This window comes from Coregonus lavaretus (genome assembly GCF_964263955.1).
Source record: "Coregonus lavaretus genome assembly, chromosome: 8".
NCBI lineage: Eukaryota > Metazoa > Chordata > Actinopteri > Salmoniformes > Salmonidae > Coregonus > Coregonus lavaretus.
Genome location: NC_139995.1, coordinates 53,487,051 through 53,557,835, shown reverse-complemented (window position 1 = coordinate 53,557,835; position 70,785 = coordinate 53,487,051). Strand labels below are relative to the sequence as shown.

Here is a 70,785-nt window from a genome sequence, read left to right as displayed (position 1 = left end):
CGTAATTTTGATTAAGACATTAATGAGCGAGCTAGGACAGACGTAGTCAATATAACTACAATGGGGAAACAAAGTATTTAGTCAGCCACCAATTGTGCAAGTTCTCCCACTTAAAAAGATGAGAGAGGCCTGTAATTTTCATCATAGGTACACGTCAACTATGACAGACAAATTGAGAAAAAAAATCCAGAAAATCACATTGTAGGATTTTTAATGATTTTATTTGCAAATTATGGTGGAAAATAAGTATTTGGTCACCTACAAACAAGCAAGATTTCTGGCTCTCACAGACCTGTAACTTCTTCTTTAAGAGGCTCCTCTGTCCTCCACTCGTTACCTGTATTAATGGCACCTGTTTGAACTTGTTATCAGTATAAAAGACACCTGTCCACAACCTCAAACAGTCACACTCCAAACTCCACTATGGCCAAGACCAAAGAGCTGTCAAAGGACACCAGAAACAAAATTGTAGACCTGCACCAGGCTGGGAAGACTGAATCTGCAATAGGTAAGCAGCTTGGTTTGAAGAAATCAACTGTGCGAGCAATTATTAGGAAATGGAAGACATACAAGACCACTGATAATCTCCCTCGATCTGGGGCTCCACGCAAGACCTCACCCCGTGGGGTCAAAATGATCACAAGAACGGTGAGCAAAAATCCCAGAACCACACAGGGGGACCTAGTGAATGACCTGCAGAGAGCTGGGACCAAAGTAACAAAGCCTACCATCAGTAACACACTACGCCGCCAGGGACTCAAATCCTGCAGTGCCAGACGTGTCCCCCTGCTTAAGCCAGTACATGTCCAGGCCCGTCTGAAGTTTGCTAGAGTGCATTTGGATGATCCAGAAGAGGATTAGGAGAATGTCATATGGTCAGATGAAACCAAAATATAACTTTTTGGTAAAAACTCAACTCGTCGTGTTTGGAGGACAAAGAATGCTGAGTTGCATCCAAAGAACACCATACCTACTGTGAAGCATGGGGGTGGAAACATCATGCTTTGGGGCTGTTTTTCTGCAAAGGGACGAGGACGACTGATCCGTGTAAAGGAAAGAATGAATGGGGCCATGTATCGTGAGATTTTGAGTGAAAACCTCCTTCCATCAGCAAGGGCATTGAAGATGAAACGTGGCTGGGTCTTTCAGCATGACAATGATCCCAAACACACCGCCCGGGCAACGAAGGAGTAGCTTCGTAAGAAGCATTTCAAGGTCCTGGAGTGGCCTAGCCAGTCTCCAGATCTCAACCCCATAGAAAATCTTTGGAGGGAGTTGAAAGTCTGTGTTGCCCAGCGACAGCCCCAAAACATCACTGCTCTAGAGGAGATCTGCATGGAGGAATGGGCCAAAATACCAGCAACAGTGTGTGAAAACCTTGTGAAGACTTACAGAAAACGTTTGACCTGTGTCATTGCCAACAAAGGGTATATAACAAAGTATTGAGAAACTTTTGTTATTGACCAAATACTTATTTTCCACCATAATTTGCAAATACATTTATTAAAAATCCTACAATGTGATTTTCTGGATTTTTTTTTCTCATTTTGTCTGTCATAGTTGACGTGTACCTATGATGAAAATTACAGGCCTCTCTCATCTTTTTAAGTGGGAGAACTTGCACAATTGGTGGCTGACTAAATACTTTTTTTCCCCATTGTAGTTATATTGACTAACAAGGTTGAATCATGACAACAGTGATCTTGAGGTTGGAGCTCTAGAAAGAGGCCAGAGTTCCCGACTTGGAATTCTGAGTTGGATTACCATTCAAAATGTATTTTCCCAGTCTGAGTTTTTTTCTGAGTTCTTGTCTTGAACTCACTGAAGTCTGAGTTTTCCCAGTTCTGAGTTTCCACTTGCCACTTGTTTTGAAAGCTGCAGAAGTCATGCTGGATTGACAGCATGGCCAATGTATTCAACCTTTTCTGGCCCATGGTGTTGCATATGAATGTTTATCCATTTAAGCTTGGAAAAGAGACCCTTAAACCCAGACTTGGACCATACACCCTCGCCACTGAATAGCAGGCTAATGATTGCTTTGCAATTCTTGCATTTTTTATTTTTTTTATTTTTTAAAGTCATTTAGCAGACGCTCTTATCCAGAGCGACTTACATGAGCAATTAGGGTTAAGTGCCTTGCTCATGGGCACAGACAGATTTTTCACCTAGTCGGCTCGGGGATTAGAACCAGCGACCTTTCAGTTACTGGCACAACCCCTGATTTCTACCAAACCACTCATTGTTGAATTTGCGATTTCCAATTTGTTGTGTAATGTTTATGTCCAATGACCGATGAGCACCGATACGTTTTATCTATAATTTCTCTTCATATGACAAGGATTGAAAAGGATTTGCCAGTAGATTGTCGACTTGATTCATGATGATGACTGCTTGTCTAGCTTGCTAGCTAAGATTTTGAAAGTATGATGTTGACATGATCAGCCCAATCAAAGCTACAGTAGATATAACGTGATTTGACGTCATTTTATCTGTGGCCAATGACCTTGAGCCTTCTTGCATGGGCACTTCTAATGCAAATCTATGGTAGCACCCAAGGGGAGTGACAGAACACTGAGCCAATCACGGCGCAACTAGAGAACATTACCAACCCCTACGCTCCGTATTTTCTGCTGGCTGACACACCACCACAGAAAACACTGAGCTAGGCTGAAACACCTGCATTTTGGAGCTGCCTTACTCAAGAATGCAAAAAGAGACCATGCTGTATGCGGCTTTATTAACTCAATGATTATTTATTTTTTTACATTGTTTGCAAACTGATATGTGACACGTATTAATGCCAAAATAACATGCAAAACTGGCAACACATTTTTTGTATTATTTTGCCCCACCTGCCCTGAATGACAAGTCGCCACTGGAAAGCATGATCTGTCTGTTACAGTCTGTAGCCTTTTTATTCCTCAAAAATATAATAATTAATTCACCAGAATATGTTACATCTCCATCCCATAAGTATTGAAGGTAGAGCGATGTTACAGCTATCTTTAAACATATAGCCAGTACCACCACTGAGGTATATACAGTGAGGGAAAAAACGTATTTGATCCCCTGCTGATTTTGTAAGTTTGCCCACTGACAAAGAAATTATCAGTCTATAATTTTCATGGTAAGTTTATTTGAACAGTGAGAGACAGAATAACAACAAATCCAGAAAAACGCATGTCAAAAATGTTATAAATTGATTTGCATTTTAAATGAGGGAAATAAGTATTTGACCCCTCTCAATCAGAAAGATTTCTGGCTCCCATGTGTCTTTTATTACATTTACATTTTAGTCATTTAGCAGACGCTCTTATCCAGAGCGACTTACAGTTAGTGAGTCCATACATATTTTTTATTTTTTCATACTGGCCCCCCGTGGGAATCGAACCCACAACCCTGGCGTTGCAAACGCCATGCTCTACCAACTGAGCTACATCCCTGCCGGCCATTCCCTCCCCTACCCTGGACGACGCTGGGCCAATTGTGCGCCGCCCCACGGGTCTCCCGGTCGCAGCCGGCTACGACAGAGCCTGGATCCGAACCAGGATCTCTAGTGGCACAGCTCTTAATGTGCTCCTAATCTCAACTTGTTACCTGTATAAAATACACCTGTCCACAGAAGCAATCAATCAATCAGATTCCAAACTCTCCACCATGGCCAAGACCAAAGAGCTCTCCAAGGATGTCAGGGACAAAATTGTAGACCTACACAAGGCTGGAATGGGCTACAAGACCATTGCCAAGCAGCTTGGTGAGAAGGTGACAACAGTTGGTGCGATAATTCGCAAATGGAAGAAACACAAAATAACTGTCAATCTCCCTCGGCCTGGGGCTCCATGCAAGATCTCACCTCGTGGAGTTGCAATGATCATGAGAACGGTGAGGAATCAGCCCAGAACTACACGGGAGGATCTTGTCAATGATCTCAAGGCAGCTGGGACCATAGTCACCAAGAAAACAATTGGTAACACACTACGCCGTGAAGGACTGAAATCCTGCAGCGCCCGCAAGGTCCCCCCGCTCAAGAAAGCACATATATAGGCCCGTCTGAAGTTTGCCAATTAACATCTGAATGATTCAGAGGAGAACTGGGTGAAAGTGTTGTGGTCAGATGAGACCAAAATGGAGCTCTTTGGCATCAACTCAACTCGCTGTGTTTGGAGGAGGAGGAATGCTGCCTATGACCCCAAGAACACCATCCCCACCGTCAAACATGGAGGTGGAAAAATTATGCTTTGGGGGTGTTTTTCTGCTAAGGGGACAGGACAACTTCACCGCATCAAAGGGACGATGGACGGAGCCATGTTCTGTCAAATCTTGGGTGAGAACCTCCTTCCCTCAGCCAGGGCATTGAAAATGGGTCGTGGATGGGTATTCCAGCATGACAATGACCCAAAACACAGGGCCAAGGCAACAAAGGTGTGGCTCAAGCAGAAGCACATTAAGGTCCTGGAGTGGCCTAGCCAGTCTCCAGACCTTAATCCCATAGAAAATCTGTGGAGGGAGCTGAAGGTTCGAGTTGCCAAACGTCAGCCTCGAAACCTTAATGACTTGGAGAAGATCTGCAAAGAGGAGTGGGACAAAATCCCTCCTGAGATGTGTGCAAAGCTGGTGGCCAACTACAAGGAACGTCTGACCTCTGTGATTGCCAACAAGGGTTTTGCCACCAAGTACTAAGTCATGTTTTGCAGAGGGGTCAAATACTTATTTTCCTCATTAAAATGCAAATCAATTTATAACATTTTTGACATGCGTTTTTCTGGATTTTTTTGTTGTTATTCTGTCTCTCACTGTTCAAATAAACGTACCATTAAAATTATAGACTGATCATGTCTTTGTCAGTGGGCAAACGTACAAAATCAGCAGGGGATCAAATACTTTTTTCCCTCACTGTAATTAGAACAAAAATATAAACGCAACATGTAAAGTGTTGGTCCCATGTTTCATGAGCTGAAATAAAAGATCCCAGAAATGTTCCATACACACAAAAAGCTTATTTCTCTCCAATTGTGTCCCCACATTTATTTACATCCCTGTTAGTGAGCATTTATCCTTTGCCAAGATAATACATCCACCTGACAGGTGTGGCATATCAAAAAGCTGATTAAACAGCATGATCATTACACAGGTGCACTTTGTGCTGGGGACAATAAAAGGCCACTTTAAAATGTGCAGTTTTGTCACACAACACAATGCCACAGATGTCTCAAGTTGAGGGAGTGCACAATTGGCATGCTGACCGCAAGAATGTCCACCAGAGCTGTTGGCAGGGAAATTAATGTTAATTTCTCTACCATAAGCCGCCTCTAACATCCTTTTAGAGAATTTGGCAGTACATCCAATCGGCCTCCCAACTGCAGACCACGTGCTAACCATGCCAGCCCAGGACCTCCACATCCGAAGAACTTCTGCACAAACTGTCAGACACCATCTCAGGGAAGCTCCTCTGCAGGCTCATTGTCCTCACCAGGGTCTTGACCTGACTGCAGTTCGGCGTCTAAACTGACTTCAGTGAGCAAACGCTCACCTTCGATGGCCACTGGCACGCTGGGGAAGTGTGCTCTTCACGGCTGAATACCGGTTTCAACTGTACAGGGCAGATGGCAGACAGCGTGTATGGTGTCGTGTGGGTGAGTGGTTTTCTGAAGTCAAAGTTATGGTATGGGCAAGCATAAGCTACTGACAACAAACACAATTGCATTTTATCGATGGCAATTTGAATGCACAGAGATACCGTGACGAGATCCCGAGGCCCATTTATCCACCGCCATCACCTCATGTTTCAGCATGTCGCAAGGATCTGTACACAATTCCTGGAAGCTGAAAATGTCCCAGCTCTTCCATGGCCTGCATACTCACCAGACATGTCACCCATTGAGCATGTTTGGGATTCTCTGGATCGACGTGTATGACAGCGTGTTCCTTTGCGCGCCAAATCATGATGACAGATAATTCATCAACATTCAAGACCCGCAACTTGTTGGTTCTGAAGCACAGTTTAGATGTTTTTGAAACAAGAATTTGGTGCAATGCCATAGGCCTATGGTAGTGACTAGATCGAATAGCAAAGGTATACATGTAAAATAGAAATGTTAGGCTATGTATACTCTGTTAAGTATTTATGCATAGTCACTTTAACTCTACCCACATGTACATATTACCTCAACTACCTCAACTAGCCGGTGCCCCCGCACATTGACTCTGCAACGGTACCCCCCTGTATATATAGCCTCCCTACTGTCACTTTATTTTACTTCTGCTCTTTTTTTCTCAACACTTTTTTTGTTGTTGTTTTATTCTTATTTTTTTTGTTTAAAATAAATGCACTGTTGGTTAAGGGCTGTAAGTAAGCATTTCACTGTAATGTCTGCACCTGTTGTATTCGGCGCATGTGACCAATAAAATTTGATTTGATTTGATTTGATTTGAAAATATGTATGGAAAAAATATTTTTCCCATTCAGTTCTCAACCCACCAAACTCTTCTCACTGAGCTAGCTCACCCCGGCCTGTGTTGATTGACGGTTTGCTGGTCCAATCAAAAAATATTTTTCCCATTCAGTTCTCAACCCACCAAACTCTTCTCACTGAGCTAGTTCACCCCGGCCTGTGTTGATTGACAGTTTGCTGGTCCAATCCGAGGGCTGAGTGTGCGTTCTATATCGTGGAGCTCCGCCCCATAGGGGAGCTCTGCTCCTAGTGGTTTACCCTCTGCCCTAAGGCAGCAGCAGCCTGAGACAAAATTATGCACACACCTACAGCCAATAGGAGTACAGGTGTCCCTATAAGAAGGGATGCCTCCCCTTAATCAGCCTCCCTTTTTCTTCAGCGACTGGACTAGACTGAAGAAGCCAAGAAGAGACGAAGAGAAGACTCATGACGAAGAAAACGCAGTCGATTTTCCAGATCATCGACGTCGTCCTACAATGAGCACACCAAGCTTATCCATAGGGTAAGTATTTAACAAAAGCTATTTTCAGAGCTCAATGTCGCTGTTCCCCTTGGCGGCTGTCGACCCCCCCGACATACGTTTCGTGGGTTGAGGGACACAGCACGCCAGGGACAGCTTCATTAATCCCCCACTATGCGCCAGCTGCGCCCTCCCTTTTGAAGGAGTGGAAGCAGCGTTGGGCATTTTTAGGGAGGATATTCCTCTTGAGGATGTGCTATCAGTGTTAGTCTCAGCTTCTGAGGCATCATCTGAAGGCGCTGACTCAGGAGATGACAGGGCTATTGGGGAAGAAATGAATATTCTATTGGAACAATTCATTACACTGACCCAGATGTTTAACACCCCTTTTCCTTCGGGAAATTGTGAGGTCATTTACATCCCTGGATGATGACGCCACAGCCTCTCTGTGCCTGAATTCTCAGGTCTCATTGAGTGGGCTGCTAAACAGCGGGAGATTAAGCTGCCCCCCATTCCCTCCAACCCGGAAGTGGATATGAGGAAGGGCGGCCGTTACTCTCGCTACAGCTTGGCGTCAGACGGCGGCCTCCAGCAGCAAGGGAGCGGGCCTCGCCCCCCCCTGCAGCGCCAGAGGTGCCGGCGAGAGAGGTCATTAAAGCGTCATCCTGGCATCACCCGAAGGGCGGCCAGAAGAGACGCCGTTTATGACAGGCGAGGGGGAGAGAACGGAAGACGACACAGCGCCTGCTGTGACCGAGTCCACTGTCCCCCCCCACTCTACCGTTGAGTGTATGGATGAGAATGTTTTTTGTTGATGTGTGTAATAAAGAGTTGGCTCTACTTGACACTGTCAAAAAAGAGCCCCTTTTCCATAATACATCCGAGAGCGTTCGACCTTCCTCACTCTCGCTCTCTCTCTTACCACTATGAGTGCAGCTCAGCCCACCATGGTGCGTTGCTGAATGCACACATAAGGCAGGTATATAAAAGGTATTAAGTGTACCTTATAAAGACCTCACTTTACAGACTCCTAGGAGTGCTGTAGTGAGTGTCTCACATAGCAGGCTGCAGTCTCAGCCAGATAATGGCATGATGACGCAACCGCTATTCGGGACGGCGCTCTGTCTCAGGCTAACGCCTCAGTCAGTGCAGTTCAGACCCGTGCTGCGTTCACGGAGGGCCTGATTACTACGGTTACGGGCGTAACCAACGTATCGGCGCCCCCGTTTCTCTCAGAACGCGCTGATAATAACCACATTGGGGATGGCGCACTATCACAGACTAAGGTCTCTGTTAGTACGACCCAGACCCATGCTGCGTTCAAGAAGGGCCCGATTACCACGGTCACGAAGGTGCCCAGTGTATCGGCGCCCCCACCTTTTTCTGAACGCGCCCAGGCTCACCACACTTAGTGTAGTTCAGCCCACCAGAGGTGCAGAGCTGAACGCACACAGGAGGTGAAAGGAGGAATAATACCTAGACGCCGTCTTGGTTTATCTCAAAGAGACCTCACATTACAGACTCCAAGGAGTACTGTAGTGAGTGCCTCTCATAGCAGGCTGCAGTCTCAGTCAGGAGACATGATGACGCAGCCGCTAGTTGGGGATGGCGCACTATCGCAGCCTAAGGTCTCGGTTAGTGCGATTCAGACCCATGCTGCGTTCACGGAGGGCCCGATTACCACGGTGACGAAGGTGCCCAGTGTATCGGCGCCCCCACTTCCCTTTGAACGCGCTAATACTCACCACACTGAGCGTGACTCAACCCACCAGGGGTGCAGAGTTGAACACACACAGAAGGTGAAAGTTAAGAAGGTATCAAGGCGCCGCCTTGTTTTACCTCATAGAGACCTCATACTACAGACTTCTAGGAGTACTGTAGTGAAGGGCTCTGATAGCGAATTGCAGTCACCTAAGATGACGCAATCGCTTGCTGGGGATGGTGCCCTGCCGCAGGCTGTGGCCTCGGTCAGCGCAATTCAGACCCGCGATGCGTTCAAGGAGGGCAGGAATACGACGGTTACGGGTTTAACCGATGTCCCTACTCCTCTTTCTTTCTCAGAACGCATTTCCTCTCCCTTTCACGGGAGGCCCACCTTGGGCTGTTCCACCACTTCAATGTTGGGGAACAGTGGCGGTAAGGGCCATAGAGGAATACAGGTCCTTCCTACTGGATGCACCACAGCTTCGCGCCCAGCCACTTTCTTTGCATTGCTGGCAGTGGCAAAGAAGCTGCACCCTCTCACGCTGGCTAGAACAGACGTTGCAGAAGGGTTATGCTCTCCAATTCCACCGGACCCCACCCCCGTTCAGGGGAGTGGTGGAGACGGTGATGAAAACGCCAGACAAAGTGGCCGCTCTGATGACAGAGATTACGGAACTTTTGGCGAAGGAGGCGGTGACAGTAGTTCCCTGGGAGCAAAGGAACAAAGGGCTATATTCGTAGTGCCCAAAAAAGACGGGGGGAGTGAGGCCGATTTTGGATTTACGCATTCTCAACGAGAGCATAACCAAACGGCCCTTCCGAATACTAACGACAAAACGTCTGCTGGAATGTGTCCAGAGAGGGGACTTTTGTACGAGCATAGACCTAAAGGACGCGTACTTTCATGTGCCGGTTCAGCCGCGTCACAGGAAGTGTCTGCGGTTCGCCTTTCAAGGGGTGGCGTACGAATACACGAGGATGCCATTTGGGTACGCCCTGGCACCTCGCACATTTTCCAAGTGTGTGGAGGCGGCATTGGAACCGTTGCGTCATCAGGGAATACGGCTACTAGCCTACCTGGACGACCTACTGGTTCTCGCCCCGTCAGCAGAGCTGGCGATCACTCACACAACACAGACAGTGATGCATCTCACAAGTCTGGGGTTTGCTGTGAATTGGAAAAAGAGCGCGCCCTGGCCCACTCATCAGATTGTCTACCTGGGGATACAGCTAGACACTGTGAGGATGAGGGCTCGAATTTCGGACCCCCGAAGGGTAGCCTTGTTGCTAGCCCTAAGGAAGTGTCGTCCGAATCACACGGTGACGGCGCTGTCGATCATGTCACTTTTGGGTCTCATGTCGTCAGCCCACACTGTGGTTCCGCTGGGACTCCTGCACATGCGCAGGACGCAGCGATGGTTCGCCCAACTAAGACTAGACCCATTGCGTCAACGTCATCGGTTGGTGGTGGTTCCCCTCTCGCTCAGTGCAGACCTAAACTATTGGAGAAACTCGCGCGTTCTCACTCACGGAGTCCCGATAGGAAAGGTGTCCTCTCACATCCCAGTATTCACGGATGCGTCCCTGACGGGATGGGGAGGGACATGTCAGACACAAGCGATAGGAGGTGTGTGGCCTCAATCAGGTCGTCACATCAACCTCCTGGAGTTGGAAACGGTTCGACTGGTTCTGACCCACTTCGCGTCTACCCTTCGGGGTCGCGATGTGATGGTCTGGTCAGACAACCGGACCACAGTAGCCCACATAAATCGCCAGGGAGGAGTCAGGTCTCCTGCTCTCCATCGGGCGGCAGAGGAATTGTGGCTGTGGGCTCACGAGCACCTTCGCTCATTGAGAGCAGCACACATTCCGGGCTACTTGAACGTAGGAGCAGACCTCATGTCAAGAGGGGATCCTCGAGACGACGAGTGGTGTCTGCATCCAGACATTGTTCTCCAGATTTGGGAACAATTCGGGAGAGCCGAGGTGGACCTATTCGCATCACGCGTGAACGCGCAATGTCCTCTGTGGTTCTCTCTGAGGGAACAGGACGAACCGCCACTGGGAAGGGACGCCTTTGCGCACCAACCGTGGCCGAGAGTTCTCCTGTATGCATTCCCTCCGCTGTCCTGCATTCTCCCACTGCTAGCCAGGGCGAGGTCAGGGGGGCTGTCAGTGATACTGATAGCGCCCGATCGCCCGGGGGCTCCGTGGTTTGCGGAGATGAGTCAGATGTTGATTGCGCCACCTTGGCCAATTCCACATCGACGGGACGCGTTGTCTCAGGCGGCTGGCACGATAGGGAAATTGCCCATAATCGGCCAACCACTGAAGGCCTGGCTGCTGAGAGGGACAGGCTAGAGCGCCATGGGTTATCTGATTCAGTGATCAGGACCATACAGGGTTCACGTGCCAGTTCCACTTCTAAGATGTATGCCAGTAGATGGAACGTGTTTTCACGATGGTGTGTCACACAAGGTGTGGACCCCATGAGCTGTCAGGTGGAGAGTATTCTCTCTTTTCTACAGCTCATGTTTGATAAAAAAAAAAAATCGCCTGCCACGATTAGAGTGTTTGCAGCAGCGATTTCAGCTTGTCATGAGGGTTTTGGCAGAGACAATGTCTTTAGCCACCCTCTAGTGAAACGCTTCCTATTAGGAACGCGGCGACTTAGGCCAACACCTAGAGTCACGCTTCCTCAGTGGGATTTGGCTTTGGTACTCGAAGCGCTATGTAAGTCGCCGTTCGAGCCATTGAATCAAATACCCCTCAAGATGCTGTCTATAAAGACAGCACTGTTGCTCGCTTTGACTACAGCTAAGCGGGTCAGTGATTTGTGTGCTCTTTCGACGAGACCTGACTGCTTGGCCATCAATGGTGACCTGAGCAGAGCAGTGTTACGTCCTAACCCGGCATTTGTGCCGAAGGTTATTAAGAGTTCATATAGGTCACAGACCGTGGAGCTGTGGGATTTTTCTCCTCCTCCTCATAGAGAGAGGAGTGAGGAAAAGCTCCATCGCCTGTGCCCGGTACGCGCTTTGGCGTGTTACGTCGAGCGCACAGCAGCGATTAGGTCATCGCCTCAGTTGTTTGTGTGTCACGGTGCGGCTGCACTAGGTAGACCACTTTCAAAACAGAGGTTGTCTCACTGGCTTTGTGAAGGCATTGAGACAGCTTATGAGGTAGCAGGGTGGCAATTGCCTCAGGGTATCAGAGCTCACTCCACTCGTGGAGTAGCGGCTTCTACTGCCCTTTTCAGAGGAACAGGAGTAGAGGATATCTGTAGAGCAGCATCCTGGTCGACGCCGTCTCCATTTATCCGTTTCTATCTCTTAGATATGTCTTCTAATTCTCTGGCTCGATCTGTACTCAGCGTGGCTGAAGGGAGATTTTGAGCAAGAAAGAGAGGAGAAGCAGGACTGTGGACACAGGTTTCCATCAGGTCCGCTTTGGTTAGGAAGACGTGTTTTTGACAGATGTGTTTTCTAACTCTTTGGCTCGGTCTGTACTCAGCATAGCTGAAGGGAGATCTTGAGCTAGGAAGAGAGGGAAAAGCAGGACTATGGACAGGGTTTCCATCAGGTCCGCTTTGGATAAGAAAACATATTTGGTGGCATGAATCCTGACTGACAGGGTCAGTACAGTAGAGGCATGCGTTGATTAACAGAATGTGAGGTCATCTATCTGCTTGTTCAGTTAGTATGACTCATGTTTTTGTTCCTGCCCACTAATCTCTGGGATTCCATTGAGTGAGTGAGGCGGTCTACCGCGTTCACAATGTAGAGTGACACTTGATGTCATTCCATTAGTGGTCGGTAGTGTTTTCACAGGATATTGAGGCACATCTATCTGCTAGTACAGATTAGTATGGCTTCTATTCTGGTGATCTGCCCACTAGTCATTGGCATTGCCATTGGACTAGGTGGGGCGGGTCTTTTAACCGATGACGCGGTATATTGTGACGCCCGTAGGGGTTTTTAGTTGCAGTACTGCGGGACTCGGTTGCAGCCATTGCTGGGCCTGACTTTCTCGTTTCGATGGGAAGTGTTAGGCTCGGCAGGGAGTACATTTTGGAGCGCTACGCTCCGCCTTAAACCACTAGGAGCAGAGCTCCCCTATGGGGCGGAGCTCCACGATATAGAACGATTAGTTACCGGAGTGTAACTCCAGTTCTATGAGTGGAGCGGAGCCCCATAGGACTTATGGCCCTGCCGACCCTCTCTAGTCTCGCTGAAGAAAAATATCTTGGGAGGCTGATTGAGGGGAGGCATCCCCTCTTATAGGGACACCTGTACTCCTATTGGCTGTAGGTGTGTGCATAATTTTGTCTCAGGCTGCTGCTGCCTTAGGGCAGAGGGTAAACCACTAGGAGCAGAGCTCCCCTATGGGGCTCCGCTCCACTCATAGAACTGGAGTTACACTCCGGTAACTAATCGTTTCACTAGCCAATCTGTTTTTTCTTTTTTTTTTGCAAGGGCGTTACTGTCTCTGGCTGTGTGGAAAGTAATCCGCCGATACTCTGTGCCACAAAATGAGTGACAAAACCTGGCGAGATCATTACATGTCATCACTCAAGTTAAAGTCGAGTCCTGAGTTTTGAGGCTCCAAATCAAGTTATTTTACTTTCTATCAAGTTTAGTCTCAAGTCATCAAACGTGTCCAAGTCATGTGACTCGAGTCCACACCTCTGGCGAAAATGCTACGAAAATTCACTTGTATCGAAGTGGCATACATGGAAACTACTCTTGCGTAAAAAAATAATTTTGTGTGTTTCATTTTATATGTTCCACTATGAACCCATTCAGAGCGTTAATTATATTGCGCAAATAAAGACATTAGGTATTTTATAATAATACATGTGTAACATTATCTGTTTTAAATATGTATATATTAGTTATGAAACAAATATAAATTAGATGTTATTTTGAGGTCCCTACTCTTACCCTAGCCCCTAACCTTAACTATAAGCCTTACCTAACCTGTACCCTATCCTTCACCCTTACCTTAACCATTTACAATTTCAACTTCAACGGGGTATCGACGTCCCTAGGATCCATTTTCCATTTTTATTTTGAGCGATTGAATTAATGACACACGGTGGTTTTAACGGGACACACTCTTTTCACGTAACTTCGATACCAACTACGAACGGAAGTGATTTTCGTAAACCCTAAACCCTTTCCTGAATTTAACTTCTCCTAACCTGTTACGTTAATTATCCTAACCTAGTACGAATAACCGGAATAAGTTACTTCCGGTCATAGCTTGTATCGATGTGGCGTGTACAAGAGTGTTTGTCGATTTTAACGGGATTCACACGAGTTCATCGTCACTTCCTGTAACTCGCGGATAAAGACGGACCTGGCAGCACCGAGTTTGGGAGCTTCGCGGGTCAATTTTTTGAGTTTGCTTGGCGTGATCCGAGTTACATCGGAGCCATCAGAACTGCAACCATGGTAAGCCTTTATTCTTGACTCAATTGAGGTATGATCCACGTGTTTTATGATATATTTTAGTTTTTTATTCAGTGGAAATGTAATCTGTCCCAGTGATGAACGTCAGTGCAACGTAGGCTTGTAGGCCTTTGTTGCACTCGTAGCTATTGAAAGACTACGATGGCTAACTAGCTACAGTCGGTATTTGAAACAAATTGCGTACGGTATGATCATGTTGTGTAATGTGCTTTCGCATACAGTTTTGACCAGCACTTCCATGCCAAACCAAACCCTGGCCGTAGTTGACCATGACCAGAACTTGTTTAGCTAACGTAGCTAGCTAGCGTTAACGCTAGTTGGTTGGCTGCATGATCATGCCTGGCTGCATTCAGCCACGTTAGACTTATAGCCCGCCAACGTTATCATTATTGTATGTTGCCATCGAAATGTCCACCTGACAATGTCCTTGTTTTTGTCGTGGCAGAAGTGCCGCTTGTTTAATTGTTCAACAACTGCTAGGCCCGTTTTTTTTTTTTTTTTTGTAGCTAGCGTTACTTGGCTAATTTACTAGTTGGGCTAGCTGGACAATTAATCTGTAAACCAACCAGGTTGTTCAATCTAGAACCTACCTAGTTTTCTAGTTGCAACAATCAAGGCTCCTCCTTTTTGATCTTCAGGTCTGAACATGATCAGATCGTTTGTTCAGAATTTATTAGTTTCCCTGCCAGCAATGATGGCCAATAACCAGTGGGTAACTTGGATCAATGTGGGATGTTTGGGTTTTCTTAGTATAGTGTCGTCGCAAATTTGAACGAATTGATTTACACCTCTTATTTTGCAGACTGTTGGAAAGAGTAGTAAGATGCTGCAACACATCGACTTCAGGATGCGGTGCATCCTGCAGGACGGTCGTATCTTCATCGGGACTTTCAAAGCCTTTGACAAACACATGAACCTCATCTTGTGTGACTGTGACGAGTTCAGAAAGATCAAGTAAGTAATTGGGTTTCTTTGTAAAGAACAATGAGTAATTGCTTTTGGGTCTCAATATCCTTAAATCTGCCACTATCAAATGGGGTGAGTTAAGAAAGGTAGAGACCATGGTTCTGTTGCAGTGATTGATCATTAAAGCTGAACCTAATGTTGAAACAATGCATTAGAGGTGAGCCAGCAACTGGATGGTTGCCAGTTCTAATCCTGGGTCTGACTGTACAAATTTGACAGGAAGTAAGATGGCAACTGGAGGGTTGCTGGTATCAGATCCTACATGCGATCAACGGCCACTTTGCCCTTCAGCAAGGCACTTAATCCTAATCTCAACCGAGAACAGTTACCACTATCCGTCCAATTGTACACAAGGTCAAAAGGAAATGTGACTTCTGCTTTATCCCAACTCCTCCGAAAGACTCAACAGGTTGGCGCAGTTGTGGGGGGTTAAGTTTGTTATATTCCTTTCCAGACTAGGATATAGAAGGTAAATGTATATTGTGCTTTAACCCCGACTCTCCCCCTTCTTGACAGGCCCAAGAATTCCAAACAGCCTGAGCGTGAAGAGAAGAGGGTACTGGGCCTTGTGCTGCTCAGAGGAGAGAATCTGGTCTCCATGACAGTGGAAGGACCCCCTCCCAAAGATGTAAGACATTCCTCACCACCTTCTGTAGGGTTTCTGTTGTGTACATTCTCCGTGTCTTTGTCATACTGAAGGCTTTTTATCAGCCAGTGGGTTTCCTAGTTAATGGTTGGCTTACTTGGATCAATGTGGGAGGTTTAAAAGTTAGTTCGTTCTGTGGCAGTGATGATCATTTTAGCTGAACCTGATGCTGAAACCAATTGAAGCAGGATTACTCTGAGCCCAGAGCCATTTACTTAACTGAGTTTTAACTTTACTTAGAAATTCATGGAACTGTTATCTGACCTAGTGTTGCCCCTGTTTCAGACTGGCATTGCCCGTGTGCCCCTGGCTGGTGTGGCAGGAGGCCCAGGAGTTGGCAGGGCAGCTGGCAGAGGCGTCCCCGCTGGAGCACCCATGCCCCAGGCACCCGCAGGCCTCGCTGGGCCGGTCAGAGGAGTAGGCGGCCCCTCGCAACAGGTATGCCCAAGGTCATGGGTCACACGTTTCCTCTTGTGATCCCATCTGCGTTTTACTGGAAACTAAACATGGATAATGGCTATATGGTGGACAATTACTGGTGATTAGCTTTCACCTTTTCAGTTCTTGGAAGTTTTAAAAGGTTGAGACATTGGTTCTGTTGCGGTGATGAATTTCATTTGAGCTGAACCTGATGCTGATGAAGCTCATTGAAGCAGGATTACTCTGAGCCCAGAACCAGTGACTTTCCAAGGATTTTTCTGTAATTTATATCCTTGGGTGGGCAGTCTATATTTTTTTTCATTTAGCCAAAGTCCAAACAATGTTTATATACATTTTTAATTGAAATGATTAAAGATGTAAAGTATGTGGAGAAGATGATGGGGACCTATATAATCTGACAACTAACAATCACCTAAATGAAACTGCCAGTATTTAATAGGATTTGATCGCCCTGTTGAAGCCCTGGTGCTGCACCACTTGGTTTGACCACTGAGTGTTAAATACGGTGCCTTACCCCCCCCCCCCCCAAGGTGATGACCCCACAGGGCAGGGGAACAGTCGCTGCAGCAGCAGCTGGTGCCACCCTCGCTGGTGCCCCCACACAGTACCCACCAGGCAGAGGAGGACCCCCTCCCATGGGTCGCGGTGCACCCCCTCCAGGTAAGGACTGAATCACAACGGCTACCTAGTTTTAATTTGAAGTGGAAAGAATGAGACCTTGATTCTGTTGCGGTGATGATTGATCATTAGAGCTGAACCTGATGCTGAAACATTACTTCAGCAGGATTACTCTGAGCCCAGAACCATATGATCAACTTTTGTATTTAGCAAGTGTATATTGATGCTTGCATAGTCATTTCTAGACTAGGATTAACATAATCAATGCTTTGCCCCCTACAGGGATGATGGGCCCTCCCCCAGGCATGAGGCCTCCCATGGGTCCTCCAATGGGAATGCTACCTGGCCGCGGAGGTCCAATGGGCATGCCCCCTCCCGGCATGAGGCCGCCACACCCAGGCATGAGAGGTGAGGGTGACTTACATTCAGGATTCTGAGTAAAGGAGTTTAATATAATGTTTGGCTGCGTTTACACAGGCAGCCCAATTTTGATCTTTTGCCACTAATTGGTCTTTTGATCAAAAGATCAGAATTGGGCTGCCTGTGTAAACGCAGCATTTGAGACATTGGTTCTGTTGCGGTGATGATTTTCATTTGAGCTGAACCTGATGCTGATGAAGCTCATTGAAGCAGGATTACTCTGAGCCCAGAACCATGCACTCTCAGTCCGAGGTTTCTTTCGTTCTAGGGAGGTTTTATGTTAAAATGAGTTTTAATGCTTCATTATTTGACCCGTGGCACTGTTTCCTGTTAATCCTGAATATTCTCTCGTTCCAGGACCACTTCCCCCAGGAATGCGTCCCCCCAGACCTTGAGTCACCCCACTGGACTGATGTTGTCTTCTAAGTGTACTCCCTACAAAATGGTTCTCTTTAGGCTCCTGTATAGTTTGACTTTTGTATTTTTGTTTTGATTTTTTAATAAAGTGTCATCGACAATTTGTTTTAAAATGTCGGCCTCTGACTGACTTGATATGCAGATGTATGTTGACAAGTGAATAGTGATTCCATGTTTGGCTGAGGCACATGCTCAGTGAGGGTGATTGTTGTACAGACAAGATGGTGGTCTTAATAAATGTATCTGAAGAGAGCTTGTCCTTGCCACTTGCGTTTATCAATCAACCATGCTTTCCAGTTATTCCTATTGATGGATCAGTAGACTGTATTGGGCCAGTTTCCTGACTCTAATCTACGAAGTGGCATGACTGACCACTATTCCAAGCTGGGGGGGGTAATGGTAATGGCACAGTCATTGCATAGTTTAATGGCTATTGTCTGACTGGTCATCTTGCCCCAATTTATTTGGATGGAAAATGTCAGTGTGAGTATGTAATATTGGTCTTAAAGTATGAGTGTTATTTTGAAGTCTGAACCATAAATGTCCCACCCTATTGTGGGCTTACTGCATTTCCAAGGAAATCTGTTTTGCCTGGGAAACATAGTAGTCTTGTATTGGCTGAGCACTTTTTCATGATCAAACTAGTTAAGTGGTTCCCTACCACCAACTGAATTTTTGATCTGCCCCGAGTACCCCCTCAGGTACACTTTACCAGTAAGCCTATGGTCTCACGAGTCTTCACAAGTAACCCCTGTGGATAGGCCTAGAACCACTGGACCAGTTGGTATTGCCAAACACCACCAATGGGTTGATCTGATTTATAGCTATGCCTCCATCTTGGCACTCCCTAACCATTCAATATTCTACACACAATACACCATGATGACAAAGCAAAAACAAGTTTAGAAATGTCGGATTTAAAACTATTCACATTTCTATAAGTATTCAGACCACCCTTTACTCATGATTGGCAATATGATGCAATACAACTTGATTAGAAGGCCTAGACTACTTCATCCTAATGTAAGCTAAATGCATTGGATACAAACACGCTGGCTTATTATAAAGGAGAATGTCCAATTTAATTATATGCATGCATATCAAACAATGTATTCAGAAAGTATTCAGACCCCTTCACTTTTTTCACATTTTACTTTACAGCCTTATTCTAAATGGATTAAATAGTTTTTTCCCTCATCAAACCCCATAATGACAAAGACAAAACAGGAGTTTGAAAATGTATTAAAAATAAAAAATAACTGAAATATTACATTTACATAAGTATAGCCTTGGGTATGACGCTACAAGCTTGGTACACCTGTATTTGGGGAGTTTCGCCCATTCTTCTCTGCAGATCCTCTCAAGCTCTGTCAGGTTGGATAGGGAGCGTCGCTATTTTCAGGTCTCCAGAGATGTTAGATCGGGCTCTGGCTGGGCCACTCAAGGACATTGAGACTTGTCCAGAAGCCACTCCTGCGTTGTCTTGGATGTGTGCTTAGGGTCATTGTCCTGTTGGAAGGTGAACCTTCGCCCCAGTCTGAGGTCGAGTACTCTGGAGCAGGTTTTCATTAAGGATCTCTGTAAATTGCTCCGTTAATCTTTCCCTTGATCCTGACTAGTCTCCCAGTCCCTGCCGCTGAAAAACATCCCCACAGCATGATGATGCCACCACCATGCTTCACCATAGGGATGGTGCCAGGTTTCCTCCAGACGTGACGATTGGCATTCAGACCAAAGAGTTCAATCTTGGTTTCATCAGACCAGATAATCTTGTTTCTCATGGTCTGAGTCATTTAGGTGCGTTTTGGCAAACTCCAAGCAGGCTGTCATGTGCCTTTCACTGAGGAGTGGCTTCCGACTGGCCACTCTACCATAAAGGCCTGATTGGTGGAGTGCTGCAGAGATAGTTCTTTTTATTTTTAATACATTCCCAAAAATGTCTAAAACCCTGTTTTCACTTTGTCATTATGGAGTATTGTGTGTAGATTAATTAGCAAAATAATTAATTTAATCCATTTTAGAATATGGCTGTAACGTAACAAAATGTGGAAAAAGTAAAGGGGTCTGAATACTTTACGAATGCACTGTACCTCATTGGTTTATATATATCTTTGCATAACACGACCCTATCATTACCACAGATGTAGTATTCGCACCAATGCCATAGAGGGCGCTAAACATGTCAACCGCTAAAGTGAACCGGATGTAGATGACCATACGCTTCCTATTTTCGTACATACACGTGTTGCCAGAGGCATTAGTTCAATAGTATCCTGCCACCCCTCAACTATAAAGTATTATTTAGGGACAAATATATTGCCGCATACTAATTCAACCAGAGTTGGCACGATTTTGAACTTACCTTGTCAAAATTATTTATCATTAATTCTTAGCTGATTTAGCTAACGGACTAACACCAGCTAGCTATAATTGGGTAGCCGGAACATTGTTTTCTTTGGAACTCTAGCTAGCTAACACAAACAGAACCATGATGTCAGATTTGGACCTGGTCGGGACCATTCAGGACCATGACGATGTGCCCGAGGAGCCTGATTCAGAGTCTGACGACGAAGATGTAAGTTTGGAAACAAGCGTGTCAGACAGTCTTCTACTGATCAAAGTTGCTAGCTTGTTGGATGTCTAGTAACCTGAGTGGAAGTTTGTCTATTGCATTTAGGCAGTCATTCACTAGCTAGTTAATTTACTCCAGGACAGAAGTGTCACTGCATATGAAAATAAATTAGACCCTGATTAACTTCCTGGTGTGTTTCTCCTGGAAGTTAGTATAAGTTACAATACCAGACATTGTGTGTCCTCACTCCACTCTTTGCTAACAGGAACAGCCAATAGTACTCAACAAGAAGAAGAAAGCGTTGAAGGGCCATGGCGCTGGGGACTTCAGCACTGACTTTGAGTTTGGAGAGCGAGATGGACTCTACAGCGAGGACTGGGCCATGGCAGATGTGATGGCACAACTGAAAAAGAGGGTCGGTTGTCAGTCTTAAGAGTATGCAATTTGGCAAAACTAGGTCAAGACTTGAAGCCTGGTTGCCAGTCTTGTGCTTCAGCCAACTCCTTTGTCATTGTTGTAGCAAACATAACTGTCAAATTAGTTGGCCAAAGCAGAGACAGGCTGACATCCAGGCTACTTGCTGATTCAACTCAGAAAAAGACTGACCTATTGTTGCTCTGAGTCTGTGCCAAATCATACAACACTGAACTAAATCTGTCCATGTTGTTGTGCTGCTTATGTATGGGTGGTCCTCTGTAGCTCAATTGGTAGAGCATGGCACTTGTAACGCCAGGGTAGTGGATTCGATCCCCGGGACCACCCATACGTAAAAATGTATGCACACATGACTGTAAGTCGCTTTGGATAAAAGCGTCTGCTAAATGGCATATTATTATTATTATTGCTGCAGAAAGCCCCCACCACCCTGGATGAGAAGATTGAGAAAGTACGCAAGAAACGCAAAACGGAGGTAAGATGTCCTGTAGTTTGAAAAGGTAAATTAACATAGTTGTAGGTTGCTGTATTATGGAACCTGCAGACAAGACACATGACAGTTCCTATGATGACTGCTTCAGTGTTTGTGGATAATGGCACGTTCCACTTCCTTCACTGTCTAAATAGGAGAAGGCAGGGGCAAAGACGACAGAAAAACCAGTGATTGCCGAAAAGGAGTCGGAGGACGCTGGAGAGGAAGATGACGAGGAGGAAGATGACGATGAGGAGGAGGAGGAAGATGAGAAACACGATATCGCTGAAGATGGGGCTGAGGTATCAAATGACGAAGACCAGGGTGACGATGACGACGGGGAGGAGTTTACATCAGGGGACGAAGAGGTTCTCACCAAAGCAGGTGGGTAGAGCTTGAAGCATCCAAATTGCATTGTTTTAACATTCACTATTGACACTCAGTAACTTTTAAACTGGGTTTTACTCTCACAGATACTGTGAGGGACAAAGGCAGAAAGAAGAAGAAAACAGAAGAGGTGAGCGCTGAACAGATGGATGGTTTGCACTACTTTAGAGTTGACTGTTGACTGTTTCTGTTGGACCCTGTTATTGCTGCATTGTTATTAATCTGTCTTACTCACTCTCCACCTACAGCCTCCAGAGGCCTTCTTTGAAGATGCCTCAAACTATGACCACAAACTCATGTTTCCCGACATGAACCTCTCCAGACCTATTCTTAAGGTGGGTCACGTTCACTTGGAAATCTGTTAGAAACTGACATTGTACCAAGGTTTGCTTTGGGTGTGTTCACTCAAAGCAGAGTAGTAGGCATTTGCTGCTATAAAGCAGTCATGCATGTATTTGACTGAGACTATAGTTTAATAAAAAATAAAAATAGCACTCTGTAATGAACATTGTAGCTAAATATCAGTTGAATGTGTAATTTATGACAGTGTTGGCCAGAAATTGAGAAGTTAGACAAATGTGTTTCACCATGTGTGTCCTCAGGCTATCACCGCTATGGGCTTCAAGCAGCCCACTCCCATCCAGAAGGCCTGTGTGCCTGTGGGGCTTCTGGGCAAAGACATCTGTGCCTGCGCTGCTACTGGCACTGGTAAAGGAGACGTGACAGGACACTCACACACAGACACATGTACAGATAGACACAGACACACACCAGAAGTGTCCAAAACATTGTCAGACCTTTACTGCATTAACGATGGAAGAGTGTGTTATGTTAGTAGATTGCCATGTTTTGGCACAGAGCTGCAGCACTCACGTTTGCTCCCCGCGAGAGTGCACGCGTGCACACACACACACCATATTTACAATGGTATTGTGAAAAATACCATCTGTTAAACCTCCCTCCTCCCCTCCCTCTCCCTCCCCCATTCCTCTCCCTCCCTCCCCCCTCCCATTCCTCTCCCTCCCATACCTCTCCCCTCCCATTCCTCTCCCTCCCCCTCCCATTCCTCTCCCTCCCCCCTCCCATTCTCTCCTCCCTCCCCCTCCCATTCCTCTCCCTCCCCCCTCCCAATTCCTCTCCCTCCCCCCTCCCATGCCTCTCCCTCCTCCTCCCCTCCCAATCCTCTCCCTCCTCCCCTCCCCATCCCTCTCCCCCTCCCTCTCTCTTTCTTCATCCTTCCTCCCCTCACATGCCCTCCTCCTCTCCATCCTCCCTCTCCCTCCTCCTCCCCTTCCCTCCCCCCTCTTCTTCTTCCAGGTAAGACGGCAGCGTTCATGCTGCCTGTGCTGGAGCGTCTCATCTACAAGCCCAAACAGGCCGCGGTGACACGTGTGCTGGTCCTGGTGCCCACACGTGAGCTGGGCATCCAGGTGCACGCCGTGGCCCGCCAGCTGGCCCAGTTCACCAGCATCACCACCTGCCTGGCTGTGGGTGAGTGAGAAAACCGGACCACTTGATCCAAAATGGCCCCCGATTTTAGAGCCAATATGGCCGACGTCTGTGTCGATCTCATCTCTGGTAGTATGAAGCTGGTTGGCAACAGTTGTGCAGCTGCCATCCTATTCTGCTCCCAGACCATAGTAGTTGGCTGTTCGGTGCTAATCGTGGACCAGGCTATCATCTTCCCACGCGAGTTAATTTGAATTTATGATTAGTTTAATATACTTTTCTGTTTACTCCATGGCGTTATTCAACGGGAGATTTTGTCATACATAAGTTATGATGCAAATATTTAGTTGCATGGAATATAACCAATGAATGTGTTACGTAATGATTTAAAGACAGGGTCAGGAATCATGCTGTCTTTTTCTCTCTGTGTTTGTGTGTGGATGCCTCGTAGGGGGTCTGGACATCAAATCCCAGGAGGCGGCATTGCGGATGGGACCTGACGTCCTGATCGCCACGCCAGGTCGTCTGATTGACCATCTGCACAACACGCCCTCCTTTGAGCTCAGCCAGATTGAGATCCTCATCTTGGACGAGGCCGACCGGTAAGACTGTTATAGGCCAATCCATCCATAGGAATGAATGAGACGCAGTTTTCATAACTTGGTCTAGTTATTGATATAAGTCTATGGTAAAACCCCATTCGTCTGGACCATCTTACCAACAGATACAGTATTAAGGCCTATCGTTTACAGGCTAAATACATTTTCAACATAGGATTATTTAATTTTTTTCTGGGTCGTTTTCATCAGTAGGCAACAAATGGACGAAAACAAAGTAAAACGTGGAGGGACTGCCTGGACTTTTGTTTTTGTTGCAAAACATTAAAAAATGTTTTCCGTTGTGTGCCCTAATGAATACAGCCCAGATTTTCACTTACATTTTACATTTTTACATTTTAGTCATTTAGCAGACGCTCTTAACCAGAGCGACTTACAGGAGCAATTAGGGTTAAGTGCCTTGCTCAAGGGCACATTAACGTCATTTAGCGGACGCTCTTAGCCAGAGCGACTCACAAATTGGTGCGTTCACCCTATAGCCAGTGGGATAACCACTTTACAATTTGGGGGGGGGGGGGGGGGGGGGGGGGGGGTTAGAAGGAATACTTTATCCTATCCCAGGTATTCCTTAAAGAGGTGGGGTTTCAAATGTCTCCGGAAGGTGGTGAGTGACTCCGCTGTCCTGGCGTCGTGAGGGAGCTTGTTCCACCATTGGGGTGCCAGAGCAGCGAACAGTTTTGACTGGGCTGAGCGGGAGCTGTGCTTCCGCAGAGGAAGGGGAGCCAGCAGGCCAGAGGTGGATGAACGCAATGTCCTCGTTTGGGTGTAGGGACTGATCAGAGCCTGAAGGTACAGAGGTGCCGTTCCCCTCACTGCTCCATAGGCAAGCACCATGGTCTTGTAGCGGATGCGAGCTTCAACTGGAAGCCAGTGGAGTGTGCGGAGGAGGGGGGTGACGTGAGAGAACTTGGGAAGGTTGAACACCAGACGGGCTGCGGCATTCTGGATGAGTTGTAGGGGTTTAATGGCACAGGCAGGGAGCCCAGCCAACAGCGAGTTGCAGTAGTCCAGACGGGAGATGACAAGTGCCTGGACCAGGACCTGCGCCGCTTCCTGTGTAAGGCAGGGTCGCACTCTCCGAATGTTGTAGAGCATGAACCTGCAGGAGCGGGTCACCGCCTTGATGTTGGCGGAGAACGACAGGGTGTTGTCCAGGGTCACGCCTAGGCTCTTCGCACTCTGGGAGGAGGACACAGCGGAGTTGTCAACCGTGATGGCGAGATCATGGAACGGGCAGTCCTTCCCCGGGAGGAAGAGCAGCTCCGTCTTGCCAGGGTTCAGCTTGAGGTGGTGATCCGTCATCCATACTGATATGTCTGCCAGACATGCAGAGATGCGATTCGCCACCTGGTTATCAGAAGGGGGAAAGGAGAAGATTAGTTGTGTATCGTCAGCGTAGCAATGATAGGAGAGACCATGTGAGGATATGACAGAGCCAAGTGACTTGGTGTATAGGGAGAAAAGGAGAGGGCCCAGAACCGATCCCTGGGGGACACCATTTCCGTGCATCATAATAGTTCCCCTAAATTGCAGGATGCTGGACGAGTACTTTGAAGAGCAGATGAAGGAGATCATCAGGATGTGTGCCTACCAGAGACAGACCATGCTTTTCTCTGCCACCATGAGCGAGGAGGTGAGGATGACAACCTGCATTCCTTTATTATCATCACATTTGGCCACCAAACCTGGTCTAGGATAAATACAGGGTGTGTTCCAGCTCAGCGCTTACCCACCCGACTGGACTTGTCATCATCTTGATGATTGGCTGAAGAATTGAGTCAGTGTCTGGTGATGGTGCACCATCATGGCTTGTGTTGACACATACTGCTTATTAATCCATTCTGATCACTAGTGATTCGTTTTCCATTCCTTTTCTGTGTCGTTTATTGAAATAGTGTTCTCTCTCACAATCTCTCTCTTTCACGTCGCCCTCTCTCCCTCCCTCCAGGTGAAAGACTTGGCGTCAGTCTCTCTGAAGCAGCCGGTTCGTATCTTTGTGAACAGTAACACAGACGTGGCACCCTACCTTAGACAGGAGTTTGTCAGGATCCGACCGGCCAGGGAAGGAGACAGGGAGGCTATTGTGGCAGGTGAGTGGTCTGGATGACTATCACAGTCCATTTGTTCTGTATACTGTGGAGTATAGTACTACATGCAGCAGAAAGTTCACTGTGGAGTATAGTACTACATGTAGCAGAAAGTTCACTGTGGAGTATAGTACTACATGTAGCAGAAAGTTCACTGTGGAGTATAGTACTACATGCAGCAGAAAGTTCACTGTGGAGTATAGTACTACATGTAGCAGAAAGTTCACTGTGGAGTATAGTACTACATGTAGCAGAAAGTTCACTGTGGAGTATAGTACTACATGTAGCAGAAAGTTCACTGTGGAGTATAGTACTACATGTAGCAGAAAGTTCACTGTGGAGTATAGTACTACATGTAGCAGAAAGTTCACTGTGGAGTATAGTACTACATGTAGCAGAAAGTTCACTGCTCAGCTTGTTCAACCTTGTGCTTTTCCATTTCTCTTCCAATCTGGTGAATAACTGTTTGTGTGTGTTGTCTCCTGGGTCTGTGTGTGTGTTGTCTCCTGGGTGGGTCTGTGTGTGTGTGTTGTCTCCTGGGTGGGTCTGTGTGTGTGTTGTCTCCTGGGTCTGTGTGTCTCAGCCCTGCTGACGCGGACGTTCCAGGACCACGTGATGCTGTTCACCCAGACCAAGAAGCAGGCCCACCGGATGCACATCCTCCTGGGCCTGATGGGGCTGAAGGTGGGAGAGCTGCACGGAAACCTGTCCCAGACCCAGAGACTGGAGAGCCTCAGGTACCTAGACTCTCTCCAACTAAACTGCCAAGCTACACTTGGCTCCTAACTTTTCAGTGAAACCTGGGCGAAGCAGTGTGGCAGTTCTGCGAGAGGCTTGCTCAGCTTAGAATTACCCTCTGGTTTTATTTTCAGGAATTCAACGCGCGGCTCACGCCGGAGAACTCTGGATTAAGTGGGCTTGTGCTCTGCTCACGCCGTCTAAAGCTATGCTTCCAGTGTAGCAGCTAAAACCCTACTGTTTTTGTGACGCCCAGTGTAGCTCCCCTGTAACTCTGACAGCCACATACTACAGGGCCAAGCAAAGCCGAGCTGTACCGTGCTGGAATGGTTACACATCCACCATAGTTGCTGGAACGGTGCTGTAATGGACAATGTGTAAATAAACTATCCGAGCCAACACAGTAGGATTTGGGTCGGCCCTACAGTGTGACTCAGACTTATCAGTTGAATACATACCCAGCCATCACCACGCCTTGAGACGAATTCAGACAAAGGTGATGGCTGAGTATACAAGTATGCTGTGACTCACAATACAGGAGCTGGATTGATCTCAAAAACTCAGTTTTCTGCTGTTCATAAGAACAGCGAGGAGCAGTGTGACAATGACAGTATTGAGTTGAGATGCGTTAACCCAAACAAGGGTTATGTAAGATGGAGTAAATAATGTAATGTATCTCATCATAGTAAATAGTTTGTGTATCTCATCATAGTAAATAGTTTGTGTATCCTCATCATAGTAAATAGTTTGTGTATCTCCATCATAGTAAATAGTTTGTGTATCTCCATAGGCGGTTCAAAGATGAACAGATTGACATCCTTGTGGCCACAGACGTTGCGGCTAGAGGTCTGGATATCGACGGAGTCAAGACGGTAAGGGTTAACTGTAAAGTGTTTATGTGCTAGGAAAATGTTGTTTCTAAGGAAAATGCTTTACAAGAACACTTGACATTATTGAACTGCTTTCATCACTGATTAGTTAGACAAATCACTGCGGAGAGAGGGGGGAGGAGCTACCGCCCTGCGGAGAGAGGGGGGTGGAGCTACCGCCCTGCGGAGAGAGGGGGGTGGAGCTACCGCCCTGCGGAGAGAGGGGGGTGGAGCTACCGCCCTGCGGAGAGAGGGGGGTGGAGCTACCGCCCTGCTTCCTACATTTTGTTCTAGTATCTTTTTTCCTCCCTGAACTTAATCGAGTAGCTGACGGAAGACTAGTAGTTAGAGTTTATATCAAAACTGGCCTTCACTGTAGAAAGAAACCCGTTCTCCTCCTTAGCTGGTCACCATGCCCAAGAAGCCACTTTCTCGATTATTGAGATGCACCCGCTAACGTCCTCTTCTCCTCCCCAGGTGATTAACTTCACCATGCCCAACACAGTGAAGCACTACGTTCACAGGGTGGGCCGCACGGCCCGTGCCGGCAAGGTGGGTCGCTCTGTGTCCCTGGTGGGCGAGACTGAGAGGAAGATGCTAAAGGACATCGTCAGGAAGGCCAAGACCCCCGTGAAGGCCCGCGTCCTGCCACAAGGTAAAAGCTCAAAGCGGCAGGTAGCTTAGTGGTTAAGAGCGTTGTGCCAGTAACCGAAAGGTTGCTGGTTCTAATCCCCGAGCAGACTAGGTGAAAAATCTGTCGATGTGCCCTTGAGCAAGGCACTTAACCCTAATTGCTCCTGTAAGTCGCTCTGGATAAGAGCGTCTGCTAAAATGACAAAAAATTAATAAAAAATACCACGACCCTATTGAAATACTGCAGAAATGCATCCTTCCTTCCTTGTGGTAAGGTCTTTAAGTGTTTGGATCGGTGTTAGCAAGGATATCACCCCGTTACTTTTACCAATCCAACCAATTCAAATCTGCAATTCCTTAAAGGAAGGATTAATTTTCTAGACTATTCAAAAGTAAATTTCTATCTCAATGGGACTCACATGGGTGAATAAATCAAACCTAATAAAAGGAACCTTGGTATACCTACCACTCATTCAAGATACTGTGTGTTGTTCATTTAAAGGGAGAGTCTAGTCCACCAAAAAATATACATTTGAATGTTTTTCTGAAATGGTTTTATTCAATTTCATGGCCGCTAGGTAAATGGATGGATCATTTTGTTGAGGTTGCGCCTTTGTGATGACTGTGAGCGATTTTCTCTCCTTCAGAGGTGAGACTGTGAGCGGTTTTCTCTCCTTCAGAGGTGAGACTGTGAGCGGTTTTCTCTCCTTCGGAGGTGAGACTGTGAGCGGTTTTCTCTCCTTCAGAGGTGATTCTGAAGTTGTCTCTCCTTCAGAGGTGATTCTGAAGTTGTCTCTCCTTCAGAGGTGATTCTGAAGTTGTCTCTCCTTCAGAGGTGATTCTGAAGTTGTCTCCTTCAGAGGTGATTCTGAAGTTGCCCTACTTCAGAGGTGATTCTGAAGTTGTCTCTCCTTCAGAGGTGATTCTGAAGTTGTCTCTCCTTCAGAGGTGATTCTGAAGTTGTCTCTCCTTCAGAGGTGATTCTGAAGTTGTCTCTCCTTCAGAGGTGATTCTGAAGTTGTCTCTCCTTCAGAGGTGATTCTGAAGTTGTCTCTCCTTCAGAGGTGATTCTGAAGTTGTCTCTCCTTCAGAGGTGATTCTGAAGTTGTCTCTCCTTCAGAGGTGATTCTGAAGTTGTCTCTCCTTCAGAGGTGATTCTGAAGTTGTCTCTCCTTCAGAGGTGATTCTGAAGTTGTCTCTCCTTCAGAGGTGATTCTGAAGTTGTCTCTCCTTCAGAGGTGATTCTGAAGTTGTCTCTCCTTCAGAGGTGAGACTGTGAGCGGTTGTCTCTCCTTCAGAGGTGAGACTGTGAGCGGTTGTCTCTCCTTCAGAGGTGAGACTGTGAGCGGTTGTCTCTCCTTCAGAGGTGAGACTGTGAGCGGTTGTCTCTCCTTCAGAGGTGATTCTGAAGTTGTCTCTCCTTCAGAGGTGATTCTGAAGTTGCCCTACTTCAGAGGTGATTCTGAAGTTGCCCTACTTCAGAGGTGATTCTGAAGTTGTCTCTCCTTCAGAGGTGATTCTGAAGTTGTCTCTCCTTCAGAGGTGATTCTGAAGTTGTCTCTCCTTCAGAGGTGATTCTGAAGTTGTCTCTCCTTCAGAGGTGATTCTGAAGTTGTCTCTCCTTCAGAGGTGATTCTGAAGTTGTCTCTCCTTCAGAGGTGATTCTGAAGTTGTCTCTCCTTCAGAGGTGATTCTGAAGTTGTCTCTCCTTCAGAGGTGATTCTGAAGTTGTCTCTCCTTCAGAGGTGATTCTGAAGTTGTCTCTCCTTCAGAGGTGATTCTGAAGTTGTCTCTCCTTCAGAGGTGATTCTGAAGTTGTCTCTCCTTCAGAGGTGATTCTGAAGTTGTCTCTCCTTCAGAGGTGATTCTGAAGTTGTCTCTCCTTCAGAGGTGATTCTGAAGTTGTCTCTCCTTCAGAGGTGATTCTGAAGTTGTCTCTCCTTCAGAGGTGATTCTGAAGTTGTCTCTCCTTCAGAGGTGATTCTGAAGTTGTCTCTCCTTCAGAGGTGATTCTGAAGTTGTCTCTCCTTCAGAGGTGATTCTGAAGTTGTCTCTCCTTCAGAGGTGATTCTGAAGTTGTCTCTCCTTCAGAGGTGATTCTGAAGTTGTCTCTCCTTCAGAGGTGATTCTGAAGTTGTCTCTCCTTCAGAGGTGATTCTGAAGTTGTCTCTCCTTCAGAGGTGATTCTGAAGTTGTCTCTCCTTCAGAGGTGATTCTGAAGTTGTCTCTCCTTCAGAGGTGATTCTGAAGTTGTCTCTCCTTCAGAGGTGATTCTGAAGTTGTCTCTCCTTCAGAGGTGATTCTGAAGTTGTCTCTCCTTCAGAGGTGATTCTGAAGTTGTCTCTCCTTCAGAGGTGATTCTGAAGTTGTCTCTCCTTCAGAGGTGATTCTGAAGTTGTCTCTCCTTCAGAGGTGAGACTGTGAGCGGTTGTCTCTCCTTCAGAGGTGATTCTGAAGTTGCCCTACTTCAGAGGTGATTCTGAAGTTGTCTCTCCTTCAGAGGTGATTCTGAAGTTGTCTCTCCTTCAGAGGTGATTCTGAAGTTGTCTCTCCTTCAGAGGTGATTCTGAAGTTGTCTCTCCTTCAGAGGTGATTCTGAAGTTGTCTCTCCTTCAGAGGTGATTCTGAAGTTGTCTCTCCTTCAGAGGTGATTCTGAAGTTGTCTCTCCTTCAGAGGTGATTCTGAAGTTGTCTCTCCTTCAGAGGTGATTCTGAAGTTGTCTCTCCTTCAGAGGTGAGACTGTGAGCGGTTGTCTCTCCTTCAGAGGTGAGACTGTGAGCGGTTGTCTCTCCTTCAGAGGTGAGACTGTGAGCGGTTGTCTCTCCTTCAGAGGTGAGACTGTGAGCGGTTGTCTCTCCTTCAGAGGTGAGACTGTGAGCGGTTGTCTCTCCTTCAGAGGTGAGACTGTGAGCGGTTGTCTCTCCTTCAGAGGTGAGACTGTGAGCGGTTGTCTCTCCTTCAGAGGTGAGACTGTGAGCGGTTGTCTCTCCTTCAGAGGTGAGACTGTGAGCGGTTGTCTCTCCTTCAGAGGTGAGACTGTGAGCGGTTGTCTCTCCTTCAGAGGTGAGACTGTGAGCGGTTGTCTCTCCTTCAGAGGTGAGACTGTGAGCGGTTGTCTCTCCTTCAGAGGTGATTCTGAAGTTGTCTCTCCTTCAGAGGTGATTCTGAAGTTGTCTCTCCTTCAGAGGTGATTCTGAAGTTGTCTCTCCTTCAGAGGTGATTCTGAAGTTGTCTCTCCTTCAGAGGTGATTCTGAAGTTGTCTCTCCTTCAGAGGTGATTCTGAAGTTGTCTCTCCTTCAGAGGTGATTCTGAAGTTGTCTCTCCTTCAGAGGTGATTCTGAAGTTGTCTCTCCTTCAGAGGTGATTCTGAAGTTGTCTCTCCTTCAGAGGTGATTCTGAAGTTGTCTCTCCTTCAGAGGTGATTCTGAAGTTGTCTCTCCTTCAGAGGTGATTCTGAAGTTGTCTCTCCTTCAGAGGTGATTCTGAAGTTGTCTCTCCTTCAGAGGTGATTCTGAAGTTGTCTCTCCTTCAGAGGTGAGACTGTGAGCGGTTGTCTCTCCTTCAGAGGTGATTCTGAAGTTGTCTCTCCTTCAGAGGTGATTCTGAAGTTGTCTCTCCTTCAGAGGTGAGACTGTGAGCGGTTGTCTCTCCTTCAGAGGTGAGACTGTGAGCGGTTGTCTCTCCTTCAGAGGTGAGACTGTGAGCGGTTGTCTCTCCTTCAGAGGTGAGACTGTGAGCGGTTGTCTCTCCTTCAGAGGTGATTCTGAAGTTGTCTCTCCTTCAGAGGTGATTCTGAAGTTGTCTCTCCTTCAGAGGTGATTCTGAAGTTGTCTCTCCTTCAGAGGTGATTCTGAAGTTGTCTCTCCTTCAGAGGTGATTCTGAAGTTGTCTCTCCTTCAGAGGTGATTCTGAAGTTGTCTCTCCTTCAGAGGTGATTCTGAAGTTGTCTCTCCTTCAGAGGTGATTCTGAAGTTGTCTCTCCTTCAGAGGTGATTCTGAAGTTGTCTCTCCTTCAGAGGTGATTCTGAAGTTGTCTCTCCTTCAGAGGTGATTCTGAAGTTGTCTCTCCTTCAGAGGTGATTCTGAAGTTGTCTCTCCTTCAGAGGTGATTCTGAAGTTGTCTCTCCTTCAGAGGTGATTCTGAAGTTGTCTCTCCTTCAGAGGTGATTCTGAAGTTGTCTCTCCTTCAGAGGTGAGACTGTGAGCGGTTGTCTCTCCTTCAGAGGTGAGACTGTGAGCGGTTGTCTCTCCTTCAGAGGTGAGACTGTGAGCGGTTGTCTCTCCTTCAGAGGTGAGACTGTGAGCGGTTGTCTCTCCTTCAGAGGTGATTCTGAAGTTGCCCTCCTTCAGAGGTGATTCTGAAGTTGTCTCTCCTTCAGAGGTGATTCTGAAGTTGTCTCTCCTTCAGAGGTGTTTCTGAAGTTGTCTCTCCTTCAGAGGTGATTCTGAAGTTGTCTCTCCTTCAGAGGTGATTCTGAAGTTGTCTCTCCTTCAGAGGTGATTCTGAAGTTGTCTCTCCTTCAGAGGTGATTCTGAAGTTCTCTCCTTCAGAGGTGAGACTGTGAGCGGTTGTCTCTCCTTCAGAGGTGAGACTGTGAGCGGTTGTCTCTCCTTCAGAGGTGATTCTGAAGTTGTCTCTCCTTCAGAGGTGATTCTGAAGTTGTCTCTCCTTCAGAGGTGATTCTGAAGTTGTCTCTCCTTCAGAGGTGATTCTGAAGTTGTCTCTCCTTCAGAGGTGATTCTGAAGTTGTCTCTCCTTCAGAGGTGATTCTGAAGTTGTCTCTCCTTCAGAGGTGATTCTGAAGTTGTCTCTCCTTCAGAGGTGATTCTGAAGTTGTCTCTCCTTCAGAGGTGAGACTGTGAGCGGTTGTCTCTCCTTCAGAGGTGAGACTGTGAGCGGTTGTCTCTCCTTCAGAGGTGATTCTGAAGTTGCCCTACTTCAGAGGTGATTCTGAAGTTGTCTCTCCTTCAGAGGTGATTCTGAAGTTGTCTCTCCTTCAGAGGTGATTCTGAAGTTGTCTCTCCTTCAGAGGTGATTCTGAAGTTGTCTCTCCTTCAGAGGTGATTCTGAAGTTGTCTCTCCTTCAGAGGTGATTCTGAAGTTGTCTCTCCTTCAGAGGTGATTCTGAAGTTGTCTCTCCTTCAGAGGTGATTCTGAAGTTGTCTCTCCTTCAGAGGTGATTCTGAAGTTGTCTCTCCTTCAGAGGTGATTCTGAAGTTGTCTCTCCTTCAGAGGTGATTCTGAAGTTGTCTCTCCTTCAGAGGTGATTCTGAAGTTGTCTCTCCTTCAGAGGTGATTCTGAAGTTGTCTCTCCTTCAGAGGTGATTCTGAAGTTGTCTCTCCTTCAGAGGTGATTCTGAAGTTGTCTCTCCTTCAGAGGTGATTCTGAAGTTGTCTCTCCTTCAGAGGTGATTCTGAAGTTGCCCTACTTCAGAGGTGATTCTGAAGTTGCCCTACTTCAGAGGTGATTCTGAAGTTGTCTCTCCTTCAGAGGTGATTCTGAAGTTGTCTCTCCTTCAGAGGTGAGACTGTGAGCGGTTGTCTCTCCTTCAGAGGTGAGACTGTGAGCGGTTGTCTCTCCTTCAGAGGTGAGACTGTGAGCGGTTGTCTCTCCTTCAGAGGTGAGACTGTGAGCGGTTGTCTCTCCTTCAGAGGTGATTCTGAAGTTGCCCTCCTTCAGAGGTGATTCTGAAGTTGTCTCTCCTTCAGAGGTGATTCTGAAGTTGTCTCTCCTTCAGAGGTGTTTCTGAAGTTGTCTCTCCTTCAGAGGTGATTCTGAAGTTGTCTCTCCTTCAGAGGTGATTCTGAAGTTGTCTCTCCTTCAGAGGTGATTCTGAAGTTGTCTCTCCTTCAGAGGTGATTCTGAAGTTGTCTCTCCTTCAGAGGTGATTCTGAAGTTGTCTCTCCTTCAGAGGTGATTCTGAAGTTGTCTCTCCTTCAGAGGTGATTCTGAAGTTGTCTCTCCTTCAGAGGTGATTCTGAAGTTGTCTCTCCTTCAGAGGTGAGACTGTGAGCGGTTGTCTCTCCTTCAGAGGTGAGACTGTGAGCGGTTGTCTCTCCTTCAGAGGTTTTTTCTGAAGTTGTCTCTCCGTCAGAGGTGATTCTGAAGTTGTCTCTCCTTCAGAGGTGATTCTGAAGTTGTCTCTCCTTCAGAGGTGATTCTGAAGTTGTCTCTCCTTCAGAGGTGATTCTGAAGTTGTCTCTCCTTCAGAGGTGAGACTGTGAGCGGTTGTCTCTCCTTCAGAGGTGAGACTGTGAGCGGTTGTCTCTCCTTCAGAGGTGATTCTGAAGTTGCCCTACTTCAGAGGTGATTCTGAAGTTGTCTCTCCTTCAGAGGTGAGACTGTGAGCGGTTGTCTCTCCTTCAGAGGTGATTCTGAAGTTGTCTCTCCTTCAGAGGTGATTCTGAAGCTGTCTCTCCTTCAGAGGTGATTCTGAAGCTGTCTCTCCTTCAGAGGTGATTCTGAAGCTGTCTCTCCTTCAGAGGTGATTCTGAAGCTGTCTCTCTTTCAGAGGTGATTCTGAAGTTGTCTCTCCTTCAGAGGTGATTCTGAAGTTGTCTCTCCTTCAGAGGTGATTCTGAAGTTGTCTCTCCTTCAGAGGTGATTCTGAAGTTGTCTCTCCTTCAGAGGTGATTCTGAAGTTGTCTCTCCTTCAGAGGTGATTCTGAAGTTGTCTCTCCTTCAGAGGTGATTCTGAAGTTGTCTCTCCTTCAGAGGTGATTCTGAAGTTGTCTCTCCTTCAGAGGTGATTCTGAAGTTGTCTCTCCTTCAGAGGTGATTCTGAAGTTGTCTCTCCTTCAGAGGTGATTCTGAAGTTGTCTCTCCTTCAGAGGTGATTCTGAAGTTGTCTCTCCTTCAGAGGTGATTCTGAAGTTGTCTCTCCTTCAGAGGTGATTCTGAAGTTGCCCTACTTCAGAGGTGATTCTGAAGTTGTCTCTCCTTCAGAGGTGAGACTGTGAGCGGTTGTCTCTCCTTCAGAGGTTTTTTCTGAAGTTGTCTCTCCTTCAGAGGTGATTCTGAAGTTGTCTCTCCTTCAGAGGTGAGACTGAGCGGTTTTCTCTCCTTCAGAGGTGATTCTGATGTTTTCTCTCCACCAGAGGTAATTCTGAAGTTCAGAGACCTGATTGAGAAGCTGGAGAAGGACGTGTACGCCGTGATGCGCCTGGAGAGAGAGGAGAGGGCCATGTCTCACTCAGAGGCTCAGGTAAAAAGCTGCATGTTGTGTGTGTGTGTGTGTGTGTACTTGTGTTCATCTGTGTATACATGGTAGTGTATTCCTATGCTCATGTGTGTGTATTGTGTGTGTGCGCGCACGTGTCAACGTGTCATTCAGATCAGCGTGGCACAGAAGCGACTGGCACAGAACGCAGACGAGACGGATCCCCAGAGGATGTGGTTCCAAACGCACGACGAGCGCAAAAAAGACCGCAGTGAGTACCACAGACCAACACACATTATAGGCCTGTCAACCTCACTACTGCTAGACGGAATCTTCCTCACTACTGCTAGACGGCATCTTCCTCACTACTGCTAGACGGTATCTTCCTCACTACTGCTAGACGGCATCTTCCTCACTACTGCTAGACGGCATCTTCTGATCCCAGCATGCCGTTAGATGTGAAACTACATAAAGTGCATTACCATGGACAGAATAGCTCATCTCACTGCAACCCATGCACATGAGCTCGACTACAGCTCAACTTAAACAGGCCCTTGACTAAGACCCAGCTAGGGTCAAAACTTTGTATGTAAATCAAAATGAGCCTTTTGGGGCATAACTGTCTGTGAGCTGATGTATTTGTTTTCTTTGAGCTGTTTGTGAGCACCTTGTAAAGGTGGCCATATGACCCCTAAAAGCACATAGGGACAACTGAGCCCCATTTGCATCATTCATGATTTATCCCTTTCACCCTTGTCTCTGCCAGTGACCAAAGCTCTGGAGCATCACTTTAACCGTTCACCCTTGTCTCTGCCAGTGACCAAAGCTCTGGAGCATCACTTTAACCTTTCACCCTTGTCTCCGCCAGTGACCAAAGCTCTGGCCGACTTTGACTTGGCCCTGAGAGGAAAGAAGAAGAGGGAGAAGTTCATCAAGGAGGGGAAAAAGAAAGAGTTGTCGGTATGTGTGCTAATTTAGCTTTTCTGGTAGACTACGACTTTGTGTTTGATTTTGTTCATCGTTTTCCTTGATCTTCTGTCTTTTCTCTGTGTACTTTAAAATAATGTTAACAGAATTCCCCATTAAGGGTGTTTCCACTCAGGAATCTTGATTTTATCGTTTACATATTTTATAGCATCAAAACCATTACATTTGACTAATAATCTGCTGTTTATGACCTCTGTTCACTAAATATTGTATTGAACCAGTTCTAAACCCGTAAGGCATGCATACAGCTGAAAGTCCAACTTAGGCTAGCTGTCTCCAAGCTGTCAGTCCTGTCATCTAGACATTTATGTTTACCTTGCATTCTTTGCAGTCATTTTGTAGTTCTCCGGGTAGACGGATGTCCATATAATCTGAGCTTTATTACTTTGACCATACATTTAAACATTTAAAGCTAGCTAGCTTTTTTCTTCCTCTACTTGTCACCACTGAAATTCAATTAGCTATGGTGACATTTATGTTGTGAATGACCACATATCCCTATCATTTCTATAGAACTTAGAATACATGGTCATATACATGTTAATTATACAGGAGACAAGGGTGAAATGTTAAAGTGACGCTCCAGAGCTTTGGTATCATGGTTGAGGTAAATTCCATTTTTGGAATAGGAATTTCAGTTAACTTCCTGAATTGATATGATTTGACCCCAACCCTGTTATGTGTACACACATTATTCATAATCTTTTTGTCAAGTGCTATTCCGGTTAGCAATGTATCTTTTCACTGTTTTCTCTCTGTGTGCTTCTCAGTCCGAGGACAGAGCCCAGTTTGAGATCCTCAAGTCCCAGATGTACGCTGAGCGAGCAGCCAAGAGGGACCGGAAACCCAAACGAGCCAGGGCCATGCCAGAGGACGAGGCCGTCCAGAAAGGTGGGTCCTCTGTCATATACTTTACAACTTCTAATGACTCATATTCTATAAAGAACTGGGCCAATGTTCACTAAATGTGCTGATCCAGGATCCGTTTAGATCATAATGAATAGGATCATAATGAATAACATTACATGGACAGGGGGTGGGGCCTGATCCTAGATCAGCACTTCTACTCTTTTATTATTTTATTTGTATTTTACCTTTATTTTACTAGGCAAGTCAGTTAAGAACAAATTCTTATTTACAATGACGGCCAAACCGGACGACGACGCTGGGCCATTTGTGCGCCGCCCTATGGGACTCCCAATCACAGCCGGTTATGATACAGCCTGGAATCGAACCAGGGGGTCTGGTTCCAAAAAAATAAAATATGTAGTGACGCCTATAGCACTGAGATGCAGTGCCTTAGACCGCTGCTCCACTCTGGAGCTTTATGAATACAGGCCCTGGTCTTTCATTTTCTATGTTCCCAAGTGGCTTGTAAGACTTCCACGGCCACCACTATCATCCCAATGTGGACATTAAGCACTTTGGTGTTCAGGCACATTCATATCTGATTGCAGTGTGCAGGCACACCTCTTCCTGTTTTAACCAGCAGCGAACAAAATGCAATTGTTCATGTTTTTTGTGTGTGAAGCAGTTGTTTTTTTGCTGCATGCATTGGGACCCTTGCTTTGGGCTCTTGTGTGCTTCCTTAAGATGTATGAAACAGTTTACAAGGTGCCCCTCCTTACAACTCTGTTAGACCAATTCACCTCTGTTCTCCAGCCCCATGCTACTCTGTTGGCTGCATAAATACTGGGTCCTACAACATAACTAAATACTGGGTCCTACTACATAACTAAATACTGGGTCCTACAACATAACTAAATACTGGGTCCTACAACATAACTAAATACTGGGTCCTACAACATAACTAAATACTGGGTCCTACAACATAACTAATTACTGAGTCCTTCTAAATACTGGGTCCTACAACATAACTAATTACTGAGTCCTTCTAAATACTGGGTCCTACAACATAACTAAAAACGGGGTCCTACAACATAACTCATGGATTGTCTGTATTTCTTTGCATTTAGGAGCGAAACAGAAAGCTGGTAAACCAGCCAAGAAGTCTGTATTTGACAAAGAACTTACAAACACCAGTAAGAAAGCACTCAAGCAGTACAGAGCTGGGTAAGTGTCTTTCCTAAACGTAGTTAATACCCTAACTGCACTGAAACGTTGAAAACCACGCAGGAAACCTGGCTGTATGTAGGTGACGTGTAATGTATTTTATTTCATTTCGCACTCAGACCCTCCTTTGAGGATAAGAAGAGGCTGGGAATTCCAACTAACAAGAAAGGAGGCGGCTTTAAGTCCAAGGCCAAGTAAGTGATGGGTCATATTTTGTGGATTCCTCTTGACCATAGCACAATATCCACCAGACTATGATCTTACAATGGCTCATGTTTATCTGTGGTTTTCTGTCGTTTTTGCAGTGACACTTAATTTTGAAATATTTAAATATATTACCAGTGACATGATAAGTATAACCGTGACCCGTCATTATGACCAATGATTGTTCCCAGCTTTGGGTTTTCTGGGGAGGGGGCTTGGCAGGTGTTTGAGTCACTGTTCAAATTACCATAACAGCTGCTCCAATGCTATCCATGTGTACTGTGCCATAAAAATATAATTAATTAATTGTATTTCTATGCACTGTAGTATTCTGTTGATACGTTGGTTCTGTTTGAGGTTTAGCTCCATGTGTCCTGTAATAATGTTTTGATGCGTTGGTTCTGTTTCAGGTTTAGGAGAAAGTAAGAGTTGCATCAGTGGGAAAATGACAAGACATGCAAATTGGATGGATAGATTCACCTCCAGTGTATCTTTTATTGATGTTACAAGTGTCTTTCTTCTTAAATCACTTTTCAGTGAGATCATAATGGAAAGAAAGCATGACTACAAAGAGAGAGACTGAAAAGGATTTAGCTGAAACCCCTTAATTTCATTAGCCTCAGATTGTTCCATGTGCCCTCTCTTAGTTTTGACATGTCAGACACACATGCAAACAAACAAACATACAGGTTGCAGTGTGTAACCATACCAGGGTTTTATATAACATGTTGTAGCTTCATTAAAAATATATAGTGCTGAGAAACATGTCCTTTGAAGATAAAAGTTTAATATGTATTATTCTGAGTGATGGGTTTTTCATGCAAGTCTCGAATGGCCATCAGCGTCCTTGCAGCAGTGGAATCCATGTATGGGATTATATGTTGGTTCTTGTTGCAATAATGTATTTTATAAAGTCTACAAAATGGTGACTCATGGCCTGTTTTCATAAAACAACTAGCTAGTCCACGATACAGCCTCATCCCCAGGCTCAGTTGCTACAACAGAGAGAGCGATTCATACCGCTGCACTGGCAATCTTTTAACTTCCAAAGTGTTTATGATTAGCCATACTGACAAAAAAGAGCACCTTAGTATTGCTCAATATGTGTTTTCGTAAACGTGAAAATGATTTTTACATTTAAGTCATTTAGCAGACGCTCTTATCCAGAGCGACTTACAAATTGGTGCATTCAATTTATGATAGCCAGTGGGACAACCACTCCTTTTTTTATTTTTTTTATGGGGGGTGGGGGAAGAAGAATTACTTTATACTATTCCAGGTATTCCTTAAAGAGGTAGGGTTTCAAATGTTTCCGGAAGGTGGTCAGTGACTCCGCTGTCCTGGCGTCGTGGCCATGATCACTCTATAAAGTAATGTCAACATAATATTTTACCAACAGTAGGGCGTGTAGTTTCATTTGTGATTCACCTGCACTTCATATGTTGGAAAGCGAAACTGACCGCAAACAGGAACTGGTCTGGGCCCATTTCAAGAGCACTTCACGGAATTCCCCAACACTGATCTGCATAGACGAGGACTGTAACAGAGCGAATCATTACTGTTAACCAGACAAGGACTACTGAAATACGTTTATTTAAAAGTTTTATGTAATCTGCAAATGGGGACCGAAATCCCATGAAAAATATTAAGACGTCCATCAAAGGTAAGCAATTTTATTGAACTATGTAGAATAAAAATGTATCACATATGACCACCCTATTTCGACTAGTAAATACAACACTGGATCAGATGTAATGTCAGTCACTGCTTGATTTAGACACTTGGGGAACAGTTCAAATCGTATTCCTTGTTTCAAAATTGGCACTGCTTGTCTTCGTGAGAGGTATTGGCATGTTAAAATCACCGACCTGTCTGTTTAAGCGACTAGCGCACAGCTCAGACATCCATACATGCCACCAGACGTCTTCGCAGTCCCCAAGTCCAGAACAGACAACGGGAAACGCACAGTACTACATAGAGCCATGACTATATGGAACTCAGTCAAGCAATAAAATCAGATTTAAAAAACGGATGAAACTACACTTTATGGATCAGCGCGGATTGTGACGAGACAAACACATGATAACACACGTACTCTATACAAATTGTAATATTGTTATTTTGCTGTATTATTGATTTTGTATAGCAGATATGTTATGGTAGTGTGTAATAATGTGTTGTGTTATGTATTGTTTTATTGTATGTAATTGTGATTGGACACTTAGGAAGAGTAGCTGCAGATCCGGAATAAAATACAAATACAAATTATTCACTATTCATTTGCATCATTCCACGACTGTCCTAAAACACTGACATTTTGGGGTGAAATATTCACCTTTGGTTTCGAGGGATCCACATTTATTTCGATAGATATACTGACTGTTACAATCAATGTATAATTTATTCACTGTAGCCAAGTGACGTAATTTCAGTAGAAATGAAACCTATACCATTTCCACGTAAAAAAAAAAAACGTCATATTTGTCTATCCACTAGATGGCGTACGGCATCCACCACAGTATACAATAATCATGCATCAATATTAAGTTTGCCTCTGTTTTGGAATGAGTTTTAACAAATTGATCAATTCCATTGTTATAAACATTCAATATGTGTTATGCTGGGTTTCATTTCTTGTCCTAGAGGACCAATAGTAGTTCAGCCTGAATGGAAAACCCAAACAGGGGCAGGAGATGGAGAGGTAGAGGAGCCAACCATGTCGATCACAGAATAGGTAAGGAGATGTATTTTTTGTTTTGTATTAAGTAAGACATGATTGGTATTTCCTCCATTAGATTGACATAGATTTCCCTGTTATTTGCCCCTCAGGTGCTGAGGCTGGTCAGAGAGAAGAGGAAGGGATAGCCAACCGAGGGAGAGGGGGAAGAGGTAGGGGGGCCAGGGGAGAGAGGAGAGGTGTTAATAGGGGTAACCTAAGGGAGGATAGGAGAGAGCGAGATGACAGGGCAGGAGAAGGGGAGGGTGCAAGGGGTTGGGGGGGAAGAGGAGGAGGAGAAAGAGTGGGAGGCAGAGGAGGAGAGAGAGGGAGAGGCAGAGGAGAAGTGAGAGGAGGAGGCAGAGGAGGAGAGAGAGGGGGAGGTAGAGGCAGAGGAGAAGTGAGAGGGGGAGGTAGAGGAAGAGGTGGAGAGAGAGGGAGAGGAAGATCTGCAGATGGTGGCGCCCCTCAGGCTCATCCAATGGGGTACAGAACGTTGGAGGAGCTCTCAGGGAAAGACCCTTCAGAAATAGCCATCACTCTGGCCTCCAGTTATGGACTGCAAGCTCTCCTCGACGAGAGAGAGATGCGACAGGACCTCGTTCAGCTCCTCTGCCAAGTCCTGTGCAAGGCCTTCTTGTCCAAAACTGACCGCCGAACCTTACAGCACTTGGCTGGCTTAATCAAGCATTCTGGATTCCTCCGAACCATCCTGCCCCATTATGTGATGGGAATGGGGTCCGAGTTCGACCTCACTCGCCGGGAACAGTACCCCCAGCACTTGGACAACATCATGACCCTTCTCTCTGAGGTGCTCAGGATATTCCCAGCTAGCTCGATCCAGGCCGTGTCCATGATAGTGGCCCTCTTCAGACCAGTCATCAACAGCCTGCGAGCCGTGGGGGTGGATGTCCTGGAGCAGACGGAGGAGAGCCTGGAGAGGATCCAGGACCTGGTGGAGCACCTCCAGGAGAGAGCCAGGGAGGGCACCCTGAAGTCGGACAACTACTCCTTCATCACCCCCCAGGAGGACGCCCCACCTGGGGAGGCCGACTTCAGGGCCCTGCCCATCTACCCAACCCCAGAGGAGATCCACCAGGAACAGAATCCCTTCCTCAGGCCCAACATCATCTCCAACCGCTATGCCAGTGGACTGATCTACCTGGACACGCACTTCCGGCTCATGCGAGAGGACTTTGTGAGACCTCTTCGAGAGGGCATAAAGCAGCTGCTTCAGAGCCAGCAGGACCTGGGCAATAAAGACATCCCTTTGAGGAAGAGGCGCTTCGATGACATCACAGTGTACTTTGACACGCGACTGGTGGTTCCAATGTGCACCCAGTCTGGTTTGGCCTATAAGGTCCAGTTTGACTCCAAACCTCTTAAGGTCAATCATTTCTATTGAGTATTTGAACAGAAAAATTATAACTTACCAAGACTTGCCAACATTGTGTAGTAGAGTGCATTCAAATATATGTTCATGTTATTCTCTGTCCCGCACAGTTTGTCCGCTGGCAGAACTCCAAGCGGCTGATATACGGCTCCCTGGTCTGCATGTCCTGTGACAACTTTGAAACCTTCCTGTTTGCCACTGTGTCGGACCGGGACCCCAAGGAGCTAGAGAAGGGTTTAGTCCAGATCAGTTTCTCAGCGGAGAGCAGGCGAGCCCTGGCAGGAGTGGAGGCCCACCAGTCCTTCCTCATGGTGGAGACAACCGCCTACTTTGAGGCCTACCGCTACGTCCTCGAAGGGCTGCAGGAGCTGGAAGTAGAGGATCTGCCCTTTCAGAGGTCAGTGTACTGTCTGTCGTTGTTGAATTCAATCATTATTCAGCCCTACGTATGTACTGGCTATCGCACCGGTGTTGTTGATGCTATTTTCTACATTGTAGAATTATAGTGAAGACATCAAAACTATGAAATAACACATATGGAATCATGTAGTAACCAAAAAAGTGTTAAACAAATCAAAATATATTTGATATTCTTCAAATAGCCACCCTTTGCCTTGATGACAGCTTTGCACACTCTTGGCATTCTCTCAAGGTAGTCACCTGGAATGCATTTCAATTAACAGATGTGCCTTCTTAAAAAGTTAATTTGTGGTATTTATTTCCTTCTTAATGCGTTTGAGCCAATCAGTTGTGTTGTGACAAGGTAGGGGTGGTATAAAGAAGATAGCCCTATTTGGTAAAAGACCAAGTCCAAATTATGGCAAGAACAGCCCAAGTAAGCAAAGAGAAACGACAGTCCATCATTACTTTAAGACATGAAGGTCAGTCAATACAAAACATTTCAAGAACTTTGAAAGTTTCTTCAAGTGCAGTCTCAAAAACCATCAAGCGCTATGATGAAACTGGCTCTCATGAGGACCGCCACAGGAAAGGAAGACCCAGAGTTACCTCTGCTGCAGAGGATAAGTTCATTAGAGTTACCAGCCTCAGAAATTGCAGCCCAAATAAATGCTTCACAGAGTTCAAGTAACAGACACATCTCAACATCAACTGTTCAGAGGAGACTGTGTGAATCAGGCCTTCATGGTCGAATTGCTGCAAAGAAACCACTACTAAAGGATACTAACAAGAAGAAGAGACTTGCTTGGGCCAAGAACAGTGGACATTAGACCGGTGGAAATTTGGTTTGGGATGAGTCGGACCACAGAGTGAAGGAAAAGCAGCCAACAAGTGCTCAGCATATGTGGGAACTCCTTCAAGATTGTTGGAAAAGCATTCCAGGTGAAGCTGGTTGAGAGAATGCCAAGAGTGTGCAAAGCTGTCATCAAGGCAAAGGGTGGCTATTTGAAAAATCTCAAATATATTTTGATTTGTTTAACACTTTTTTTGGTTACTACATGATTCGATATGTGTTATTTCACAGTTTTGATGTCTTCACTATTATTCTACAATGTAGAAAATAGTAAAAATAAATAAAAACCCTTGAATGAGTAGGTGTTCTAAAACTTTTTACCGGTAGTGTACCTCTTCCACCAGCTGCTAGATGATATTTGGCAGACATTTTGTGACAGAACATTTACCGCATATCAATTATTGTAATGAAGAATGAGAACACTGTTATCCAATGGGGGCTGGAGTAACTTTCCGACTAACAAAAATTATATTTTTGATTTGTGACGACATGTAAATTGCAGGTATATAGTGGAATGCAGCTCAGATGTCCACCCTCCTGCTTACCTGCCAAGGGGGGATACGTATGACCTGTCTGCTATTGCGGTGCCTGAGTTCAAGAGCAGCATCAACCGCTTCCACACCCTGGATCCTGATGCCTGGCCCCCCATGGAGCAGCTGGGATTGGACGAGTCCCAGATGAGAGCCCTTCAGCTTGCCCTCACCAAGGAGCTGGCCATCATCCAGGGACCCCCAGGCACAGGTAGAATACATATTGAAAAAAATCATACATATTGAATTAGATCATGTTAATGTACATGTAAAATTTCTAGGCCAAAAGTTTAACATTTGTATGCCAAGTTGCTTCATGTATAGGCTTTAGTGGACCTGCAGGAGGGTAACACTTTTGGACATTCGTTTTCTCTCCTTACTCATAATCTCAGGGAAGACCTACACAGGACTAAAGATCGCCCAAGCTCTTTTGACCAATCAGGAGGTGTGGAAAGGTGTCTTTGGCACCTCCCCATTGCTGGTGGTTTGTTACACCAACCACGCTCTGGACCAGTTCCTGGAAGGTAGGCCTCCTGCTTCCCCACATATTGAACTATGGATGGACAGTATATGAATGCATGATTGTCCCCCACTACTTTTGCTTCTTGAATTCAGTTATTTTCGACTTCAAGCCACTCTTGAAATATGCCAGATGTACCATCATTTGTGTTTGACCAAATATAATTCTGAAGGGCACTTTTGTCATCGTATGTATCAGCAGCTTTTTCATTTGTTTAACATTGTGCACCATAGGTATCCACAAGTTATTTTGTTTAACATTCTGCACCATAGGTATCCACAAGTTCATTTGTTTAACATTGTGCACCATAGGTATCCACAAGTTCATTTGTTTAACATTGTGCACTATAGGTATCCACAAGTTCATTTGTTTAACATTGTGCACCATAGGTATCCACAAGTTCATTTGTTTAACATTGTGCACCATAGGTATCCACAAGTTCATTTGTTTAACATTGTGCACTATAGGTATCCACAAGTTCATTTGTTTAACATTCTGCACCATAGGTATCCACACGTTCATTTGTTTAACATTGTGCACCATAGGTATCCACAAGTTCATTTGTTTAACATTGTGCACCATAGGTATCCACAAGTTCATTTGTTTAACATTGTGCACCATAGGTATCCACAAGTTTTTACCAGACGGTATTGTAAGAGTGGGTGGGCGAAGCAACAGTGAGGACCTGAAGCGTTTCACTCTGAGGGAGCTGAAAAGGTCCCATGACTTCCGCCGCCACCTACCGCAACATCTTCGCCGAGCCAACAGTGAGGTGAGAGTTAGTGTTGGAAACCTGAAAGTTATGCTAAAATTCGAGAAATAGTCTTCAAAAGTAAATTGTAAATGAGCACTCCTATTGAAGTCAATGTAGCTCAGTTTCCGTTTGTGTCAGGAATGTAACAGCCAGGTTGGCTATCTTTTGGGGAAATAGTCTTTTAGGGAAATAAAACCACATGCTGATGCTCAGAATATTGTTTCCCCTCAGATCTATGATGCACTGCGGACAGAAGAGACTAAGATCCAGACTCAGTCTGTTCAGCTGGAGTGCAGTCTGCGGGGCATTCTAAGGGAGCAGTTCCTCCAGCGGTTCATCTCAGAGGAACACTGGGAAAGCCTGTCCCTCCAGCCTGTGAGTCGTTGATACTACTGTAAAAGATAAAGATATATTAGTAGATTATTAGCCGTCTGTCCGACTGATACAATTACCACTATCAGACCGGTGACTACTGCTATGACTATAACTAATAGTTCCCCCACCTCTGCTACTTGTAGAACTATGTTGATGTCAGATAGGATAACTACAATGAGTACGTCAACCCCTGCTGCTTATACAAGGCTTAGGATTCACGTTAACAAAGTAGGTCTGACATTTCCAGAAAAGCTTTATGATACGATGTTGATCTGTAATGATCTGCCATTGGCCAGAGAGGAGACAATACTTACTCTTAATGTGTACTTTTCCTCTCAGGCCCTGGATGGTTTTCACAGCTATGGTGGGAAGAAGCCCTCTCTGATAATGGAGTGGCTGGGGTTAGGTTCCACTGCCTTCCAGCAGAGGACACCACATCCTCAAAATGGCAATGCAGGTGAGAAGCCACTGCAGTACCACAGAAAGCAGACATAGGGCTGGAACAATTATTGTATAATCTTGTAAATGACAGTTATGGACAATAACCGTGAATTATAAAACAATGATTGTCATAATCTTCTTAATACATTCATTTCAGGAGAAGTGGGGCTTCAACTTTATATTCAAGTAGATATTGTTTACCCAATAGCAGTTTTACATTTTTACTTGAAGTGGGTAAAGTTGGTAATCATTTTACGAGCAGAACGGCATGGTCGGGAGGAGAAGATTCATTCCAAAAGTTCGAAGCGGTCAAAACATTAGTTTTTGAGACAGGGGTGTCCCCAAAGCTGTGTTGTATTCATTAGGTACAATGTGTTGTAACTTGTTTTCGAAGATACATTATGATGCGTTACAAGCTCCATTTGTTTTCAACAATGTTAATAATAACCATGCATTACAATTAATCGTTACCCCAAAATTCCATAATCGTCACAGTAGACAAGACACAACATGATCAGAAATAACAAATGGAACAGGTGCAGAGCAAATCAAATTTTGTCACATGCGCCTAATACAACAGGTGTAGACTTCAGTTGAACAGTGTTTCCTCCGACACATTGGTGCAGCTGGCTTCCAGGTTAAGCGGGCGGGTGTTAAGAAGCGTGGTTTGGCGGGTCATGTTTCGGAGGACGCATGACTCGACCTTCGCCTCCCGAGCCCGTTGGGGAGTTGCAGCGATGAGACAAGATCGAAATTGTCTAACACATTTTCACCTCTCTATTTTGTGATAGATGGGGAAATGGAGGAAGCTGAGGACGAAGAGGACGACCTGATCGACATAGCGGAGGAGGCAGACCTGATCCAGGCGGAACGCTACGTAGAAGTCTCAGACATGCATCATAGTCGTGATGATGATCGAAGGAAGATGGAGGAGACGGTCAGGGATATGGCAGAACTGATGCTGGCCATGAACATGGAGAACACTGAGATACAGGCAGAGCAGAGTGAAGAAGGCTGGGAGGTGAGAACTACAACTAGCCTTGATCCAAACTAATTGGTTAACAATATAGCTAAAACACATTGCATCATACATCATATGTGAATCACAAACTAATTTAGCTGCTTATTGATTTAAAATGACAACCTCCTGCTTCATATTCACAGTATTTAGCTTAGGAGTATGGTAGAAAGACAGGTGCTGAGTTAAAGGTGTAGTTAACGTTATTTTAAAAGTCTGCCGTGTCTCTCTCTATGTTCACAGATGCAGCGGGTGCAGAAGAGGAAGATGAAACATCGTATCAGGAGAGAGCTGGGCAGCAGCTCAGCCATGAGTGAGGATGAGGAGGATATTATTCTGGATGTGTGGACTCTCAGTCTGGCAGACAGATGGAGACTGTACCGGTAATACTCCCTCTCATCACCTAGGCAACGCCAGACTGCGAGAGCGTATATATTCCCATTGCGCATAATTTTGTAAACTAATTACATAGAAAATGTATCTCAAAAGATGCATGCACTGAACCCCTCACCTCAAAGGCAACTTTTGCTCTACAAGTTTCTGTCACCCTGGCAACGTAACTGTGCTTAGCTTGTGCAAAGTGCACAGTCGTCATGACCACACAAACCACACAGGTGTGCGATTGGCTGTGCCACCTTAAGTGACGCATGTTTTGATCTGACTGGGGAAAAGACCAGTGCAAGGCTCAGTTGTGTGCCAGCCAAAAAGCAATCTGGGATTATGCAATAAATACAAAACAATTGTCACAGCTCCAGTGTGTTGGATTGACTCAGTAAATCAAAGAAGTAATACAGGATTCTGCTCTACGCATTATCAACGAATCTCAGATATTCAGTATTTGATTGTGACAGGGTTATGTCAGGTAAACACAGCTGTTCTATAGGAAGTATGTTATTCTTATGACCTACGTATGTAGACTCTATTAGTGGCCTTGCCGTCAAATGCTACCCAATGACCTCATCATTGAATCCAAGATGGCGTAGCAGTGCGGTCGTGTTCTTTGTTGTGTGTCTGTGTAAATAGCCTGTTTTTTGTATTTTTTGGTATTTTTCGTACATATTTCCCTATCACACTTTTCATCCTTCTACAAAATATACTTTCCTGCAACCCGCCTCACTCAATGTGGAACGGATTCTATTATTGACTTACCTTTTATCTAGAATCTCCAATTGAAACTAGCTAGCCAGCTAACTAGCTACTTGCTATTAGCCACCGTTAGCGGTTTTCACCCAGAACATCGGATTTTCTGCCGGAATAACTGAATCACTGGACATTTACACCGGATCGCAACTAGCTAGCCGCAACCAAATGGATGTTGCTGTTGGCTAATCACCACTGCCCCCGAAGCAAGCACCAGTTAGCCTTGAGCTAGCCTCGAGCCAGGCCCATATCCCGGCTATCTACCTCTCTGTCTACCGGACGGGAGTAGCCAGCTAACTAGCTACTTGCTATTAGCCACCGTTAGCGGTTTTTCACCATTGTCCGTGGCCTGCACTGCCTACCAGCCAGCTCTAGCCTGGACTATTATCGGCCAGTCTGCACTGTCTGCACAGCGCGTTATCGACCCAGAACATATCGTTTTTTCACTGTAGATCCCCCAGCCCAGCTCAACCTGCCTTAGATAGCTCCTTTGTCCCACCCCCCATACACGCGGAGACCGACTCAATCGGTGCCTACAGTGATGCTATCTCTTTCATCATTACCCAACGCTTAGGTTTACCTCCACTGTACTCATATCCTTCCATATCCTTGTCTGTACATAATGCCATGAATCTATTCTACAACGCCCGGAAATCTGCCCCTTTTTTCTCTGTACCCAACGCACTAGAAGACCAGTACTTAAAGGCTTTAGCTGTATCCTTATTCTACTCCTCCTCTGTTCCTCTGGTGAGGTAGAGGTTAACCCCTGTAGCCCCCAGTATCACTCCTACTCCCCAGGCGCTATCATTTGTTGACTTCTGTAACCGTAAAAGCCTTGGTTTCTTGCACATTAACATCCGAAGCCTCCTCCCTAAGTTTGAGTTATTCACTGCGTTAGCACACTCCGCCAACCCTGATGTTCTAGCAGTGTCTGAATCCTGGTTTAGGAAGGCCACCAAAAATTCAGAAATGTCCATCCCCAACTACAACATTTTACGTCTCGATAGAACTGCCAAAGGGGGTGGGGTTGCAATCTACTGTAGAGATAGCCTGCAGAGCGCTATCGTACTATCCAGGTCTGTGCCCAAACAGTTTGAGCTTCTACTTCTTAAACTCCACCTTTCCAGAAATAAGTCTCTCACTGTTGCCACTTGCTACAGACCTCCCTCAGCCCCCAGCTGTGCCCTGGACACCATATGTGAACTGATTGCCCCCCATCTATCCTCAGAGTTCGTACTGCTTGGTGACCTAAACTGGGATATGCTTAACACCCCGGCCAATCTACAATCTAAACTAGATGCCCTCAATCTCACACAAATTATCAATGAACCTAGCAGGTTTAACCCAAAATCTGTAAACATGGGCACCCTCATAGATATCATCCTGACAAATGTACCCTCTAAATACACCTCTGCTGTCTTCAACCAGGATCTCAGCGATCACTGCCTTATGCCTTATTGCCTGTGTCCGTAATGGGTCAGTGGTCAAATGACCACCCCTCATCACTGTCAAACGCTCCCTAAAACACTTTAGCGAGCTGGCCTTTCTAATTGACCTGGCTGGGGTATCCTGGATGGATATTGACCTCATTCTGTCAGTAGAGGATGCCTGGTTGTTCTTTAAAAGTGCTTTCCTCTCAATCTTAAATAAGCATGCCCCATTCAAAAAATTCAGAACTAAGAACAGATATAGCCCCTGGTTCTCCTCAGACTTGACTGCCCTTGACCAGCACAAAAACATCCTGTGGCGCACTGCATTAGCATCGAACAGCCCCCGCGATATGCAACTTTTCAGGGAAATCAGGAACCAATATACAAAGGAAAGGCTAGCTTTTTCAAACAGACATTTGCATCCTGTAGCACTAACTCCAAAAAGTTTTGGGACACTGTAAATTCCATGGAAAATAAGAGCACCTCCTTCCAACTGCCCACTGCACTGAGGCTAGGAAACACTGTCACCACTGATAAATCTACAATAATCGAGAATTTCAACAAGCATTTTGCTACGGCTGGCCATGCTTTCCACCTGGCTACCACTACCCCGGCCACCAGCTCTGCACACTCCGCTGCAACTTGCCCCCCCGCTTCTCCTTCACACAAATTCAGACAGCTGATGTTCTGAAAGAGCTGAAAAATCTGGACCCCTACAAATCAGCTGGGCTAAACAATCTGGACCCTTTCTTTCTAAAATTAGCCGCCGAAATTGTCGCAACCCCTATTTCTAGCCTGTTCAACCTCTCTTTCGTAATGCCTGAGATCCCCAGAGATTGGAAAGCTGCCGCGGTCATCTCCTTCTTCAAAGGGGGTGACACTCTAGATCCAAACTGTTACAGACCTATATCCATCCTGCCCTGCCTTTCGAAAGTATTTGAAAGCCAAGTTAACAAACAGATCACCGACCATTTCGAATCCCACCGTACCTTCTCCACTATGCAATCCGGTTTCCGAGCTGGTCATGGGTGCACCTCAGCCACGCTCAAGGTCCTAAACGATATTATAACCGCAATCGATAAAAGACAGTACTGCGCAGCCATCTTCATCGACCTGGCCAAGGCTTTCGACTCTGTCAACCACCGCATTCTTATTGGCAGACTAAAAATCCTTGGTTTCTCTAATGACTGCCTCGCCTGGTTCACCAACTACTTCTCAGATAGAGTTCAATGTGTCAAATCGGAGGGCCTGTTGTCTGGACCTCTGGCCGTCTCTATGGGGGTGCCACAGGGTTCAATTCTCGGGCCGACTCTATTCTCTGTGTATATCAATTCTCTGCTGGTGACGCTCGGATCCACCTCAATGCGGACGACACCATTTTGTATACATCTGGCCCTTCATTGGACACTGTGTTAACAAACCTCCAAATGAGCTACAACGCCATACAACACCTCCAACTGCTCTTAAACACTAATAAAACCAAATGCATGCTCTTCAACCGAACGCTGTTTGCACCCGCCCACCCGACTAGAATCACTACTCTCGGCGGGTCTGACCTAGTGTATGTGGACAACTACAAATACCTAGGTGTCTGGTTAGACTGTAAACTCTCCTTCCAGACTCACATTAAGCATCTCCAATCAAAAGTTAGATCTAGAATTGGCTTCCTATTTCGCAACAAAGCCTCCTTCACTCATGCTGCCAAACATGCCCTCGTAAAACTGACTATCCTACCGATCCTTGACTTCGGCGATGTCATTTACAAAATAGCCTCCAACACTCTACTCAGCAAATTGGATGTAGTCTATCAAAGTGCCATCTGTTTTGTCACCAAAGCCCCATATACTACCCACCATTGTGACCTGTACGCTCTTGTTGGCTGGCCCTCACTACATATTCGTCGCCAAACCTACTGGCTCCAGGTCATCTATAAATCACTGCTAGGCAAATCCCTGTCTTACCTTAGCTCACTGGTCACCATAGCAACACCCACCCGTAGTCTGCGCTCCAGCAGGTATATCTCACTGGTCATCCCCAAAGCCAACACCTCCTTTGGCCGCCATTCCTTCCAGTTCTCTGCTGCCAATGACTGGAACGAACTGCAAAAATCTCTGAAGCTGGAGACCCTTATCTCCCTCACTAACTTTAAGCGTCAGTTGTCAGAGCAGCTAACCAATCACTGCACCTGTACACAGCCGTTCTGAAATTAGCCCACCCAACTACCTTATCTCCATATTGTTATTTATTTTGCTCATTTGCACCCCAGTATCTCTATTTGCACATCATCTTTTGCACATCTATCATTCCAGTGTTAATACGAAATTGTAACTATTTTGCACTATGGCCTATTTATTGCCTTACCTCCATAACTTACTACATTCGCACACACTGTATATATATATTTTCTGTTGTATTTTTGACTTTATGTTTTGTTTACCCCATATGTAACTCTGTGTTGTTGTTTTTATCGCACTGCTTTGCTTTATCTTGGCCAGGTCGCAGTTGTAAATGAGAACTTGTTCTCAACTGGCTTACCTGGTTAATTATAGGTGAAATAAAAAAATCATAAAAACATCTGATGCTGCTCTGTGTCCGCAGGTTATGGGTGGGGCGTTATCGGACGGAGCTGCGTATGCGAGCCCAGCAGGCAGAGCAGGACTATCAGGACGCTGCCGAGCGTCTGGCTGAGATTCGTCTCCGTGAGGACTTATGTGTCCTGAAGGACGCCAAGGTCATCGGCATGACGACCACGGGGGCTGCTAGATGCCGCAAAGCTTTGCAGGAAGTGCGCCCCTGCCTGGTGATCGTGGAAGAGGCGGCGGAGGTACTGGAGGCCCACACCATCACCACTCTGAGCCAGGCCTGCCAGCACCTCATTCTCATTGGAGACCACCAACAGGTACTGGACACTCATTGGTCAGGTCAACTTCCCCACTGTTATTCCGCAAAATCCAGGGATTGAATTGGACATGAAAATTGCTCCTAATGTAAAATTGACTTGAAAATTGCTCCTAATGTAAAATTGACTTGAAAATTGCTCCTAATGTAAACTGGGCATTTGTCTATTGAAAGTCCATGATCATTTTCATTTCTTAATTGTCTGGGATTTAAATGCAATCAACGTCCAACTCTGCTTGGGGCTAAACAGAGAGTTCACCCAGCACACCCAGCTATAAGGTCTTACGTAACTTGACTTGTTCCTCTTAGCTCTGAGTGAAAAGCTAAGGCACTCTGGGAATATCACGTCTTTTACTCAGTTCAATATAATCCACTTTATTCAAGGCTGGTATTCTTTAGATGTGCACTTTACTTTCGTGTAGGTGGATCACACTTTCGATGAGAAAAAAACGTTTTGGCTTTGAAGTGCTATTAATCAAACGTTAGTGGTTGAATTCTAACACAGTCAGGCAGAAACTGAGCACAATAACTCACATTATTTGAGAATGTTTTGTATCTTTCCCACACCCCCTCCCACACACATTCTTACCCTGTCCCCTAAATAAAGCAGACACACATTAACAACTGAAAAGAAGCAGGAAAACAAGATAGGATAGCAAAACTGAGAGAGTTTATTTGCATATACTGTATACTCTTTATTTAACTTTATTACATTTATTTGACAGGGACAATGAACATGAATCAACATTTCTGTAAATGTGATTTAGTCAAACGGCAAATTTTCATCTTTAGTGGGCAGCTGCTGAAAATTCTGTTCTCCTCAACTCTATTTTATCTGTTGTTGTTGTTGTCCTCTCTTGGGGTTCAGTGGTACTTATAGGGGTACTTATATAGCTCATTGTGTCCCTAGCTCCGGCCCAGTGCAACAGTGTTCGAACTGGCCAAGAACTTCAATCTTGAAGTGTCCATGTTTGAGAGGCTGGTCAGGATGGACTTTCCGTACGTCAGACTTAACTTCCAGGTACGTGTGGGGAATCTGAAGGGAAAGTGTACTGTATATGGATAAACCAATTACCCTTGTTCTTCATTGTCCATTGACCCATCCTCTCACTCTGGGTCTATCCCGCACAGCATCGCATGAGGCCAGACATTGCTCGCCTCCTCGTCCCACACATCTACTCTGAGCTAGAGAACCACCCCTCAGTGATGGACTATGAGAATGTTAAGGTTAGTGAATGCATTCAGATACTTTTGACATAGTAGTTTCCCTCCTAGCAGGAGTACATTAAAGTGTACTGTAGCTCAATCGGCAGAACATGGCGCTTGTAACGCCAGGGTAGTGGGTTCGATCCCCGGGACCACCCATACGTAAAAATGTATGCACACATGACTGTAAGTCGCTTTGGATAAAAGCGTCTGTCTGCTAAATGGCATTATTATTATTATTATTATTACTGAATATCAATCAATTTCACCATGTGGTCAATTCAATATACCATTAATAAAGCATAATACACCGTCCATGTGTAAGCTTTAGAAGTTAGTTGCGGTCCAATAACCGTTGTATTCACCTCCCTGTTGTCTTGCAGGGTCTTCTCTCCAACATGTTCTTTGTGGAGCATAACTACCTTGAGGAGGAGATCAGGGATGGAAAGAGTCGCCAGAACCAGCACGAGGCCCTCTTCGTGGTAGCGCTGTGTCGCTACCTCCTGTTACAGGACTACCAGCCGTCCCAGATCACCATCCTCACCACTTATACTGGCCAACTCCACTGTCTGCGCAAACTCATGCCAGCCAAAGAGTTCAATGGGGTCAAAGTTCATGTTGTTGACAAATACCAAGGAGAAGAGAATGATATTGTCCTGCTGTCGCTGGTTCGAAGTAACAAAGAGGGGAAGGTGGGCTTCTTGAACATCCCCAACCGCGTCTGTGTGGCCCTGTCACGGGCTAAGAAGGGTCTCTACTGCATTGGAAACATGGCCATGTTGGGAAAGGTCAAGCTTTGGAGCAACATCCTGCACACGCTGCGAGAGAAAGACCAAGTGGGCCCTGCCCTGACCCTGTGCTGCCAGAACCACCCTGAGCGACACATTAAAGCGTCCTGCGGAGACGACTTCAAACATGCTCCTGAGGGAGGCTGCAACCTGCCCTGCGAGTTCCGCTTGAACTGTGGTCACGTGTGCTCCAGTGCCTGCCACCCGTACGACCAAGAGCACAAAAAGTACACATGTAACAAGAAGTGCCAGAAGGTCCTCTGTGAGCTGGGGCATCGATGCCAACTTCAGTGCTACAGGAAGTGCCCTACCGACTGCCTTAAGCGGGTAGAGAAGATCGTACCGCGGTGCCAACACAAGCAGATGGTGCCCTGTCACCAGGCTCCAGAGCTGTTTGTGTGCCAGGAGCCCTGTCAGAAGAAGTTGGTGTGTGGGCATCTATGTGCCACGGTGTGTGGGGAGTCCTGCACCACTACCTGCATGGCAACAGTCACCCTGGAGCTCAAGTGTGGACACAAGCAAAAAGGTCCCTGTCATTATAAGATATCTACAGTACAGCCGGACTGCAGGGCACCATGCAAACAGATTCTGAAGTGTGGCCACCCCTGTACTGGTTCCTGCCAGAGGTGCCACCAGGGCCGCTTCCACTTGGGCTGTTTTCACCGATGTGAGCAGCTCCTAGTCTGCTCCCACAAGTGTCGGGAGCCCTGTACACGTGACTGCCCTCCCTGTCGAATTCCCTGTGAGAATCGCTGCATCCATAGTGCCTGTAAGAAGCCCTGCGGCCAGCCCTGTGCCCCCTGCATAGAGCCCTGTGCCTGGCAGTGCCCTCACCAGGGCTGCAGCAAGCTCTGCCATGAGCCTTGTGACCGTCCACCATGCACCCAACCCTGCACCAAAACCTTGCAGTGTGGGCACCCCTGCATCGGCCTGTGTGGAGACCCCTGCCCCAACAAGTGCCGTGTTTGCCACCGCGAGGATGTAACAGAGATCTTCTTTGGTACGGAGGACGATGCTGAGGCCTGCTTTATTCAGCTGGAGGACTGCGGACACTTCTTTGAGTCCACATCCATGGACACGTACATGGGGATGGATGACAACCAGCAGGCTACCCAGGAGCAGCTTGCAGTAAAGTTGAAGGAGTGCCCCAAGTGTCGCACTCCCATCCGCAGGAATCTCCGGTATGGGGCTCACGTCAACCGGAGTCTGGTGGAAATTGAGAAAGTGAAGGAGAAGATTAATGGAGCACAGTCAGATATTGAGGCACAGAAGGCGGTCCTTAAGCAGCAATGGATTGACATGGTGGACCTGCGAAGTTACCTACCGATGGAGTACAAACAGATCAGGGAAAAACTGAGTGCCTCCCACCTCACAGCTAAGGAACTGTGGGTCACGGAAAACAAGATGACCTCCCTTGAGAGAGTCAGCAAGTTGCTGAAGATTAGTAAGCAGCACATGTCAAGTGGGGAAGCTTTCCATTTTGAGGCGAAAGTGGAAGAGTTCCTGAGGTGGCTGATGGATTGTCACCAGAAGTTCTCAGAGCAGCAGGCTTCCGATCTGCAGAGCGAGCTACAGAGGCTGTCCTTTTTGGCCGAGCTCAACGCCCGCTGCAAGATGGCTAACGACACAGGCCGTGGGGTCAAGGTTCAGGCTGAGGTCACAGCCATAAGGAAGGTTCTGGAGAGAATGCAGCCATTCACTCGGCAAGACGAGGACTGGGTAAAGCAGGCACTGAAAGACTTGGATAAAAAGCTACCAAACTCTGGCCTGGGGATCAGTGATGATGAACGACAGATGATACTCTCAGCCATGAAGATGTCTAAAGGCCACTGGTACTCCTGCCCCAATGGTCACGTCTATGCCATCGGAGATTGTGGAGGCGCCATGGAGAGCCGTAACTGCCCAGAGTGCAATGCTACGATTGGTGGAGCAAACCATGCTCTGGCCAGTGGCAACAGAGTGGCATCAGAGATGGATGGGGCACAACATGCTGCGTGGTCCGAAGCTAACAATGTGCAGAACTTTGATCTGATGAACCTTGCTGATTAAAAACATCTGTTTAATTGTGTCTTCATGGCTGATGTGACGGTTATCATAATTTGCACTCCAGAAAGTGTCGCTGTATCAATATATCTTTTTTTATGCTGAAATTACTGTAAATGATTAACTGAATGTGATGAAATGAATCTGCTCTTTGAATATAATATATGTTAGGATTTTTTTTTAGCAGAAGTGATGTTTAATAAAATCACTCCAAAGTACAATACTGTATTCTCAACCCAATGTACAATTATGAATTAAGCAAATGTTTAGGCAGGATTGATGTGTGGTGATGGGCCTCAACGTTTAGACACCTGTGTGTGTTTTTCTAGTCACACCAATAGATGGCAGCAGTGTATTGTTAATTTAACAAAGAGTTGGCTTGACATGTGCAATACATTTTTCTCTAATAAATCGTATCTGAGATGATCCCATATATTTGCAAATGGATTTTCTAACACACATTCATACACAATTGTGATTCAGCTGACTGAGCAACTCAAAGAAATTAATATAATATGATAAAGGGGCTGAAAAACAGCACAAACTGTAAACGTAACTAATATACACAAATATATTTTTTGTGGGGATAAACCGAAACTCCACTTTGTGTCTTTGACATTGCCCATTTATTTAAATTAGCATAGGTCTACTTTATGTATCAGTTGAATACATTTTCTGAGCATTTTGTGAACTGAGTTATAGTGTATTTGGCCCTGTAAGTGATTGTCAAGTGGCAGGGCGGAGGTGTTTGACTTGGTGTGGCTAGTCCTATGGCCCCCGTTCAGAGACAACCCAAAATCCTATGACCCCCATGCAGTTCCTTCTCCCTAAATCAGTAAAAAGTTGAGGTGTAAGCAGTATGGTAGTAGCTTTACCTTGCCCTCTGATAGGTTGGGAGGATTTTGTGCCATATTTCTTATACTTCTCTAATCCTCTCATATCTACACAGGTGCTTGGTTTAGGTACTAGGGGTTGGTTTAGGTACTAGGGGTTGGTTTAGGTACTAGGGGTTGGTTTAGGTACTAGGAGTTGGTTTAGGTACTAGGGGTTGGTTTAGGTACTAGGGGTTGGTTTAGGTACTAGGGGTTGGTTTAGGTACTAGGAGTTGGTTTAGGTACTAGGGGTTGGTTTAGGTACTAGGGGTTGGTTTAGGTACTAGGAGTTGGTTTAGGTACTAGGGGTTGGTTTAGGTACTAGGGGTTGGTTTAGGTACTAGGGGTTGGTTTAGGTACTAGGAGTTGGTTTAGGTACTAGGGGTTGGTTTAGGTACTAGGGGTTGGTTTAGGTACTAGGGGTTGGTTTAGGTACTAGGGGTTGGTTTATGGGTTGGTTTAGGTACTAGGGTTGGTTTAGGTACTAGGGATTAGTTTAGGTACTAGGGGTTGGTTTACGTACTAGGGGTTGGTTTAGGTACTAGGGGTTGGTTTAGGTACTAGGGGTTGGTTTAGGTACTAGGAGTTGGTTTAGGTACTAGGGGTTGGTTTAGGTACTAGGGGTTGGTTTAGGTACTAGGGGTTGGTTTAGGTGCTATGGGTTGGTTTAGGGGTTGGTTTAGGTACCAGGGGTTGGTTTAGGTACTAGGGGTTGGTTTAGGTACTAGGGGTTAGTTTAGGTACTAGGGGTTGGTTTAGGTACTAGGGGTTGGTTTAGGTACTAGGGGTTAGTTTAGGTACTAGGAGTTGGTTTAGGGACTAGGGGTAGGTTTAGGTACTAGGAGTTGGTTTAGGTACTAGGGGTTGGTTTAGGTACTAGGGGTTGGTTTAGGTACTAGCGGTTGGTTTAGGTACTAGGAGTTGGTTTAGGGACTAGGGGTTGGTTTAGGTACTAGGAGTTGGTTTAGGTACTAGGGGTTGGTTTAGGTACTAGGGGTTGGTTTAGGTACTAGGGGTAGTTTAGGTACTAGGGGTTGGTTTAGGTACTAGGGCTTGGTTTAGGTACTAGGGGTTGGTTTAGGTGCTATGGGTTGGTTTAGGTACTAGGGGTTGGTTTAGGGGTTGGTTTAGGTACTAGGGGTTGGTTTAGGTACTAGGGGTTGGTTTAGGTACTAGGAGTTGGTTTAGGTACTAGGGGTTGGTTTAGGTACTAGGGGTTGGTTTAGGTACTAGGGGTTGGTTTAGGTGCTATGGGTTGGTTTAGGTGCTATGGGTTGGTTTAGGTACTAGGGGTTGGTTTAGGGGTTGGTTTAGGTACTAGGGGTTGGTTTAGGTACTAGGGGTTGGTTTAGGTACTAGGAGTTGGTTTAGGTACTAGGGGTTGGTTTAGGTACTAGGGGTTGGTTTAGGTGCTATGGGTTGGTTTAGGTGCTATGGGTTGGTTTAGGTACTAGGGGTTGGTTTAGGGGTTGGTTTAGGTACTAGGGGTTGGTTTAGGTACTAGGGGTTGGTTTAGGTACTAGGGATTAGTTTAGGTACTAGGGGTTGGTTTACGTACTAGGGGTTGGTTTAGGTACTAGGGGTTGGTTTAGGTACTAGAGGTTGGTTTAGGTACTCAGGGTTGGTTTAGGTGCTATGGGTTGGTTTAGGTACTAGGGGTTGGTTTAGGTACTAGGGGTTGGTTTAGGTACTAGGGGTTGGTTTAGGTACTAGGGGTTGGTTTAGGTGCTATGGGTTGGTTTAGGTACTAGGGGTTGGTTTAGGGGTTGGTTTAGGTACTAGGGGTTGGTTTAGGTACTAGGGGTTGGTTTAGGTACTAGGAGTTGGTTTAGGTACTAGGGGTTGGTTTAGGTACTAGGGGTTGGTTTAGGTACTAGGGGTTGGTTTAGGTGCTATGGGTTGGTTTAGGTGCTATGGGTTGGTTTAGGTACTAGGGGTTGTTTAGGGGTTGGTTTAGGTACTAGGGGTTGGTTTAGGTACTAGGGGTTGGTTTAGGTACTAGGAGTTGGTTTAGGTACTAGGGGTTGGTTTAGGTACTAGGGGTTGGTTTAGGTACTAGGGGTTGGTTTAGGTGCTATGGGTTGGTTTAGGTGCTATGGGTTGGTTTAGGTACTAGGGGTTGGTTTAGGGGTTGGTTTAGGTACTAGGGGTTGGTTTAGGTACTAGGGGTTGGTTTAGGTACTAGGGATTAGTTTAGGTACTAGGGGTTGGTTTACGTACTAGGGGTTGGTTTAGGTACTAGGGGTTGGTTTAGGTACTAGAGGTTGGTTTAGGTACTCAGGGTTGGTTTAGGTGCTATGGGTTGGTTTAGGTACTAGGGGTTGGTTTAGGTACTAGGGGTTGGTTTAGGGGTTGGTTTAGGTACCAGGGGTTGGTTTAGGTACTAGGGGTTGGTTTAGGTACTAGGGGTTAGTTTAGGTACTAGGGGTTGGTTTAGGTACTAGGGGTTGGTTTAGGTACTAGGGGTTGGTTTAGGTACTAGGGGTTAGTTTAGGTACTAGGAGTTGGTTTAGGGACTAGGGGTTGGTTTAGGTACTAGGAGTTGGTTTAGGTACTAGGGGTTGGTTTAGGTACTAGGGGTTAGTTTAGGTACTAGGGGTTGGTTTAGGTACTAGCGGTTGGTTTAGGTACTAGGAGTTGGTTTAGGGACTAGGGGTTGGTTTAGGTACTAGGGGTTAGTTTAGGTACTAGGGGTTGGTTTAGGTACTAGGGGTTGGTTTAGGTACTAGGGGTTGGTTTAGGTACTAGGGGTTGGTTTAGGTGCTATGGGTTTGTTTAGGTACTAGGGGTTGGTTTAGGGGTTGGTTTAGGTACTAGGGGTTGGTTTAGGTACTAGGGGTTTGTTTAGGTACTAGGGGTTAGTTTAGGTACTAGGGGTTGGTTTAGATACTAGGGGTTGGTTTAGGTACTAGGGGTTGGTTTAGGTACTAGGGGTTAGTTTAGGTACTAGGGGTTGGTTTAGGTACTAGGGGTTGGTTTAGGTACTAGGGGTTGGTTTAGGGACTAGGAGTTGGTTTAGGTACTAGGGGTTGGTTTAGGTACTAGGGGTTGGTTTAGGTACTAGGGGTTGGTTTAGGTACTAGGGGTTGGTTTAGGGACTAGGGGTTGGTTTAGGGACTAGGGGTTGGTTTAGGTACTAGGAGTTGGTTTAGGTACTAGGAGTTGGTTTAGGTACTAGGGGTTGGTTTAGGTACTAGGGGTTGGTTCTGGACAGGGTTCTGTCATCTTATCATCAGCTGCAGGTGTAGGGAGCAGTTCTGTTTTCAGCCTGATGGCCGAGCACCAGGACCGTGAGTCGGATAGATGTGAGCGACACACACACACACACACACACACTGTACACCTGAACATCTGAAGTTATAAAGATGACTGAAACACCCTTTATGCATCATCTAGAGAGGTGCCCAAGGCTGCATGGATTTGCAGTAATATAAACTGCACAGCAGAATCAGCAAGTTTCTCGCACTTAGTCAAAACATGACACACGGCTAGCTGGCCAATAATAAAACATCACTGGAATTTCAAACATAACATTCTTGGCCGTGAAGCAGCAAGACCCTAAACAGCCACAATTTTTCTCCAGTTCGTAGAATTCGGGGCTGACATCCATTTAGGGCGTTTTGCAGCAGTTTGCATGACTTTATTACATGATGAATGTAGCCTTGTCACAAACCCAGCTCTAAAGCAAACTGTGCTCTCTGCAGTAAGAAAATAAAACTGTAGTGTCAGGATAGGGGGACAAAAAACAAGCAAATTTGAAACCATGAATGTCATGCTGTCAGTATTTATGGTGTTTCGGTTTCAGAGACAGACTTGGACTGAAGGAGGCACTGCAGAAAAATGGTAACATCCTAAGGGGCCTGCAGGCTCATCTGTCACGTCAAATCCTCTTTTTAAAAAATCTGTCTGACTTTCTTAGCTGATTGGACTGTCTTTCAAGGACGATCGAGATTAGAGGAGAATTCAATTGAAGCACATGAGTTAGAGAGGCCAAAATCTGTATTTTTCATGACAATGAATCACTGTCATTGTGCTTAATGGGGAGAAGAGAGACACGTAAGTGGCACAGATGTAACCGTTACTTCAGTGAGAGACGGATTCTAGCGCGTGCCTTTGAGCGTTAACTAAATTAAGGCATGGTTACGGTTGGGTTGAGGAGACTGATCATGCAGCGACAGAGGGAGAGGTGGATTAATTCAGTTTTATACATGTTTTTCAGTGGTTAGGCTACCCATTACATGAAAGTGATTTTGTATAGATTTTTCGATAGACCGAATCTGCTGTCTTTGAATGTCGTGTTCAACACCTTACTGTCCTGTATAATATTGTGGAGCGAAGACAGAGTTTGATGCAGTGCTGGACTTGGGCAGGAGCTCACCGGAGCTGAGTACCGGCACCACAAATGTTCTGCTGCTTGAGCTCCTGTTCCTCTTATAGAATATTAGCTCAAAAGTATTGTGGAGCTCCTGCACCTAAATATATACAGTACTGGCACCCAAAATGAGTACCAGAGCCTATTTCAGTCCAATTCAAGTACTGGTTTGAGGCATCGTCATTCAGATTATGATTGAGAATCCACCGCAGGCTTGGAACAGACAGTAGCAAGCTATGTTGCACCCTCATCTCATGTTCTTGGCAGGTGTGATTAATGATGAAGTTCAGATCTAAATCACTGAATCTGTGCAAACCTGTGACATGCATGCAGATTTAGGAGGGGACATATATGATAACCTGTGACATGCATGCAGATTTAGGAGGGGACATATATGATAAGCTGTGACATGCATGCAGATTTAGGAGGGGACATATATGATAACCTGTGACATGCATGCAGATTTAGGAGGGGACATATATGATAAGCTGTAATGAATTTTGAGCAGTACTACTGTCATCCAAATGGCTCCCGTCCTACTGTGCTTGTGCAGCACCTTGATGTTTTGACGGTTCCCATTTGATGATAGACACAGACAGTTTGCTTAAAGTATCATCTAATATCATCATAAAGTGATTCAAGGTGCTGCAAAACACCCTAAATGGATGTGAAGCGTTTTTGTGTCCAAGAAAAGCGGTATATCAAATCCATATATTACAGTGGGCCCTCTGAGTAGAGGTTGTTGGAGGTAGTTCGGAACACTGAAATGTCCGTAACTTTGAATTTCACTTAAAAACAGCATCAAACCTTTATAGAAAATGTTAATTGCATATTTACATGTGTTTTCTAATTCTTTTAACCAGATACTGTAAATATCTTGATGTGTTTTTAGCACATGCCTTAGTTTTTACATTGAATACATGGTTTGATATTGCCTGTTCATTGTTATAATGTTATTATAATAATAATCACTTAACCCTGGGCCGTACTAAAAGCCACAGAGGAGTGCTGACACGTTCAGGTTTCTCCTGTCCATTCGTTATATTAGAAATCACAAAACTGGTCCTAGGTCAGCACTCTTACTCCGAGACTTGTCTGACCTGTGGATCATAACACGCTGAAAGGTATTCACACAAGCCCTATTCAGATCGGCTGTGAACTGAAAGATTGACATTTATATTAAACTAAAGCGATATAAATAGTATTTGACAAACCCCATTTGCTGAAATATAAGAACGGGTCGAACTATAGTGCCACAAAGGAGGGCAATTGATGGTGCATGGACGATTGGTACTGTGTATGGTGTAATCTTTATGAGCCCAGATTATGAGTAAATGGTTGCATTTATCAGCACTACTTCACTTTAAGTGAGAGAGCTATTGAAATTGTAATAGAGCCTGGTATAGCTAGCTACTACTGTGTACTGTCCTGATGTATATATTGCAGCTAGCTACTACTGTGTACTGTCCTGATATATATATTGCACCTAGCTACTACTGTGTACTGTCCTGATGTATATATTGTAGCTAGCTACTACTGTGTACTGTCCTGATGTATATATTGCAGCTAGCTACTACTGTGTACTGTCCTGATGTATATACTGTAGCTAGCTACTACTGTGTACTGTCCTGATGTATATACTGTAGCTAGCTACTACTGTGTACTGTCCTGATGTATATACTGTGGCTAGCTACTACTGTGTACTGTCCTGATATATATATTGCACCTAGCTACTACTGTGTACTGTCCTGATGTATATATTGTAGCTAGCTACTACTCTGTACTGTCCTGATGTATATATTGCAGCTAGCTACTACTGTGTACTGTCCTGATGTATATACTGTAGCTAGCTACTACTGTGTACTGTCCTGATGTATATACTGTGGCTAGCTACTACTGTGTACTGTCCTGATGTATATACTGTGGCTAGCTACTACTGTGTACTGTCCTGATGTATATACTGTGGCTAGCTACTACTGTGTACTGTCCTGATGTATATACTGTGGCTAGCTACTACTGTGTACTGTTCTGATGTATATACTGTGGCTAGCTACTACTGTGTACTGTCCTGATGTATATATTGTAGCTAGCTACTACTGTGTACTGTCCTGATATATATATTGCACCTAGCTACTACTGTGTACTGTCATGATGTATATACTGTGGCTAGCTACTACTGTGTACTGTCCTGATGTATATACTGTGGCTAGCTACTACTGTGTACTGTCATGATGTATATACTGTAGTTAGCTACTACTGTGTACTGTTCTGATGTATATACTGTAGTTAGCTACTAATGTGTACTGTCCTGGAGATCGGTGCACAGGGATGTTAACATGTGGACATACGAGATTACATAAGTTTGGGAGTGAAGGTGTTTAAATGCATGCGTATAATAACTTAAGATACTGTATATATCAAGAGGTTTCACACAGCATTCCGTAAGGTGGAAAGCTGTTATTGCTGAAAGTACCCGGGGCCTCTTGGGTCGTATTCTCCCCTGACAGAGTGGTTAGTGATCAGAGGCCCCTGTTGGCCCCCTGCCTACCCTCTCTGGGCCCAATTCTCCCCATCACTCTGGGTCCATGTTCACCGTGCAGCTCAGCTCCTAGTGGAGATGTAGAGAGCCACGAGTCTGGGGGTGGTGGGAGTGAGCCTACTGTCACTGGTTTAATCAACTGTCATTCTCCCCTCACCATTGGATAACCACTGAAAGAGGCATCGTCTTCCTCCTCTTCAATTTCTCTGATTGAATTTTACCCCCTCATTTTACTGTCTATATGGTCCTCTATGTAATTGACCATTCTCTTCCGCTCCAGACTCCAATATCTCATATTTTTCTCTTGCTTTAGCCCTTACTGATTCAGCTCAGTATCATTTGTTAATAAGCCACATTATAATTCAATAGACATGCAGCAACATGTTTTTGCTGTTCTCTGGGGGAGAAGAGATGAGAGTAAATTATGACAGCAGCAATGAACACTTATGATGCTACAAGTGCAATAACTGTGGGTGTCCAGATGTAGGGTGTTATGTCCTTCTAATTGTAACAGCCCTTGATACGGCTCTGAGGGAAAGAATTGGGGGAAAATTCTCATTATTTTTCCTTTACAAAAAGGGAATATTAGAAAACGCAGCCCAAACTGCCATAACTGTAATTTGAACACAAATCTTTGGGAGGTTAAGATCTGAAATGTCAACGCCAACCTTGGTATTTGCTCTTCTCAGAATGAAGGTACACTTTGATAGTGTCCATTCTTAGACCATTCTTAGACCATTCTTATACCATTCTTAGTCCATTCTTAGATAATTCTTAGTCCATTCTTAGTCCATTCTTAGATAATTCTTAGTCCATTCTTAGATAATTCTTAGTCCATTCTTAGATAATTCTTAGTCCATTCTTAGATAATTCTTAGTCCATTCTTAGACCATTCTTAGATAATTCTTAGTCCATTCTTAGATAATTCTTAGTCCATTCTTAGATAATTCTTAGTCCATTCTTAGATAATTCTTAGTCCATTCTTAGATAATTCTTAGTCCATTCTTACAACTGACTCTTGTGGCTTAATTTCTCTTATCAAAATAGTGTAGTAGCCTCAGGGTCAAGTAACAAAGAATATACAGTGAGGGAAAAAAGTATTTGATCCCCTGCTGATTTTGTACGTTTGCCCACTGACAAAGAAATTATCAGTCTATAATTTTAATGGTAGGTTTATTTGAACAGTGAGAGACAGAATAACAACAAAAATGTTATAAATTGATTTGCCTTTTAATGAGGGAAATAAGTATTTGACCCCCTCTCAATCAGAAAGATTTCTGGCTCCCAGGTGTCTTTTATACAGGTAATGAGCTGAGATTAGGAGCACACTCTTAAGTGAGTGCTCCTAATCTCAGTTTGTTACCTGTATAAAAGACACCTGTCCACAGAAGCAATCAATCAATCAGATTCCAAACTCTCCACCATGGCCATAACCAAAGAGCTCTCCAAGGATGTCAGGGACAAGATTGTAGACCTACACAAGGCTGGAATGGGCTACAAGACCATCGCCAAGCAGCTTGGTGAGAAGGTGACAACAGTTGGTGCGATTATTCGCAAATGGAAGAGACACAAAAGAACTGTCAATCTCCCTCGGCCTGGGGCTCCATGCAAGTTCTCACCTCGTGGAGTTGCAATGATCATGAGAACGGTGAGGAATCAGCCCAGAACTACACGGGAGGATCTTGTCAATGATCTCAAGGCAGCTGGGACCATAGTCACCAAGAAAACAATTGGTAACACACTACGCCGTGAAGGACTGAAATCCTGCAGCGCCCGCAAGGTCCCCCTGCTCAAGAAAGCACATATACATGCCCGTCTGAAGTTTGCCAATGAACATCTGAATGGTTCAGAGGAGAACTGGGTGAAAGTGTTGTGGTCAGATGAGACCAAAATCAAGCTCTTTGGCATCAACTCAACTCGCCGTGTTTGGAGGAGGAGGAATGCTGCCTATGACCCCAAGAGCACCATCCCCACCGGACATGGAGGTGGAAACATTATGCTTTGGGGGTGTTTTTCTGCTAAGGGGACAGGACAACTTCACCACATCAAAGGGACGATGGACGGGGCCATGTACCATCAAATCTTGGGTGAGAACCTCCTTCCCTCAGCCAGGGCATTGAAAATGGGTCGTGGATGGGTATTCCAGCATGACAATGACCCAAAAAAATGGCCAAGGCGACAAAGGAGTGGCTCAAGAAGAAGCACATTAAGGTCCTGGAGTGGCCTAGCCAGTCTCCAGACCTTAATCCCATAGAAAATCTGTGGAGGGAGCTGAAGGTTCGAGTTGACAAATGTCAGCCTCGAAATCTTAATGACTTGGAGAAGATCTGCAAAGAGGAGTGGGACAAAATCCCTCCTGAGATGTGTGCAAACCTGGTGGCCAACTACAAGAAACGTCTGACCTCTGTGATTGCCAACAAGGGTTTTGCCACCAAGTACTAAGTCATGTTTTGCAGTGGGGTCAAATACTTATTTCCCTCATTAAAAGCAAATCAATTGATAACATTTTTGACATGCGGATTTCTGGATTTTTTTGTTGTTATTCTGTCTCTCACTGTTCAAATAAACCTACCATTAAAATTATAGACTGATCATGTCTTTGTCAGTGGGCAAATGTACAAAATCAGCAGGGGATCAAATACTTTTTTCCCTCACTGTACCTTGAAAAGCTATAATCTCAGAGTTCATGAATTATGAATCAAAAATACTGACTATCTCACATCTGCTTGCTGGTTGTGAATGAACAGAAGTCCTAATGTTCTTTCTACTAGCTCTGGGTCTTACCCTGTTAAGACCTAGCCTAGCTATCCTACATCTTCTCTGTGGTTTCGAAACTAGGAAACGGCACATAAAGGTTCGGAGCCTGGAAGAGGCACAGATATGATCGGTTTAGTGGGCTGGAGCATTGCATGATAGTTTTTTTGCAACCTAATTAAAGGGTGGGTAGTGTATTAACAACTGATTACCTTCCCCGTCTCTTGAGATCCATGTCAACACCCCGTGGAACATATGTCACTGCCTATCAAAACGTTGATTAAGGCTGAGAGAAACACAGGCTCAAACCAGGTTTAGCCCTTGATTCAGTTTACAGGCTATTTTAAATGTAAATTTATTTTTATTTCAACAAGCCCTCTCCGGGATGCGTTCTGCCCAGGTAAGCATATTTCCTTTGGTGTGATTCTAAACTAATTTGAATAAATCTGTGAAACCCAATTTAGTGTAATTGAGCCTTACTTCCGGAACACCTGCAACTGGATTAGTGACTGACATTAGGTTGTTTTGCTGCAGTGGGCCTCCAAGTGCTCCATAACTTTGGATTTCATTTAGAAAAAAATGATACAACACCATATGTTGTTTGATGGAATATGCAATGAGCTTGGCTGGTGCTTAAAACATATTGAAATATGGCCAAGAAACGGGAATATAATACGCATCTAATCCATTTTACTCTCCTTCTCCTGGGTACCGTGACAAAGGTTGTTTATTGCCATTACGATCGCTGTGTGATTATCAATACATATTAGGGTCGACCCCACAGACTAACAGGTCCAACAGGTGACAGCTATGTAAACAAACTACGTCCCCAGCTTTACCCAGAGAAAACATTCAGGAAGGATGAGCCACCTTCGCCCCAGCTGGAATCTTCCAGATAAGTTGAATGGCTGATTGTGTTAGTGGGAAGCCCAGCCCCTTGGCCATCAGCTTTTTGTATGCCTATGTGGCAGCGTGATTTGTGCACTGCCAAACCCATCGATCCACTCCAAATTTGAACAATTACTGCCGCCTGGCTTCCTCTTTCACTGCCTTTCATTAAGACTGGCTCTGTCGATAGCGCTGTTTATGACAAGGTTAATGTGATCTGCCACTGACAGGATGTCATTAGGTGATTATTTCATTCAGAGATGGATACCAAAAGGAAGAGAGGAGGATGGTGGGAAAAGGTAGAGAGGGAAGGTAGGGAGGGAGGGAAGGAAGGAAGGAAGGAAGGAAGGAAGGAAGGAAGGAAGGAAGGAAGGAAGGAAGGAAGGAAGGAAGGAAGGAGGGAGGGAGGGAGGCTACTGCCTGCTCCAGCTAGTGTAGAAGAGATTGCTACTGCCTGCTCCAGCTAGTGTAGAGGAGATTGCTACTGCCTGCTCCAGCTAGGGTAGAGGAGATTGCTACTGCCTGCTCCAGCTAGTGTAGAAGAGATTGCTACTGCCTGCTCCAGCTAGTGTAGAGGAGATTGCTACTGCCTGCTCCAGCTAGTGTAGAGGAGATTGCTACTGCCTGCTCCAGCTAGTGTAGAGGAGATTGCTATTGCCTGCTCCAGCTAGTGTAGAGGAGATTGCTACTGCCTGCTCCAGCTAGTGTAGAGGAGATTGCTACTGCCTGCTCCAGCTAGTGTAGAGGAGATTGCTACTGCCTGCTCCAGCTAGTGTAGAGGAGATTGCTACTGCCTGCTCCAGCTAGTGTAGAGGAGATTGCTACTGCCTGCTCCAGCTAGTGTAGAGGAGATTGCTACTGCCTGCTCCAGCTAGTGAGTTTCGTGTAAGTTCTCTCCGGTGTTGGGAAATGGCGAGAGTGGGGTGATGTTGGATACTGACTGTCAGAGACTATTAGAAATGATCTTGGACCATGTGGTGAACAAACCTAAAAACTGGAAGCCAATTACGCTATAATGATAAAAGGCTTTATGGACTCCATGTTACCTGTATTCTTCAGTTTGTTGTTAGTGTGATTTTAGAAGCATAGGATGTGGAAAACCAATTAAGTTCTTGCCCAGCAACAGAGAGCACCCATGTTCGTCATGTCTGTAATTAACTTTATTTATCTAATAGTTTACTGAAAAATCTTCATCACAGGCTACGGTGGAGGAGAATGCAAGACAGGCGCTCTGACTGGGAAAGATGTGATATATTATAATTGTACTTATGTAGAAGTACATTGAAGTACAATGAAAAGGCAACACGCAGGTAGACTCCAGAGAGGCTAGAGGGCTGGGCTAGAGAAACAAAACCAAAACATGTAAGTCTAGGATTGTGTGATGGCACATCACTCGGGGACCTCTATGGAGACTATATTTTCCCGCTGAATTAAACGGAGCAAAAAACATTTCTGGACTCTAGGCACTCGGCAGCCGTAGAGAATGAATTGCAACAGCTGCACAGGCACAGATAGTGGCATCGTGCCACAACAGCAAAAGAGCCCCTGGGAGTGCAGGATCTAAGGATCCAGGAAGAGGGCACAGAAATCCCTGTGTCAGACCTTTTACTGCGACAACAATGTCCCTGCACTTTCGTGGGCAGACAAGGGCCTGTCACGGCCTTGTCAGGTCTATCTCCACGGCAACGACGTGCGGCTTGCCACACCGTCTGCTTCCACCCGGGTGACAATTAGCAGCCGCAGACAGACTGGTCAGATAGCTCTCACCTGCTTGCAGTGTAATGAGAGAGAGAGAGAGACAGGAAGAGAGAGGGAACGTGGCAAAGGGGCAAAGACGGAGGTTTGAGTGTGTTAGCATTGAAGTTTCAGATAGATCCAATAGCAGCTCAATAGCATTGGATCATGAGTATCAATGGATATACAGGTGTACGGCATTGAGGAAGTTTCTAATATGAATGCCGTACTGTTGAGCTAAAGTAATTGCAATTTAAAGGCTTGTGTAGCTGTCATTTCCTACTTAAATAACTGTCCATAAATGTATGCCCACAGCAGCCTAGCTATATACTGTAGGTGCAAGAACTGAAAGTATCCCTAGAATAAAGTGCCCTTGGCCGAGAGAATAGAAATGAGTTACCTTGACAACCCAACCCAACTGTAACAGTTGTGCTGGTCAGAATTTATGATTCTGACTCTTGGCGTTTGACATTAGACCCTGCCCATGGCTGTTCTTTAGGCTTGGTCTGAGACTGAGTAATATTCAATTTAATAGAGTATGTATATAATATATAATGCTGTCTTTTAATGCAGGTTTCTAGGGAGAGCCATGTGGAGGACACAGCATTGAAATTGATTATTAAACCATTTTGAGAATGAGTAGGATATAATTAAATCAAAAAATGAAGAAAAAGAGCCAGAACCCATGGAAAGCATCCAAGTGTCAGTGAACAGCTTCAAGTTTACAGCTTCAATAAACAACTGAACTCTCCAGTCATTTGCATGATTGCCCTCTCCTTGATAAAGCTTACTTGGAAAAAACACAAGACTCTAGTAATTCATTTTGTCCTTTATTTTC

The 70,785-nt window shown here is 45.5% G+C and overlaps 3 protein-coding genes across 3 annotated transcripts; all 3 read left to right on the top strand.

The window, feature by feature from the left end:
* The first annotated feature begins 13,626 nt into the window (after nt 1-13,626).
* On the top strand, nt 13,627-17,851 carry snrpb (small nuclear ribonucleoprotein polypeptides B and B1). Its single transcript, XM_084167893.1, has 7 exons — nt 13,627-14,072; nt 14,893-15,044; nt 15,573-15,684; nt 15,988-16,140; nt 16,674-16,803; nt 17,044-17,169; nt 17,539-17,851. Exons 1-7 carry the CDS (start codon nt 14,070-14,072, stop codon nt 17,574-17,576), a joined length of 714 nt encoding a protein of 237 aa, XP_084024019.1. The 5' UTR covers nt 13,627-14,069; the 3' UTR covers nt 17,577-17,851.
* Nucleotides 17,852-19,815: 1,964 nt separating this feature from the next.
* ddx27 (DEAD (Asp-Glu-Ala-Asp) box polypeptide 27) lies at nt 19,816-39,213 on the top strand. The gene is made up of 21 exons (XM_084167324.1): nt 19,816-20,173; nt 20,436-20,585; nt 21,021-21,080; nt 21,233-21,461; nt 21,551-21,594; nt 21,713-21,799; nt 22,067-22,172; nt 22,782-22,955; nt 23,365-23,515; nt 25,064-25,163; nt 25,479-25,620; nt 26,201-26,354; nt 27,146-27,227; nt 27,702-27,879; nt 34,959-35,065; nt 35,195-35,291; nt 35,889-35,980; nt 36,778-36,898; nt 37,984-38,080; nt 38,200-38,274; nt 38,695-39,213. Exons 1-21 carry the CDS (start codon nt 20,087-20,089, stop codon nt 38,708-38,710), a joined length of 2,349 nt encoding a protein of 782 aa, XP_084023450.1. The 5' UTR covers nt 19,816-20,086; the 3' UTR covers nt 38,711-39,213.
* A 371-nt stretch (nt 39,214-39,584) lies between these two features.
* Nucleotides 39,585-57,219, top strand: znfx1 (zinc finger, NFX1-type containing 1). The gene is made up of 15 exons (XM_084167322.1): nt 39,585-39,947; nt 40,928-41,018; nt 41,114-42,387; nt 42,504-42,790; nt 44,148-44,386; nt 44,568-44,699; nt 45,319-45,467; nt 45,681-45,824; nt 46,164-46,281; nt 47,057-47,286; nt 47,527-47,666; nt 52,452-52,752; nt 53,662-53,772; nt 53,883-53,978; nt 54,341-57,219. The coding sequence occupies exons 2-15, from the start codon at nt 40,952-40,954 to the stop codon at nt 56,792-56,794; spliced, it is 5,742 nt and encodes a 1,913-aa protein (XP_084023448.1). The 5' UTR covers nt 39,585-39,947; nt 40,928-40,951; the 3' UTR covers nt 56,795-57,219.
* The last annotated feature ends 13,566 nt before the right edge of the window (nt 57,220-70,785 follow it).

Bases quoted from the DNA above. Each gene is read 5' to 3' on its own strand.
- snrpb (XM_084167893.1), top strand. The intron at 15,045-15,572 runs GTAAGTAATTGG...CCTTCTTGACAG, and splicing joins GACGAGTTCAGAAAGATCAA to GCCCAAGAATTCCAAACAGC. The intron at 16,141-16,673 runs GTATGCCCAAGG...CCCCCCCCCAAG, and splicing joins TAGGCGGCCCCTCGCAACAG to GTGATGACCCCACAGGGCAG.
- ddx27 (XM_084167324.1), top strand. From the start codon at position 20,087: ATGATGTCAGATTTGGACCTGGTCGGGACCATTCAGGACCATGACGAT. The intron at 21,081-21,232 runs GTAAGATGTCCT...CTGTCTAAATAG, and splicing joins GCAAGAAACGCAAAACGGAG to GAGAAGGCAGGGGCAAAGAC. The intron at 27,228-27,701 runs GTAAGGGTTAAC...TCTCCTCCCCAG, and splicing joins ATATCGACGGAGTCAAGACG to GTGATTAACTTCACCATGCC.
- znfx1 (XM_084167322.1), top strand. From the start codon at position 40,952: ATGGAAAACCCAAACAGGGGCAGGAGATGGAGAGGTAGAGGAGCCAAC. The intron at 42,388-42,503 runs GTCAATCATTTC...TGTCCCGCACAG, and splicing joins TTGACTCCAAACCTCTTAAG to TTTGTCCGCTGGCAGAACTC. The intron at 47,287-47,526 runs GTGAGAACTACA...CTATGTTCACAG, and splicing joins AGAGTGAAGAAGGCTGGGAG to ATGCAGCGGGTGCAGAAGAG.